Genomic DNA, 67,228 nt, shown 5'->3' with positions numbered 1-67,228 from the left:
AAGCTGGTCTCAAACTCCTGAGCTCAAGTGATCTGCTAATCTCAGCTTCCCAAAGTGTCAGGATTACAGGTGTGAGCCACCGTTCCTGGCCAGGAAGCTAATTTTTATTCTCTACAAATTATACTATTGTTCCAGTGTCCTGCTTGGCCTTTTTTCCTTTTCCTTCTTTCTTTTCCTTCCTCCTCCTCCTCTTCCTTCTTCTTCTTTGCATTGCAAAAACCTCTATGAATCTACACTTCATCTGCCAATGTTCTCTTCGGTAAATTATTTCCAACAGAAACAGAAATGTCCAGGTTATCTCATAAAGAAAGCAGAACTCTGGAGGCCAAATAAGTGAAAACAAACATTCTTTGCATCTGCCCAGCCCAGGACTAGGAGCTATGAGACATGCTTTAATTGTTTAGACTATAGTGCATATGTGTTGCATGCTTTCTAAATATTTAAAACCCAGTGATGGAGATATTTCTGAATAATGTATTTCATATAGGTAATATCTGAGTCAATGATGTAGGGTAATGGTTCTGGGATCCCCAGTTCTAGAAAATGCCCATGAGTGGGATGCAATCAGTAGTTTCATGTAGTATGTCAGATAGCACTTCTCTAATACAAACAGGAGCAGTGATTCCTAGCTTCACAACTTGAGAAGACAGACATGACAAGTCTTCAATCATCTTATTGAAAACAAAAAAAGTCACGGGAGTTTGGCATAGATAGTGGGAGCACTTATAGTGTGATTAGATCTACACCATTTATGTGTCATGACCCATGTAAGTCGGGCACCATTCCATTTGGCTAAAACACGTGTTCAAAACCTGAGAGTCATGAAACTACTTCAGTGCTGCTAGGAAAATGCTGAGGCAACTGGTGACTGCTCTGTGAGGTCCAGAGATCTTCAGGGTAGGAAACTGGCCCTTTGGTAGGGTACTGTGAAGTGAAAACCTACCAGATCATGATTTTGAATGCTGCAAAACCTACCAGATCATGGTTTTGAATGCTGCAAAACAGAACTAAATTTTAACCTCCCTTTCTTCTAATGTAAACCTTAACTGATATTGCCCTTAGAAAAACTGTACACATGCTAATAGCAAATAATAAGAATAAAAATCCTCTTTTACAGGGACTTTTGGGCTTGTTAGGAACCAGGGGTACCATTAAGAGACAATTCCGGTATCTCATGGATGTGAGGAAGCAGAGCTAATAATAACATAACATAAAGTAACATGCAGACATATGAGTTGAAAGTAAAAAGATTAAAAAAGATATACCATGAAATCACCCAAAGAAAACAGAAGAAAATAATAAAGAAAAGTGAAGAAATCAGTGAAATATAAAAATGGGAAACAATTTTTAAAAATCAACAAAAGCAGAAGTTGATTATTTGGAAATTGTAATAAAATTGCTTAATAATTTTTTTTTCTTTTTTTTTTTTTTTGAGACGGAGTCTCGCTCTGTCCCCCAGGCTGGAGTGCAGTGGTGCTATCTCAGCTCACTGCAAGCTCCGCCTCCCGGGTTCACGCCATTCTCCTGCCTCAGCCTCCCGAGTAGCTGGGACTACAGATGCCCGCCACCGCGCCCGGCTAATTTTTTGTATTTTTAGTAGAGACGGGGTTTCACCGTGTTAGCCAGGATGGTCTCAATCTCCTGACCTCGTGATCTGCCCTCCTCGGCCTCCCAAAGTGCTGGGATTACAGGCGTGAGCCACCGTGCCCAGCCTATAAAGTTTTGTTAATAAATCTAACAAAAGCCCCTAATCTAGAAAAAAGAGAAAACACAAACTAGTAATAACTGGAATGAAAAATGGAACATGATTACATCTTATAGACATTAAGTAATAAAAAATATATAACTAATGTCAATAAATTTAACAACTTAGAATAAATGTAGAAATTCTTTGAATACACAACTTTCTGAAACTTATTTAAGAATAGAAAATCTGAATAGTCTTGTATCTATTAAAATTTAAAAAAAAGATTAAAATTTCACAGAGAAACTCTGGGACCAAATGTCTTTACTGATGAATTACAAAAGCAAAACAAAGAAACAAACAAACAAAAAAAAAAAAACAAAACAAACATTTGATGATGGAAAACTACCAATTTTACATAAATTATTCCAAAAAACAAGAAGAGAGAACATTTCCCAATGCATTTTATGAGGACAGCATAACCGTGATACCAAAACCTGATAAAGACATTATAAAAAAGAAAATTATAGTCCAGTATTCCTCATGAATATATATATGAAAAGTTCTCAACTATTATTAGCCAGTCAATTCCAGCAATAATATAAAAAAGATAATACATAGTGGTCAAATAGGGTTTATCTTAGGAATAGAAATTGGCTTAACATTTGTAAATCAATCAATGTACTTTACCATATAAACAGAATAGAGGGGAAAGTATGATTATTTCAATATATGCAGAAATATCATTTGATACAATTCAACAACTGACCTTGGTTAAAATTCTTATGAAACAGGGAATGGAAGGAAGTTTCTTCAATTTGATAAAGAATATCTGTTAAGGTTGAGTGCAGTGGCTTATGCCTGTAATTCCAGCACTCTGGGAGGCCCAGGCAGGTGGATCACCTGAGGTCAGGAGTTGGAGACCAGTCTGGCCAACACGGTGAAACGCTGCTTCTACGAAAACACAAAACTTAGCCGGGCATGGTGGCACGTGCCTGTAGTCCCAGCTACTCAAAAGGCTAAGGCACAAGAATCGCTTGAACCCAGCAGGCAGAGGTTGCAGTGAGCCAAGACTGCACCATTACATTTCAGCATGGAAGATAGAGTGAGAGTCTACCTCAATCAAAAAAACAAAAAAAAAAAGAAAAAGAATCTATGAATATCTGTTAAAATCCTAATATACTTAATGGTGCAATATTAACTGCTTTCCCTCGAAGATCTGTAAAAAGAAGTGATGTCTGCTCTTACTGCTTCTATTCAACATAGTACTGGAAGACTAAGTGGTGGAAGTGGAAAAGTACCCCATGAGAAATAAAAGAGGCAAAAGCTGAAAAAGAAGAAGCAAAGATACCTCAATTGGGAGCTGACATGTTTCTGTTAGGAAATTCCAAGACATCTATAAGCCACTTGAACCAATAAGTAAATTTAGCAAAATTGAGGAATATACATCAATATTTTAAAATCCATTATTTTTCTATATACTAACAATAAACACTGAAAAATGCGACTTAAAAACAATACCATTTTCAATGGCATCAAAGAAATTCCCCTAATATCCGGGAATAAATCTAACAAAAGATGTCTAAGACCTCTATACTGAAAAGTATGAAACATTGCGAAGAGATATTTGTAATAAATGGAGAGATGTATCATAATCACTGACTGGAAATTTTAAATTGTTAAGATGTCAATTCTTATCAAATTGATTTATAGATGCAATGCTATTCCAATTAAAATCCCAACAGACTTTTAACATTTGTAAATCAATCAATGTACTTTACCATATAAACAGAATAGAGGGGAAAACATGATTATTTCAATATATGCAGAAATATCATTTGATACAATTCAACAACTGACCTTGGTTAAAATTCTTATGAAACAGGGAGTGGAAGGAAGTTTCTTCGATTTGATAAAGAATATCTGTTAAAGTTGGGTGCAGTGGCTTATGCCTGTAATCCCAGGACTTTGGGAGGCCCAGGCAGGCTGATACCTGAGGTCAGGAGAAGTTTTGTAGAAGTTAATGAGCTGATTCAAAAATGCAAAGGATATAGAATAGCCAGGACAGCCTTGAAGAAGAAGAACACAGCTGGAGGGCTTATTTGTCAGACTGCAAAGGTTACTACCATCAGTTGACTTTTGTCAAACACATAAACAATTTAATAGGGAAACAAACTTAATTTCAATAAATGACACTGTAGCTGGGTAACCATATGAAATACCTTGACCAGTACCACACCACACACATAAAAGTTAATTTAACATGGAACCTAGGCCTAAAAGTAAAAGTTAAAATTATAAAATTTTCGGAAGAGAACTCAGAGGAATATCTTCATGATCTTTGGAGAGCAAAGATTATTTAAGCACAAAAAGTACTAATGACAAAGGAAAAACAATGATGAATTGGACTTTGCCAAATTAAGAAAATGTCTGTTGATTGAAAGACAATGTCAAGACAGGAAAAAGGCAAGCCACAAACTGGGAGAAAATATTGGAATCCATATATATGTAATGGATTCCAATATATAAAATATAGCTAAGTTTGTATTTTTAGAAGAGACAGGATTTTCCATGTTGGTCAGGCTGGTCTTGAACTCCTGACCTCAAGTGATCTGCCCGCCTTGGCCTCCCAAAGTGCTGGGGTTACAGGCGTGAGCCACTGCGCCCAACTGGAATCCATATATTTGACAAAGAACTTGTATTGAGAATAAATAAAGAATGCCTATAATTCAGCAGACAAATCAACCTAAATATGGGCAAAAGATTTGAAGAACCTCAACAAATAAAGATGTCTGTAGGCTTAATATGAATAGATTCTTCTCATGAAACATCATTAAACATCAGGTAAATATAAATGAAAACCATAATGAGGTACCATTAACATTTTCAGGATGGGTAAAATTAAATAGGGTGTAAATATAAAGGTTGATGAGGATGATGAGCAACTGCAATACTTATATTTCCTGGTAGAAGTACGTATTGGTATAACCGCTGTTGAAAACTGAGTTTCTAATAGAGTTAGATACCTGTCTATACATGTGTACCTATAACCCTGCAATTCCATGCCAAAGTATTTATTCAAGGAAAATGATACGTATGTCCACAAAGTGACTTGCACAAAATATTCAAACAGAAAACTGGCAACACCCAGATGTTCGTCAATAGGAAAACAAACACATTGTGGCATGCTTCTATGTGGAATACTACTCAGTAATAAAAAAAGAATAAAGTATTGATACATACAACAACATGAATGAATCTCAAAAACATAACATCGAGTGCGAGAAGTCAGACACAAAAGAGTACATACATTGTATGATTCTATTCCAATATATTAATCCATTTATATGGAATCAAGAATAGTCAAATCTATGATGATTGGAGTCAGGATAGTGGTTGTGGGGTGGGAGGAGGATAGGCTGAGAAGGGGCAGGTGTTGGAAATGTTGGTCAGAATAATGGTTTATACATTTGTAAAAATGCATCGAGTTATTCATTTAAGATTTGTGAATTTTACTGCTTATAAACTATTTCTCAAGAAGGTGCAAGAAACAAAGAGCATATAATGAGTGCAACAAAAACTGCTACAATCAGTGTTGCAGGAACTCAGCAGAGAAAAGTGACTCAACAGGAAGGCTGGATGAGTAAGATTCAAAGAGTAGGCAGAAAAGGACCTGAACCCCGCAGAATGACTAATATTTATAGGGGAATGGAATGGTTGTGGTGGGCGGTTTCACCTAGACCAACCAATGCAAAAAGCTTGTAGTAATTCTAAATCTCAGGAGCTCACATTGGCACTATGACTCTTTATGACTTTGAGAGTCACTAGAGGTATACTTCAATCAAAGATCTCTTTTTTCTAACTAACTTAAAAATGAAAAATTGATAACGCATAGTAAACATTTTAGGCCAACCAAATAAGTTTGGTGTTTGCAACAGCCATATTCAACGTTTCATGATGGTCTGGGCTTATTTTGAAATTGTCTTTTTGCTCGGTTGTACAATAACCAAAGTCATGGGTGGGACAAACTGGAAACTTCCCAAAAGCCTTTTGAAAATAGATGAAATATAAACTATAGAGTGATAAAAACTTAAAGATTCATCTTGGCAGTGGCTCACACCTGTAATCCCAACACTTTGGGAGGCCAAGGTGGGTGGATCACCTGAACTCAGGAGTTCAAGACCAGCCTGGCCAACATGGCAAAATCCTGTCTCTACTAAAAAATACAAAAAAAAAAAAAAAAATTAGCCGGGTGTGTTGGGGGGTGCCTGTAATCCCAGCTACTTGGGAGGCTGAGACAAAAGAATTGCTTGAACCTGAGAGGTGGAAGTTGCAGTGAGCCGAGGTTGTGCCACTGCACTCCAGACTGGGCAAAAGAGCAAGACTCCATCTCAACAACAACAACAACAACAACAGCAACAAACAAACAAACATCTTGGATTTTAGCATTCTTTTTTTTTTTTTTTTGAGACAAAGTCTCACTCTGTCTCCCAGGCTGGAGTGCAGTGGCAGGATCTCGGCTCACTGTAACCTCTGTCTCCCAGGCTCAAGCAATTCTCCTGCCTCAGCCTCCCAGGTAGCTGGGATTACAGGAACATGCCACCATGCCTGGCTAATTTTTGTATTTTTAGTAGAGACAGGGTTTTGCCATGTTGGCCAGGCTGGTCTCAAATTCCTGACCTCAAGAGATCTGCCTGCCTTGGCCTCCCAAAGTGCAAGGATTCCAGATGTTAAACAGTCTCATTTTAAAAACTGAGAATTGATTACATCGTCTCTAAGGCTTCTTCCACTTTCAACAAAGCTGCAATCAAAGGTTTGATTTGCTAATTAATCTAATCATTCTGACTTGAAATGTCCTCTATAATCTGGTCCCAAGTCCCCTTACCATTTAAATCCTGTTTGCTTCCCAAATAACCACATCCTCATTCAAAGCCTACAGCTTTTCTGAGTCCTCCTTTTACACCATCTCCTCTTATTAGAAAGTTGTTTTCATGGGTATATGATGGCAGAAACAAAACAAAACAAAAGTAAGTTGTTTCCAGCTGGGTGTGGTGGCTTTCACCTGTATCTCAGCACTTTGGGGGGCCAAGGCAGGAAGATCACTTCAGGCCAGGAGTCTAAGACCAGCCTGGGTAGCATAGCAAGACTTTGTCTCTATAAAAAAACTAAAAAAAGTAACCAACATGGAGAAACCCTATCTCTACTAAAAATACAAAATTAGCCGGGCATGGTGGTGCATGCCTGTAATCCCAGCTACTTGGGAGGCTGAGGCAGGAGAATCGCTTGAACCCAGGAGGCGGACGTTGTGATGAGCCAAGATGGCACCACTGCACTCCAGCCTGGGCAACAAGAGGGAGACTCCATCTTAAAAAAAAAAAAATTAAAAAATTAGCTGTGTGTAGTGGCACATGCCTGTAGTCTTAGCTACCCCAGAGGCTGTGGCAGGAGGACTGCTTGAGCCCAAGAGTTCCAGGCTACAGTACAGTGAGTTGTAATTATGCTACTGCACTCCAGCCTGAGAGAGTGAGACCCTACCTCCAAAAAAAAAAAAAAAAAAGTTGTTTCCGTCTAGAATGCTTTAGCTACCTTCTCTGTACATTGACCCCTTCCCAGCCCTTTGGACCGATTTACTCAATGAAGACTCCCTTTACCACAATGATCAGCCCTCCCCTGCATTCCTGCAGTGTTTGGGATTAAAATCATTTATTTGGCAAGTATCATCTAGGGCCTTGTGTTATTGGTTATCCTTCAATATATCTGTTTTCTCTCCCAGCTAGAATGTAAGGAGAAATAATGCAGAACTTACAACATACACTTTCTCTGCAAAATTTCCTGTAGCATCTAGTTATGTTATTTCCAATCGAGACTCAACAAATACCTGGTGATTAATTGATTGGTTTATCCAGGTTACGAAGTATTCTTCAGATACTACTCACATTTCAGAATAGTATCATTTTGAAAATGAGGCATCAAATATGCACACATGCAATTCCCCAAAGGAGGGCCCATTTGCTGGCAGGAATGTTTCCACGTGAAATCAGGAAAGCGGCAGAAGCAACAATCTCAGACCTAGGGATCTCAGATTTACAGTGATGTTGATGGATTGGAACATGTTATTAGCAAAGGCAGACTGGCTAAATCACAGACTAAGAAGCATAATAAGCTTTGGCATCTAGTATGCTTTGCTAAATTAAAGTTTAAAAAGGAAGACATGAATAAATGAAACAGTTACTTGACAGCAGGCCTATTAAATGAAAATGAATCCATGCAAGTTCCAGAACACACATTAAGCCACTTTAGATACCACTTAATCATGAAACTAAAAATATCCTCCAAGCACTCAGCTCATTTATGAGTTTGCTGAAAATGAATTAGACAGTATGAGAGGAATTAGTACCTGGTTACAAAGGAAATTTGAAGCCCTTTAAAAATTCTATTATTAGTAATCTGGTAGCAGCATTAATCATAGTTGTGTAGGTGGAGGCTGTGGACTCTTGGGCACTCTGATGATGTCTATTCTCTGCTTATAACATTATAATGACTTTCCATGGCCCTTGATATAATATTCAAAATCCTTTACATTTCACAAAGCAGTGCATCACATGCTCCTAACTTTGCAGCTTCTTCTAACAGTTTCCCTCTTTTCTCTGTGCTCCAGCCCACTGGCTTGTTGGTTTCCACATACTGTACGTGATTCCCTGCCTCAAGGCCTTAGCATATGTTCTTTTGCTTTCTGCCTGGAGCACTCTCCTATTTTTTGCACAGATACTCCCTATTCAATCGTATTACTTTCTTGGGAAGCTATGGGGAGTTCTTTTATTACAAATTCTTACAGCACTCTGTGCCTCTGTTTAACGATAAAAATCAAAATCAGAATAAGTGCACATAAATTTTATTTTTTGGTTTAATGTCTGTCTTCCACATTAGATTTTGTTCACGGGAATATCTTTTCCTCTGACCTTATGTTTCCCTGTGCAGGTACTTCCACCAGGGTAATCCTCCTACCTCTCTTTACACCCCTTCTCAGGTAGTAATTTTTCAGCTTTGAGTTTGGGAGAAAGAACTGGGCATGCATGGCTTAACCCCTTGAGAATTTCTCTTTTCTGTTGCTGGTTTGTTGGCAAGAACCACATCCTGGATTGCTTTGCCCTGGGCGGGAGGTGTATCCCTAAATGACAGAAGGTCGACATTTGTCCAGCAAGATGTGTGACCTGGTGGTGGAATATCCAATAGGTCTGTCAATAATATTGTGGACATTTTGATGTTTGCTTCTTTGGTTGCTGTTTTATTTCTCATTTAGCACAAAGCTTGAAAGGGGAAAAAAAGATGTTAAAAATTTTATTAGATTATACATTTGTCTTATTTATCCAATGTAACCCCAGCACCCAACCCAGTTCCTACAAATTAATGACTGTTTCATAAATATTTATCACATGTATGAATTATTTAACCTCTCTAAGCCGGTTTCCTCAAATGTAAAATGGTGATAAAACCTACCAATCTGGCAGTGTTTTATAGGTGTCCAAGATACTATATTGAAGCACCCAGTATAGTACCTGGCATGTGGTTAAATGGATAAATATTCTGTAGCTATTATTATCTGTCTGCACCAACTGAGAATGATTTCTGTTTAGAGCTATTCCCTTCCACCAGGAGTCAAGATAATAACCATATGTCATTTGTGTCTCAAGGAAACACAAATCTTTCTTAAACATAACATAAAGTTTTTGTTTTTGTTTTTGTTTTTTGAGACGGAATCTCACTGTGTCGCCCAGGCTGGAGTGTAATGGTGCCATCTCGGCTCACTGCAACCTCTGCCTCCTGGGTTCAAGCGATTCTCCTGCCTCAGCCTCCTGAGTAGCTGGGATTACAAGCACGTGCCACCATGCCCATCTAATTTTTGTATTTTTCATAGAGATGGGGTTTCACCATGTTGGTCAGGCTGGTCTCAAACTCCTGACCTTATGATCTGCCTGCTTTGGCCTCCAAAGTGTTGGGATTACAGGTGTGAGCCACCATGCCTGGCCTAAAAATAACATAAAGTTTTACAACGCAACACTACATAGACCAGAAAGATTATCTACAATATTGAATAAGATATAATCTATTCAATGTATGCATATAGATTTAAAGGAAATTACCAAAAATATATAAGACATTATATTCTTGTTCTCTTGTCCCTTATTGATCTTTCCATACTGAATTATTGAGAAAGCACTTTCAAAACCATAGTTAGAGTACAATATCTTCTGGACTTGGTTTAAATATACTCTGTGTAATTCTGTGTGAACTGCATCATCCTTGGCATCTTGCACTGGTCTCTATCACATTGGCCATTCTTGGTAACAAGATTGTTGCACTGGCTGTGTTTAGCTCTCTCACTCTCAGCCTATAACTTCCCAGCACCCAGTCCCTGCATTCAGACATTCTGCTTCAGCTGTGCATTTCAGTGACAAATGCTGTCAGGAATGGCAGTGCCTCAGGATGTAGATTATAAAAGAGGAAAAGATGCATTATTATGGAGGGCTGGTGGGGTGAGGGAAAGCCTTTTTATAACTGGCTATCTGTTGGCAGTCTCATTTGAACAAATGTGGAGTGTCTCCACTTCTTATGTGACAGACTGACAAATTTATCTCTTTAAAAGTTGAAGGGAAGTCGGCTTGCAGTTGGAATGAAGAAGGATACAAAAAATCTTTGCTCCTAAGGTAACAAAAAAGGAAGGAAGGAAGGAAAAAGAAGGAAGGAAGGAAGGAAAGAAGGAAAGAAGGAAAGAAGGGAAAGAAAGAAAGGAAGAAAGAAGAGAAAGAAAGTAAGAAAGAAAAAGAGAAAGAGAGGCAAAAGAAAAATCATAGTTTTCTGTGGATCTAGCTAAGAGCAGTAGATGCAAAGAAGCCATGATGAGCTGATGTCCAAAGAAAATGGGCTCCTCATCAATGAGTGGAGAGGAGCCTAAGCGTCCATCCTTGGGGGTGGATGCCTAGTCTGGTGGAGATGAGAAGAAACAAGTCGGCTGTAGATGGGGAGTCTGCACGGATGAGAAAGACACCCAGGCCTTGAATGGTAGTGAGGGCTGGCTGACTGGGTTGGACTTTGGAAGAACCCCAAATGCAAAGTCAAACGACTTGATCCAACCATCCTTTTTACTCCCCACCGCCCCCTACAACACACACTCTTCCATCCTGATTTTTTCAGAGAAGGCAACAGTCTGGGAGGGATGAAAAGCGGAAAGACTATATGTCCAGAATTTTGTCTAGATTCTAGGGCACTACTGGAGCTGAATTATAAACCAAAATTATCTGAAGTAGAAACCCAACCTACTCCCAGTTGAAATACTGATAGGATCCAAAAATATCAGCCCCTGGGCAGTGGGTGCAGCACTGGGGATTGGGCTAATCAGAGATTAACTCAATCTAGTTAAAACCAGGGTCCAGCTCCAGCTCCAGCTGGCTCTAGGAGGAATCTGAATAATCAGCACTGTCTCCTCAACCCTCATCAGCAGCTAGAGAAAAGGGCTTTCACTTGCTTGGAAATAAACAAAATATAATACTCCAGTCTCCATTCTTTTTTAAACAGGAGTATAATAAAAGGTGTTAAGTTGGGCACAGTGGTGCAAGCCTGTAATCCCAGCTACTTGGGAGGTTGAGGCAGGAGTAAAACTGCCTTTTGCAAAGATTATGACAGTGAGAGAAGTCTAGCATGGCTTGCCCCATTTTCTTTCTAGCCTCACAGGCTGGCTGTCTTCATTCATTCCTGGGCACAGGGCAAATTAACCATGGGAGAAATTTAGTTTGTGGTTTAACTTTGAAGCAAGGATGAAAATAGTTTCTCCCTGAAACTGACTCCTTCTTTGTTGGGGAACTGAAACCACTATAGTAAGACTAATGAAAGCCACAAGATTAGGATTATGGGAGGGGCTCAAATTCTGCTGAAATGTAGGTGTAGCTTGCCTTTTCATAATCATTTACTGCACTGGAGGTCACAAGATTTGTGACTTCTCCAATTGCTCCTATATAGATAACATCACTATTGTAGGACCTAATATTGCTCTTTTGAGATGTTTTTCAGACTTTTGCATTCATGCAACCAACTGACTCCACCCAGACCCAGGACTCATGACTCAATAGGTCCCATGGCCCCCACCCAGAGGCTGACTCAGTGTACAAGGACTGTTTTCCACACCCCTATGGTTTCAGCACCACCAATCAATAGCACCCATTCCCTAGCCCCCTGCCCACCAAACTATCCTTGAAAAACTCTAACCTTTGAGGCTTTGGGAAGACAAACTTGAGTGAAAACTCCCGTCCTCTAGCTTGGCTATGTTGTGGTAACTAAACTCTTCCCCTATTGCAATACTATTGTCTCAGTGAATTCGGTTTATCTGTGCAGTGGGCAAGAAGAACATATCAGGCAATTACAGGAGGATTGCTTGAGCCCAGGAATTTGAAGTTCAAATCTGGCCAGGGCAACATAATGAGACCCTGTCTCTAAATATGTGTGTGTGTGTGTGTGTGTGTGTGTGTGTGTATACATACATATATATGTGTGTGTGTATACATACATATATATGTGTGTGTGTATACATACATATATATGTGTGTGTATACATACATATTTGTGTGTGTGTGTATATATATATACACACACACACAATGCTAGGCTAATGGTTTCGGCATGGACTCTGTCCATGGTTCTGGATCATGGGATTAATTAACAAATAATTTGTTTTCACTAGAAGCTGAAGTATTTAGCTAAAATCATATAATGCCAGGTTAACATTCCTTTTCTGAATAGAGTAACCAGACTAAGCAGTTTGGAGCAAAACTGTTTCCATAGTACATCTGGGATTCAGCCAAAAATTTGATAAAGGTTTTCACGAGGTCATATATATATATATATATATATATATATATATATATATATATATATATATACATACACATACATGTGAAGAAGCAGGAAAATATGACCTTCCATTATATGACCTTCCATTTGAGCAAAGCAGTCACTAGAAGCAAATCCAGTTATTAGAGTTAGAGGACAATGATTTTAAACAATAAAACAAGTATTAAAAAATGTTCAGGAATTTATAGGAAAAGATAGACATAATACGTAAAGACATGGGGCACTTCAGGAGGGAAATCAACACTTTAACAAAAGAACAAAATGGAAATTCTAGAATTAAAAAATACAATATCTGACATTTAAAAAATCATTGAATGGGCTCAATAACCAATTGTATGCCACCGTGGAACAAAGCACTGAACTTGAGGAAAGGTCAGTGGAAATTACTCAAACTGAAGGAGAAAAGAAAAACAGCTGGAAAAAAAATGAACAGAATGTCAGGACCTGTGAGATATTATCATGTGGTCTAACCTACATGTAGTTGAAATCCCAGGAAAGATAAGAAAGAACGAAACCGGAGAAATCTTTTGAAGAAATAAGAGCCACAATTTTTCCAAATGTGGTGAAGAATATCAACTCAAAGTCCCAAGGAGCTCAGAAAGCCCCAAGCAAGACCAACACAAAGATATCTACGCAAAGGCATGCTAAATCTGTGGTCCAGCCCAACTCAACTGAGCTCTAGCAGAAATCTGAATGACTTGTAACCCCCACTTCAACCTTACCATCAGGCAGAGAAAAGGACTTTCACTCTCTCAGAAATAAACAGCACATAAATACCGTATCCAGGTATTGTCCTACTTTTCAAACTGGTAAAAATCAAAGATCAAATCTTAAAACACCCAGAGGAGGTGAAGGACTAAGTGATGGTTATTCTGGTCCTAAATGTGACAAAAATAAAACTTTTTCCCAAAGTAGAAGTGATGGAAGTTTGAGCAAAAATAATTATACAATTTTGGAGTTCACAAGAAAAAGACAGGCTGATGTGTTTCCATCATTTTTAGAAAGTCGGATTGAAAACTGAATTTTTTGGCATAATTTTGTGGCATAAAACTCTGAAAGGGAATATAACACGTAAAGCTTTCACACATATAATTCTGAATGCGCACTTGTAAGAGATTCCAAAGAGGAAGGGTGTGTTTTGAAGTGATAATGGAAGCCCACAAAGGAAGAAGAATATCCAATTAAGTGAAATGAATCCAAGTCTTTATGCTCAGAAGTACTCTTTTCCAGAGTACTGAGATATCTTGAAGACGAAATTTACAAACTGCTGCCCTGAGGAATATATGTGAATATATATGCATTTGTTTCTTTTTTTTTTTTTTATTAGTCTTGGAATCAGAAGAGGTACCAGAATACTAGAGATGGGCACAATTTGTTCTGTTTTCAAAATAGTAAAGGTGTGTTCTTAAAATGCTAGGCTAATAGTTTTGGCATGGACTCTGTCCATGGTTCTGGATCATGAGATTAATTAACAAATAATTTGTTTTCACTAGAAGCTGAAGTGTTTAGCTAAAATCACACAATGCCAGGTTAACATTCCTTTTCTGAATAGAGTCACCAGGCTAAGCAGTTTGGAGCAAAACTGTTACCATAGTACACCTGGGTTTCAGCCAAGTATTTGATAACGGCTTTCATGAGGTCTTTGTGGAAAAGTTGGAGAAATGTATAAATGAATAGGTTGATTAATAACTGATTATAAGGCCATTTTCCCCATGTGCTGACACATGGACTGATGTTAATCAGCATGTAAAGATGTCTCTATTACTCCCTTCTTCATCTCTCAATGCCTCCTTAACCCACTGAGACCCAGATTCTGCCCACATCCCTCCAATGAAGCAAGACTTTCTAAGGTCCCCAGTGACTTGGTGGTCTCTAGACCTCATGGATATTTTATTTCACCTGCCTTCTCAGGACAGTGGGCACTCCTGTAGGCACTATACTTGGAAACTTCTGAACTTGATTTTGGAGTCAGCACTCTCACCTGATTTTCTTCTTTCTTTTCTTTCTTCTTTCCTCTTTCCAATGCTCCTCCTCCTCCTCCTCCTTCTTCCTCTTCTTTTTTTTGACACAGTCTCACTCTGTCACCCAGGCTGGAGTGCAGTGGCACAATCTCGGCTCACTGCAGCCTTCACTTCCTGTGTTCAAGCGATTCCCCTGTCTCAGCCTCCCAAGTAGCTGGAATTGCAGGCACATGCCACCAAGCCTGGCTAATTTTTGTAATTTTTTTTTTTTTTTTTTTTTTTTTTTAGTAGAGACGGGGTTTCACCATGTTGGCCAGGCTGGTCTCGGACTCCTGACCTCAAATGTTTCAAGTGCTGAGATTACAGGCGTGAACTACTGCACCTGGTTTCTTCTTTCATTTCTGCCACCTCAATAACACAGGGCTCTGATATCCCCAGAAATCCTTAATTACTGATGTTCTCCAAAGTTCTGATTTAGACTCACTGCTCTTTTTCTTCTAACCATTTTCCTTGGGTTTTCTGATTTGTTTGTTGAATTCAACTTTATGAGTTCACTGATAGTGTTCAGGTGTCTGGGCTGCAGCCCAGATTTGTCTGCTGGAAGCCCCATACATTCATTAAGCTGCCTGCGGGCATCCCCACTTACATGTACCACAGATGGCTCACACATATGTTCAAAGCTACATTTGTCACTGCTCCTGTCAAAATCAGTCTTTACTCCTTTTCTTGTGTTTTCTATATCAGCGAATAGCACCCTGTTCATGTAACATACTCAGGCCAGAAACCTAGGAGCCACACTTAACTCCTCCTTGCCGTCTGCCTTGAACTAAATTGTGTCCCCACCCATCACCAAATTCATATGTTGAGTCCCTAGCCTCTAATATGATTATATTTGGAGATAGGACTTTAAAGAGGTCGTTAAGGCTAAATGAGGTCATAAGGGTGGGGTTCTAATCTGATAGGATTTGTGGCTTTATAAGAAGAGAAAGAGGGAGAGACATCTCTATTTCTCTTCATGCCCATGCACTGTGGAAAGGCCGTGTGAGGACAGTGAGAAGGCAGCTGTCTGTAGGCCAGGAAGAGAGGCCTTCTCAGAACCTGACCATGCTGGAACCCTGATCTTGAACTTCCAGCTTCCAGAATTGTGAAAAAATACATTTCTGCTGTTCAAGTTACCCAGTCTATGGTATTTTGTTAGAGTAGCCGGAGTAGACCAAGATAGTAACAAAAAGTTCATAAAGACCTATCTATTCTACCTCTTAAATATATATATATAATACTTTTCTACCTTGTTATTCTCAATGCCACTGATCTACTTTAGAATCTCATCATTTCTTGCCTTCATGTTCTCCATTAGCTCTCCTTGTCTTTTTTGTTGTTGTTGTTGTTTTTCTTGAGACAGGGTCTTCTTCTGTTGCCCAGGCTGGAGAGCAGTGGTGCAATCTCGGCTCATTGCAGTTTTCAACTCCTGGGCTCAAGTAATCCTTCCATCTCAACCTCCTGAGTAGCTGGGACTGCAGGCATGCACCATCATTCCGGGCTAATTTTTGTATTTTTAGTAGAGATGGGTTTTCACCATGTTGGCCAGGCTGATCTTAAACTCCTAAACTCAGTGATCTGCCCACCTCGGCTTCCCAAAGTGCTGGGATTACAGGTGTGAGCCATCGTGCCTGGCCAGATCTTCTTGTCTTTGTACTTTTCATCCCCCAATTCATTCCTCCTTTTAGTGTCAGAACAATTCCTCTGAAAATATGAACGCAGACATTCTCTCGTCTGCTGAAAATGAACCATTTGATCCCATTTATTTTCAGGATAAAGTCCAACTTTCTTAGCAATACATATAAGGTCCTACCAATTCTGACTTGTATATTTTTTTTTCTTGAGACAGAGTCTCACTCTGTCACCCAGACTGGAGCGCACTGGTGCCATCTTGGCTCACTGCAACCTCTGCCTCCTGGGTTCAAGCGATTCTGTTGCCAAGCAGCTGGGACTACAGGCGTGCATCACCAAGCCTGGCTAATTTTTTGTATTTTTAGCGGAGATGGGGTTTTGCCATGTTGGCCAGGCTGGTCTTGAACTCCTGGCCTCAAGTTATCTGCCCACCTTGCCTCCCAAAGTTCTGGGATTACAGGCATGAGCCACCATGCCCAGACCCTATTCTGACTTCTATTTACTTTTCCATCCTTATCTCTCTTATTGCCCCCTCATACCTTACATTCCAACCATGCTGAAAAGTTTACATTTTCCCCATACTTTGATATACTTGATGCTTATTCTTCTTTGCTGAAATGGTAGGCTCAAATTGAGGACTTAATTACAAGAGTTAGACAAGCTTCCTCTAATGAAGAAGACAGACAAGCAAAAAATTACCATAATATAACCGTGTCCACAGTAGAGATTTGTTCAAAAGGCCATGGAGCACAAAGGAAGAAAGTAAGCAATAGAAAATGTTACAGCCAGTCCTTTACCTGAGGGTGTGCTGTGGTTTGAATGCTGTGTATCTTCCAAAACTCATGTTGAAACTTAATCTCCAGTGCACCAGTGTTCAGAGGTGGGCCATTAGGAGGTGATTAAGTCATGAGGGCCCTGCCCTCATGAATGGGATTAGTGCCCTGATAAAAGGGCTCAAGGGAACTAGCTGGGCCTTTTTGCCCTTTTGTCCCTTCCGCCATGTCAGGACAGAGCATCCACCTCCTCCAGTGGATGCAGCAATCAGGAGCCATCTTAAAAGCAGAGAGCAGCCCTCACCAGATGCTGAATCTGTTGATGCCTTGATCTTGGATTTCCCACCCTCCAGAACTATGAGGCATAAGTTTCTGTTCTTCATAAATTACCCAATCTCAGGTATTTCATTATAGCAGTACAAAATGACTAGGACAGAGTATAAAAGAGACATTTACATTTATAGAAGAATTGTCACATTTTTACACTAGAGATTTACTAGAATTTTCAAGGATGAGTAGAATAGTCTTTTTCTCGCTCTACCTTCCTTGCTTCTACTCAGTGCTGGTGTGCAGTAGCTGCCTCCTCTGTACTTAATGCTCGATCATCTTAAAGCATTTTACATAGCAAGGCCACGAGACAGCAGTAATACTGAGCAGCCTTCCTTTTGTTCAGTGAACCATTTTATGCTATGAAAAAATGTAGCTAAATTGTAGGTATGTCAGTATAAAACTAATGTCATTAGGGTCTAGTCAAAGCAGGGATAGTGGCTGGGCACAGTGGCTCACGTCTGTAATCCTAGCACTTTGGCAGGCAGAGGCAGGCAGATCACCTGAGCTTAGGAGTTCTAGACCAGCCTGGCCAACGTGGTGAAACCCCGTCTCTACCAAAATTACAAAAATTAGCTGGGCATGATGGCAAGCACCTGTAATCCCAGCTACTTGGGAGGTTGAGGCAGAAGAATCACTTGAACCCGGGAGGTGGAGATTGCAGTGAGGCGAGATCGCACCACTGTACTCCAGCCTGGGCGACAAGAGTGAAATTCTCAGCTCACTGCAAGCTCCGCCTCCCGGGTTCACGCCATTCTCCTGCCTCAGCCTCCCGAGTAGCTGGGACTATAGGAACCCACCACCACGCCCGGCTAATTTTTGTAGTATTAGTAGAGACGGGGTTCACCGTGTTAGCCAGGATGGTCTCTATCTCCTGACCTCATGATCCACCCGCCTCGGCCTCCCAAAGTGCTGGGATTACAGGCGTGAGCCACTGCGCCCGGCCCCCCTTCTCTTTCAAAACAACAACAACAACAGCATAGAGAAAAAGAAGTTACAAAGAAAGATGGGGAAGGGAACCAACGTTTATTATTCATGTGTGTCGGACATTTTTTACACAAATTATTTTATTTAATCTTTTCAGTACTTTTGTGTTGCAAGAAAATTGCAGACGTGGAAATTGGGACTCATAAGTGAATTGTCTGCTCACAAAGCACATAAAAAACAGAGCTTAGCTTGGCTGTGATTCCAAGTCTGTGTACTTCCAGAATGCTTCTCCAGCACTCTGTCCACTGCATCCTGACAGCAACACACTGCAAAGTGCTCTGCTGTACACGGCATCACCTGCTCACAGTTGCGGCAGCTTCCCTCCCCTCCATCCTTCTGTCCCATTCTGGGGCCGTGCTCCTGGGTGTGCAGAATGCATTCCTTCTGCTGGCATCCCAGTGTAACGAAGGAGCCATCACAGAGATCAGGATCAGGCCACCTGCTTCTGTTCAGGCTCTGCTCCTAGCCAGGCCAGGAGTAGGATCTGGAGCAATTAAGTCTTACCTCTCTTTGGGCCTCTTTTTTTTATCAGCAAAATTAGTAAATCGGGGCTTAGCTTCCAAGATTTCCACCAGCTCTAACATTCTGCTATGGGAAAATGCCTGGTTTATTTTGTTTTTTTTTGTGGAGTAAATTACCCTAACAATGAGGTCCGTTTACGTAATTAGGAGGTGGCCCAATCCTGCAGAGCTAATGATTTGTTTTATGATACGTGTACCTCACAACCGGCTACTAGCTGGGTGCTCACTGCTTCCCAGAATGCCACAGTGGTGCTCTGAGGAGAAAGGAGGCAGCAGAAATGCCTGAGTCACTCTGGCTCCTGGGTCAGGGCTCAGGATGCAACTAAGAGGCCCAGATGAGACCAGACAGCCTCCAGACCCTGACAGCACAGAGATGCCAACCCCCATGTGGTCCTCATTCCAAAATAAATCAGATCCTCTTTCTCCTACTCATAGAAAGTCAGGGAACAGATTTTTGGTGTGTGTGGAGGGGAGCAGTGGGGAAACTCACTAGCAGCATAAATGGGAAAGAAAGTTTGACACTTACAGAATCATTGGATATTGGGGTTGAAAGAGATTTTCTACTAGCTCTCTAATATAAAGGTGGAGGCTGGGGACCAGTGCATGGAGCTGCCCTATCCAGTTTCTGCAGCGCAGACTAGAACTCAGCCTGTCCCCTTTCAAAGCATCCACAAACAGCATCCACTAACTCTGGTGATATGGTTTGGCTGTGTCCCCACCCAAATCTCACCTTGAATTGTAGTAATCCCCACAGGTCAAGGGCAGGACCAGGTGGAGATAATCGAATCATAGGGGTGGTTTCCCTCATACTGTTCTCGTGGTAGTGAATAAGCCTTGCTAGATCTGATGGTTTTATAAATGAGAGTTCCCCTGGATAAGTTCTCTTGCCCTCCACCATGTGAGAAGTCCCTTTGCTCTTCCTTCATTTTCTGCCATGATTGTGAAGCCCCCCAGCCATGTGGAACTGTGAGTCCATTAAACCTCTTTCCTTAATAAATTACCCAGTGTTCAGTATGCCTTTATTAACAGCATGAGAATGGACTAATACATCTGGCTATTCCTTTACCACTCCCCTAGCTTTCCAGCCTCCACTGCTGCCCTCCCTCAATCTACAAAGGAAAAGTTGCTAATAGTGAGGAGGTGGGGGTGGAAAGAGAAAATTCAGAGATTATCAAGTCTTTGGGACCTTTTTTTTCATCTTAGAAACTAAAGTTTTAATGTTTCTTCTCTGTAAAGCAATATCTGATCTTTCTGATTGATGAAAAGAAAAACAGAACACAAACAGCCATGTTGCATTTCCAGAAAGAAAAACCTTTGGTCTCTTCTCTAAATTCTCCTTTAACCTATTCAAACCAAAATGGATGATGGAACTCTGAGGCTTCTCTGCCCAAGCACTGTTACCATCCCCCTTATTCCAGAAACAAAGGACTATTAGTGTATGAAGAGGGTCTGCTTTAATGTGATTGCTTTCTCAGAGTAGGGGCTATCAAACTATTACTGTATAATTATGTCCTTCTCAGAACATGATTAGGCTTTTATCTTGAATTTTTCACCCACATTCTGGTAAATGCATAACAGATTTTAAGAGTCTTTTAAAGAGAGAGCAGGGCCCTCCTCTCCATCATAAAACAGGAATATAAATGCACAGTCATTGCCCCAGGAGCAATGGAAGAATTTTATGTTCTGATTTTCTCACTCACTATGTGGTTTAGAATAAAAAGACAAGGTGGTGGGGAGTAACCCGTTGGTGTCTGTTACACAGTAGTTCAGTCCTCATAAGAAATATTAAATGAAAATTAACTGCAAGGAAGAGTCAGGTGTTACATGGGCTCCTTGCCTCTACTGCGTGAAGAGCTTTTTCATTTTTGTGTTGTCCCTGAAGAATTTTAATAGGAAAAGATTTTCTATGTTTGAAAGGTAACCAAGAAGTTGTTTACCTCTGCACATTTTCTGCTTTGAGTCTTCCTTACTGAGGAAGTATTTATTCACTCTTCCACTTCATGCCTTCAGTTCATGGGATTGGGTGTGCGTATTAGTCCTTTCTCATGCTGCTAATGAAGACATACCCGAGACTGAGTAATTTATGAAGAAAAAGAGGTTTAATGGACTTATAATTCCACATGGCTTGGGAGGCACCACAATCATGGTGGAAGGCGAAAGAGGAGCAAAGGCACGTCTTACATGGTGGCAGTCAAGAGACTGTGTGCAGGGGAACTGCCTTTTACATAACCATCAGCTCTTGTGAGACTTACTATGATGAAAATAGCATAGGAAAAACCTACCCACATGATTCAATTACCTCCTATCAGGTCCCTCCCATGACACGTGGGGATTATGGAAACTACATTTCAAGATGAGATTTGGGTGGAGACACAGCCAAACCATATCAGTGTGGGAACAGCAAAGTTGGTCTCTGTGCCTTAATACTGACCTTGGTTTCAATCTGGGGTCCAGAATTTCCTTTTTGTCATATTCTTGGTGGTATCATCCTAGCAGCTGTTCTTGGGATTTATCATGCTAGGGCATGGCTTAGGGTCCGGACTTTTGGAAAAATGTTAGCATTTCATTAGCTGGATGGTGAAAGAATTTAGGACAAATCACCCCAAAACATGCTGCTTTGGCATATTGAATATTATGAGAAACAGCAGATGCAGGAAGAGCCCTCTGACTTCCCCTTTTCTACCTAAAAGCAGGCCAGAAAATTTCCCTGGAGAAAAGTGCTCTCTCTTTTATTTTATGTTTTATTTCAAGATGGAGTCTTGCTCTGTCTCCCATGCTAGAGTGCAGCGGCATGATCATGGCTCACTGTGACCTCTGCCTCCCAGGTTCAAGCAATTCTCCTGCCCTAGCCTCCCAAGTAGCTGGGACTTCAGGTGCATGACACCATGTCTGACTAATTTTTGTATTTTTAGTAGAGGCGGTGGGGTTTCACTATATTGGTTGGGCTGGTCTCAAACTCCTGACCTCAGGTGATCCACCTGCCTCAGCCTCCCAAAGTGCTGGGATTACAGGCATGAGCTGCCACACCCAGCCAGAAAAGTGCTCTCTCTATAGCAGGAAGAAATGAACATCCTCATCATCAGAGACTAGGAATCAACACTGAAATGGATCTGTACAAATTTACTAAAATAACTCTTATCTTCCACTAGTTTATCCCATCCCTCATATATCTCCTAGTCACTTCCCCACAATTTACTGCCCCAGCCCAAACTCCCTTTGTCTTGTTATTGCTTCACACATTTATTTTTCATTTTCTAAAAGTTCATTAAATTAAATTTGACTGAGCATATCTCTGTACCTGAAATTCCTGTGTATGGAATCACAACCTAACTTAGTACATAAACAAACTGAAAACCTTACTTAGGAAAGTAACAAACAGCTGAGTCTCAGTCAATCCCAAGCAGGCAACTAATCAGACCATATCCAAATAAGGCAAAATGCCTTGCTGTAACCAAACTACTTCTGTACTTTATTTCCCGTTCTGTCTGTAAGTGCTCATTGATCACATTGCAGGGAAGAGGTCTCTGAACCTCTGCTGATCCTGAGTGCTGCCCAATTCATGAATCATTCTTTGCTCAGATAAGCTCTTATTATAAATTTAATTTATCAAAAGTTTTTCTGCTCTAGTCATCATTTCTTTGAGTCTTCATTTTTTTCATGAAGGTTCTCATGTACATGTAAAAACTACTAAAATTTGTATGCTTTTCTCCTACTCATTGGTCATATGTTAGTTTGATTCTTGGGCCTGACTGGAGATACCTAAGAGGGCGAGGAAGAATGTTGTCCTCCCTTACTATAGGGACTCTGGGAGATGATGAAGAGAAGGACATGGTTCTGCCCACTGCAGCTAAAATACACCAAAGACTCACATATAGGCACAGTTGGCCAGTGAACCTCCTCCTTCCCAGGCACAGCAGATGGGAATGTCCACCAAGCCATCAGCCTTGCCCTTTGGTCACTTGTTTTCCCCTGTTTATAATGATCTGATCTCTTCTGGATGAATAAAAGAACAGAATGAAGAAAGGGAGGGGTAGGGAGGAGAAGAGTGGTATAACCCTGTGGGAAACAGGAATAAGACACTCTTCTCTCTTTTTGCTGGCTGCTACCAGGTGAAATGCAAGGGGAAATTCAACTTCCTAACTTCTCTACCTGCCTGCCCAGACTGCTTTTCCGCACCCTTCCTATTTCCACACCTGTTCATCCGTTTCAGGTTCTCCCCCAATCTCTTTCTGGAACTAATTTTGACCTAATCTAAAACAGAAGGTATTTAAGCAGCTCTAGCTCCATGTTCTGGGATTCAGCGTTGGGTATGCCCTGACCTTGAACTATGCTAGAAGTAAATGACATTTCTACTGCCATGTTTATCCCTATGGTCCCATGTGAGCAGCCTGCTGAGCATCACATTCCTTTCATTGGACTAGTCTTTCCTTGCTTTTGCTGTTCCCCTTTCCAAGCCTGATAGCAAATGGCATACACCAAGCGCTTCTTACATTAGCCCAGTGGTTCTCAACAGGAAGTAGTATTTGGAAATGTATATTGGATAGAGAGAAAAAGGGAGGGAGCATTTTTGGTTGTCACAATGAGTGAAGGGCATTGCTAGCGTTTACTAGGTGGAGGTCAAGGATGCTAAACAATTTGTCCCCTCTAAAATGTCAGTAACACTGTGTGGTTGAGGAATGTGTCTCCTGCCCTAAGTGGATGCATGCCCTGCACTATTGAAGGTACATTGAAACCCTTAGTCCACTCAAGCCCTTCTTCTTAGTCTTCCCTCTCACTGTAGACCGTTTCCTCTTTTCCCACCTTGGTTTAGTGAGTTGGAACTGCAGTCAGCTCCTTCATCCATTCTGGAAGGATTAACCTTTCTAAGACTTGTCTTGGAGAAACCCAAGCTTTCCTGTCCTTGCCCATTGAACTATATTTCTCCAATCTGTCATATTAGCTCAGAGCATATATATTTCTTCATTGTTAATTTTGCTCTATCCTCGAATGAAATTCTGCTTATCCTCTTGTGTTCTAAGCTATTTTTATTGAGCCAAGACAGGTGTAGCCTTATAGATGTGTGTTAAATAAATTGTGGAAACTCATCTGCCTTATGTTATTAACTTGTTAGATGCTGGCCTCATGGGGCTTACATTCTAGTAAGAGGAGAAAGACAACACAAAAGTAAATATATAGTATATATATTAATTTGCTAAGGCTGCTGTAAGGAAATACCACCAAGTGGGGTCTTAAACAACAAAAGTTTATTGTCTAACAGTTCTGGAGGCTAGAAGTCTGAGATTAAGGTGTGGGAGGAGCTAGTTCCTTCTCAGGGCTGTGAGGAAAGAATCTGTGTCATGCCTATAATCTAGCTTCTAGTGGTTGCTGGCAACCTTTGGCATCCCTTGACTTAGGTAGAAGCATAACCACAATCTTTGCTTTCATCTTCACATGGCATCCTGTGAACACCTGTGTGCATGTCTCTGTGTCCAAAACCCTACTTTTCATCAGATATGATTCCAATCATATTTGATTAGGAGTCCACCATACGCCAGAATGGCCTCATCTTCACTAATTACATCTGCAATGACTCTATTTCCAAGTAAGGTCATATACTGAGGGATTGGTCATTACTTCTTCAACATATAAAGACACACATGAAGGGAGAACACCATGTGATGATGAAGAAAGTGATCAGGGTGATGTTTCTATGAATCAAGGAATGCAAAGACTGAGCAAACCACCAGAAGCTAGGGGAGAGGCATGGGATAGACACAGCCCTTCCAGGAAGTAGCCCACCCTGCTGTTGACATTTGGACCTCAGACTCCTAGCCTCCAGGACTATGAGACTACAATTTTCTGTTGTTTAAAGCTCTCAGTTTGTGCTACTATATTATGGCAGTTCTAACTAACAAATATAACAACTGTCTATGGTTGTTTATTGACTTATTTATTTTGATGATTTATAACTTAAGGACTTTCCCAACCTCTCTAGGGCATATGTTTTTAGAATATATTTTCACAATTTAATAAGTGAAAATCCCATAAATGGTGATTTATAAGTGCTGTGGTTTGAATGTATCCTCCAAAACTGTTTGAAATTTAGTGCTCAGTGTGGCAACATTGAGAGGTGGGGCCTTTAAGAGGCGATTGGATCATGAGGGCTCATCCATATGAATGAATTAATCCATTCATGAGTTAATAGATGAAGAGGTTATCATGGGAGTGGGACTGGTGGCTTTATAAGAAGAGGAACAGAGATCTGAGATAGCATGCTCATACCCCTTGCCATGCGATGCTCTGCACCACCTCAGGACTCTTCAGAGTCCCCACCAGCAAGAAGGCCCTCACCAGATGTGTTTCCTAGACCCTGGACTTCTCAGCCTCCTGTAAGAAATACATTATTTTTCTTTATAAACTACCCATTTTCAAGTATTCTGTTATAAGCAACAGAAAATGGACTAAGACAATAAGAATACAGTGGAATGAATCTTAGAGATAAAGACATACCTTTATCTCTTGCAGATAAAGAAATTGAGGCTCAGAGAAGGCCAGGCATGGTGGCTCATGCCTGTAATCCTAGCACTTTGGGAGGCTGAGGCGGGCGGATAGCTTGAGCTCAGGAGTTCGAGACCAGCCTGGGCAACATGATGAAACTCTGTCTCTACTAAAAATACAAAAGTTAGCCAGGCATCGTGGTGTGTGCCTGTAATCCCAGCTACTTGGGAGACTGAGGCAGGAGAATCACTTGAACCTAGGAGACAGAGGTTGCAGTGAGCTGAAATCGTGCCACTGCACTCCAGCCTGGGTGATAGTGTGAGACTCTGTCTCAAAAAAAAAAAAAAAAAAAGAAGAAGAAGAAGAAATTGAGGCTCAGAGAAATGAAGTGACTTGCTCCAGACCACATAGGAAATTTCATTTGTTTGTTTTCTCATGTTACTTGCCTGTGGACTCTCTTCCAAGCCATGCCTTGATTTTTCTCTCTTTCGGCCTGTTTAGAGAGAAGTCTATCAATGGTACAGCTATATCTCCAGGAGGAAGTACATCCTGACCTTCATGTTAGGACAACCCCTCCTCCCTTCTTTACCAGTGTTTGCTAGAGCTTCCTGAGACCTACAGAAAGTGCAAATCTCATTGTTCTAGCACCTGCTCCAGAGGAACATGGGAGATTAGCATGCTTCCCCACACTTTACTGCTCTAGTGTTATAGGACAAAATTCTCTTAACTCATATGCCCTAGACCTTGAGATCTGAAGGACTTTTCCCAGGCATATGGCACTATTTTACTTTATATACAATATAGTAGTTAGTCTTTCGCGAAGCATGTAAAGATTCATTTTTCCAAATGTGTGATGATTTGACCCTTTTCTCTTATTGAGAATCTCTCAACAGAACTGCTAGAGGTTTAGTGGTCTCCAGCCTGCAGTGCAGATATCCCTGTGGCACTCTCCCTATAGAATGCATTGAGGGACTAAGATCAGCTGCTGGGTGGTTCTGGACTGAGCAAGTCTGCGAGTAGAGGTCCTGGAAGGATGGTAAATAAAACTCTGAACAAAAGAGCTATGTTCTCCCTCAGTTCTCAGGACACCTTGGTGACTTGTTCCACACTCCCTCATATGGTTACCTGATGCAGTTAGTCACATTGCCACCAGGTCATTTACACCAAAGGAAGAGGAGGTGGTTTCTTCACAGGAGCTTATAGTGCTTTTTTTTTTTTTTTTTTTTTTTCCAGAGTTTTACTCTGTCTGTCTCCCAGGCTAGAGTGCAGTGGCGTGATCTTGGCTCACTGCAACCTCTGCCTCCTGGGTTCAAGTGATTCTCATGTGTCTGCCTCCTGAGTAGCTGGGATTACAGGTACATGCCACCATGACCAGCTAGTTTTTTCTACTTTTAGCAGAGACAGGGTTTCACTGTGTTGGTCAGGCTGGTCTTGAACTCCTGGCCTTAAGTGATCCACCCACTTGGGCCTCCCAAAGTGTTGGGATTACAGGAGTGAGCCACCATACCAGGCCTGGAGCTATAATGCTTCCATTTCCCCCTTTGGAATATCCCCTGTGACATCAAGTACTTTATCCCTGTTGAGTGAACTATGAGTTGGATGTGAAGGTTCAAACTTTTTAAATGGGGCAAATTACACTAAATTTTTGGTCTTGGAACAAAAACTCATGAGTTTCAGTTTATTTCTGAGACTCAGGGAAAACACACATGTAGAAGCCAATATTTGGACTGATGTGGTGTGAGAATGGATGAGAGAGTCTTAATCCAAATTGTTGTCTGATTATTGAAACCTCACCACTGTTGTTTCAGCCTCATATTAAAAATGCACATGCCCTTACTTGGGGGAAATCTTCGTACCAGTTACATATGTCTTAGTGTAAATAAGGTCTCTGAGAAGAAGGTTCTTTTCTTTTCTTTTTTTTTTAATTTTATTATTATTATATTTTAAGTTTTAAGGTACATGTGCACAACGTGCAGGTTTGTTACATATGTATACATGTGCCATGTTGGTGTGCTGCGCTCACTAACTCGTCATTTAGCATTAGGTATATCTCCTAATGCTATCCCTCCCCCCTCCCCCAACCCCACAACAGTCCCCCGAGTGTGATGTTCCCCTTCCTGTGTCCATGTGTTCTCATTGTTCAGTTCCCACCTATGAGCGAGAACATGCGGTGTTTGGGTTTTTTCCTTGCAACAGTTTGCTGAGAATGATGGTTTCCAGTTTCATCCATGTCCCTACAAAGGACATGAACTCATCATTTTTTATGGCTGCATAGTATTTCATGGTGTATATGTACCACATTTTCTTAATCCAGTCTATCATTGATGGACGTTTGGGTTGGTTCCAAGTCTTTGCTATTGTGAATAGTACTGCTGTAAACATACGTGTGCATGTGTCTTTATAGCAGCATGATTTATAATCCTTTGGGTATATAACCAGTAATGGGATGGCTGCTGGGTCAAATGGTATTTCTAGTTCTAGATCCCTGAGGAATCGCCACACTGATTTCCACAATGGTTGAACTAGTTTACAGTCCCACTAACAGTGTAAAAGTGTTCCTATTTCTCCACATCCTCTCCAGCACCTGTTGTTTCCTGACTTTTTAATGATTGCCATTCTAACTGGTGTGAGATGGTATCTCATTGTGGGTTTGATTTGCATTTCTCTGATGGCCAGTGATGATGAGCATTTTTTCATATGTTTTTTGGCTGCATAAATGTCTTCTTTTGAGAAGTGTCTGTTCATATCCTTTGCCCACTTTTTGATGGGGTTGTTTGTTTTTTTCTTGTAAATTTGTTTGTGTTCATTGTAGATTCTGGATATTAGCCCTTTGTCAGATGAGTAGGTTGCAAAAATTTTCTCCCATTCTGTAGGTTGCCTGTTCACTCTGATGGTATTTTCTTTTGCTGTGCAGAAGCTCTTTAGTTTAATCAGATCCCATTTGTCAATTTTGGCTTTTGTTGCCATTGCTTTTGGTGTTTTAGACATGAAGTCCTTGCCCATGCCTATGTCCTGAATGGTATTGCCTAGGTTTTCTTCTAGGGTTTTTATGGTTTTAGGTATAACATTTAAGTCTTTAATCCATCTTGAATTAATTTTTGTATAAGGTGTAAGGAAGGGATCCAGTTTCAGCTTTCTCCATATGGCTAGCCAGTTTTCCCAGCACCATTTATTAAATAGGGAATCCTTTCCCCATTTCTTGTTTTTGTCAGGTTTGTCAAAGATCAGATAGTTGTAGATATGCGGCATTATTTCTGAGGGCTCTGTTCTGTTCCATTGGTCTATATCTCTGTTTTGGTACCAGTACCATGCTGTTTTTGTTACTGTAGCCTTGTAGTATAGTTTGAAGTCAGGTAGCGTGATGCCTCCAGCTTTGTTCTTCTGGTTTAGGATTGACTTGGTGATGTGGGCTCTTTTTTGGTTCCATATGAACTTTAAAGTAGTTTTTTCCAATTCTGTGAAGAAAGTTATTGGTAGTTTGATGGGGATGGCATTGAATCTATAAATTACCTTGGGCAGTATGGCCATTTTCACGATATTGATTCTTCCTACCCATGAGCATGGAATGTTCTTCCATTTGTTTGTACCCTCTTTTATTTCATTGAGCAGTTGTTTGTAGTTCTCCTTGAAGAGGTCCTTCACATCCCTTGTAAGTTGGATTCCTAGGTATTTTATTCTCTTTGAAGCAATTGTGAATGGGAGTTCACTCATGATTTGGCTGTGTTTGTCTGTTATTGGTGTATAAGAATGCTTGTGGTTTTTGTACATTGATTTTGTATCCTGAGACTTTGCTGAAGTTGCTTATCAGCTTAAGGAGATTTTGGGCTGAGACGCTGGGGTTTTCTAGATATACAATCATGTCATCTGTAAACAGGGACAATTTGACTTCCTCTTTTCCTAATTGAATACCCTTTATTTCCTTCTCCTCTCTGATTGCCCTGGCCAGAACTTCCAACACTACGTTGAATAGGAGTGGTGAGAGAGGGCATCCCTGTCTTGTGCCAGTTTTCAAAGGGAATGCTTCCAGTTTTTGCCCATTCAGTATGATATTGGCTGTGGGTTTGTCATAGATAGCTCTTATTATTTTGAGATATGTCCCATCAACACCTAATTTATTGAGAGTTTTTAGCATGAAAGTTGTTGAATTTTGTCAAAGGCCTTTTCTGCATCTATTGAGATAATCATGTGGTTTTTGTCTTTGGTTCTGTTTATATGCTGGATTACATTTATTGATTTGCATATGTTGAACCAGTCTTGCATCCCAGGGATGAAGCCCACTTGATCATGGTGGATAAGCTTTTTGATGTGCTGCTGGATTCAGTTTGCCAGTATTTTATTGAGGATTTTTGCATCAATGTTCATCAAGGATATTGGTCTAAAATTCTCTTTTATGGTTGTGTCTCTGCCCGGCTTTGGTATCAGGATGATTCTGGCCTCATAAAATGAGTTAGGGAGGGTTCCCTCTTTTTCTATTGATGGGAATAGTTTCAGAAGGAATGGTACCAGCTCCTCCTTGTACCTCTGGTAGAATTCGGCTGTGAATCCATCTGGTCCTGGACTTTTTTGGTTGGTAAGCTATTGATTATTGCCTCAATTTCAGAGCCTGTTATTTGTCTATTCAGAGATTGAACTTCTTCCTGGTTTAGTCTTGGGAGGGTGTATGTGTCGAGGAATTTATCCATTTCTTCTAGATTTTCTAGTTTATTTGCGCAGAGATGTTTATAGTATTCTCTGATGGTAGTTTGTATTTCTGTGGGATCGGTGGTGATATCCCCTTTATCACTTTTTATTGAGTCTATTTGATTATTCTCTATTTTCTTCTTTATTAGTCTTGCTAGCAGTCTATCAATTTTGTTGATCTTTTCAAAAAACCAGCTCCTGGATTCATTAGTTTTTTGAAGGGATTTTTGTGTCTCTATTTCCTTCAGTTCTGCTCTGATCTTAGTTATTTCTTGCCTGAGAAGAAGTTCTTTTCAACTGAAACACTGCTAAGTTGGGCTGCAGCTGAGCCCAGGCTCTCTAGTCTGTACCTACTCCTCTATTCATTGGTTATTTGGTGTTAAGAGGGGATACTAGGAAGGGGAGGCTGGAGGGTTGAGGATAAATACTTCTGATGCCACGAGTTTACCATAGCGTGATATAAACTGAGGGACGGGAAGGTAGTTGGACCATCTTTCATCTCCCAATTTCTTCTCAAACTTAGTGGGTTAAGGAGGGCAGGTGCCAGAAAAAGGTTCAAGGAACATGTTCAGTTAGGCCTTAAATATGCATTAAACATCTAAACTGTGCACAGAACTTTACTACACAATGTTGATATAACAATGTCCAAGTAAAGATAATTTAATTGTACATTTTTAACTAACTAAAAGAGTAAAATTAGATTGTAACACAAAGGATAAATGCCTGAGGGCATGGATACCCCATTTTCCTTTATGGGATTATTACATATTGCATGCCTGTATCAAAACATCTCATGTATCTCACAAATATATATACCTATTATGTACCACAAAAGTTAAAAACTAAAAAATTAAAAATCAATCCAATACACAGTTTCTTTCCATGAAGTACTAACATGCTAGTTGGGGAGATAAGATTTCTGCAGAACCTCTCTTTCAGGAAGGCTTCATAAAGCTGATGGGTTCTTAGCTGTCTGAGAATATACAAATGTTGGGAAAGTATAGGAGTGGTCTCCATGGTGTCTCAAGGTCCCTACTAAACTTTGGAGACCCTGAGACCTGTTTGATGTTATCATCAGTACCTGTAGCATTGGCTTCATCCTGAGACTTGATCACCTATCTGGCTCACTGAACTCCAGGGGGCTCTAAAAGTTTTTCCCATCCTAAGGCAAACAAACTCCTTCATTGATCCCAAGTGCAAAACCTAAAATGACTGTATAACTCTTTCTACCCTGACCCCACCCCTTTTTCTTTTGAGGACAAGAAGGCTTCAAAATTAAGCCAATCTGCTATTTGTAGATTTGGAGAATGTTCTCCCCTTTCAGATTTTCAGGTTTCAAGTTGCATCCAAAAGAGAAGAGACTCAGTCCTCCTCTCCACTGACAGAATACGACCTCAACATGGGTAGGAAAGTTCACAGACAGAAATAAGCTTTTGGGAAGAATGGAGCCAATGAGGTTTCATAACAGAAGGAGCACAGGATGGAGGAAGAAAGCTAAAGTTTTGCTGATTCACAAATGGGTCCAAGTTCAGGTGAAGACACATTCCCATGTGGGCAGATTGTCCAGTCTTTGCTCCCTTGGTGTCATTTTACCCCCAGTAACAAACTTTAATTATAACAGACCCATAACTCGGCAATTAAGAATAATTTATGTCCCTTTCCTAAGGGAGAATTAATCGCATATGCCAGACAGGATCCCTTTATCATTTTGTTAACTAGATAAGAAGCAGAGAGCTCCTTTTATTCGAGCCACCCTAAATATTGCAGTCTTTGCCATATAGCTCTAGGCAGTAGTTATCTTTCATTTTGTACCAAATACATTCTGAGTTCTCAATCTCTCATTTCAAAACAAATGAAAAACAGAAAGAAACTTAAAAGTAACAGGAACAAACTGTGCTTTCCTCGGCTGTAATCAAATTATTCCTTTTGTCCTGGCATTAGACAGTAGCTGGCAATAAAGAAAACCCCAGGAGCACAATATTCCCGTGATTGCGTCAGCATGGAAGATTAAACTTCCATAGCATTCAGGATGTCTCAGCTTTGCCCCTCAAACAAGAGGCTCTTACTGTCATCTCCACCATTTCATAGTGAAATATGTTTCTGCAGTGTTAGGGAGAATTTATGAGTAGCTCAAAGCTTCCTGTCTGAAGATACTTTCTCCCAGAAGCAAAGGAAAGGCAAGAAAAAAAAAAAATCCAACGCTGAAAATCAAAATAGATCTTTGTTTAGTTTTATTTAAGAAAATTTTATACCTTTGCAAAGCCCATATTGCCTGTGTAGGTTTCTAAACTAGAACAAACAGAACCCTTCAAAAAATTCCTAGTGAAGCAAAACTTTCATAGAATCACAATTTATTCTCTCAGAAGAGATGAGTCATTGTAATTTGGGTATCATGATTCACTCCTGCGCATAACCAGAACACTGGAACAATATTAATTACTCCAGCCTCATTTTCACTACAAAAGTCACTTCCAACTCCATCAGTTTTCAGTCCAAAAGAACATACCAAGTTTGGTAAAGAAACTTGAAGATCATTTTCTCTCTGCTTTGATCTAATTTTTTTAAAAAAAGACTTTAAGTTTTCAGATGATAGATTATATTCTTGAAAGCTGGAACGCAGATGCAGCATCTCACAATTCTACCAGGAACAGAAGAAATCTGGAATTGGAATGGAAGATGAGGTTGCTGTGAGCAGAGAGGGAGATGGGGTTTGTATTAAATTAGCTTCCTAGGCCCACTGTGGTGGCTACACTTGTAACCTTAGCACTTTGGGAAGCCCAGGAGGAAGGATCACTTGAGGCCAAGAGTTTGAAACCAGCCTCGGCAACATAGTGAGAGCCTGTCTCTACAAAAATTTTGAAAAACAAAAAAAGTGGCCTGGTGCGGTGGCTCACACCTGTAATCCCAGCACTTTGGGAGACCGAGGCTGGCAGATCACGAGGTCAGGCATTCAAGACCAGTCTGGCCAACTTGGTGAAACCCCATCTCTACTAAAAATACAAGAAAAATTAGCCAGGAGTGGTGGCAGGCACCTGTAATCCCAGCTACTCGGGAGGCTCCAGCCTGGGTGACAGAGCGAGACTCCATCTCGAAAAAAAAAAAAAAAAGGAGAAAAAGAAAAAGTTTCATAGGCAGACCAATGACTGTGGAGCATCACAGTCTAGGAGTGCAAGGTGAAAACCTTTTTATTTCCACACAGAGGTCAAATATTATTTATATATGCATACCAGGAAATTACTATAGCTGACGTTTCACAAATCAGGGCACCTGGTTCCCTATGACAGACCCCAAGTGTTCCCTGATTCAAGAATTTATGAGACAGTGGGCTCCCAAAGAGGCAGTCAGTCACCTACTCAGTGTATAGCAGTGCCAAAAGACCTCTCTATCCCCAGTGTGCCCCACCCTGCTGACCTTGAGACCCTCCCCATAACGTTGAAATTATCCACTTTTAAATTACTTATAGGTAATTAGAAAAAAAAAAAGGTAACCCAAGGTGATGGTGTATTTCTGTAAGACCCATGATAAAGCTGTTGATAATTTTCTGGCCTCTACGGTACTGTCTTTTTTTTTTTTTTTTTCTGACTTCTTAGGTTGCTAAAGACTCCTTGAGAACTTTATGCAATCGGTTGCTCTTTCCAGAAAAATATACAAATACATGGATGTTAGTGTGTAAATTCAGATGGATCACAAATCTCCTGAAGTCCACCCATGAAAACTACCCGTCTCTTTGCCCCTCAATTCTGAATATCTTCCCAACAGCTCACTCTCACCTCCTGTACAAGTCTCACCTCCTCCATGATGTCTTCCATGGTTTCCCTCATCTGAACACTTACAGTTCATCTGAGCACCATCTTCACTGCTCTTTTGCGCTATTGCAGAAAGTGAGTTTTCTTTTCATTCACTGGTGTCTTGACTTCCTGAATAATGATACGCTCCTCGAAAGCACGCATGTTGTGTTCTTGAACTTTATATCTCCATAGCACTGGGGAGGAAAGAAGGAATTCTGCTACGCCTAATACCCAACACACACTTTCCCTTTTCCAGTGTACATTTCTTTCCTTTTCTTTTTTCTTTTTCTTTTTTTTTGAGAAGCAGTCTCGTTCTGTCACCCAGGCTGGAGTGCAGTGGTGCGATCTCAGCTCACTGCAACCTCCGCCTCCCGGGTTCAAGGGATCCTCCTGCCTCAGCCTCCCAAGTAGCTGGGACTGCAGGCGCCCGCCACCATGCCCGGCTAATTTTTTGTATTTTTAGTAGAGACGGGGTTTCACCGTGTTAGCCAGGCTGGTCTTGATCTCCTGACCTCGTGATCCGCCCGCCTTGGCCTTCCAAAGTGCTGGGATTACAGGCATGAGTCACCACGCCCGGCCTCCAAAGTACATTTCTAATAAATTCAACAGTTTCATAAACAACATATTTATTGCAACAATATCACAACATTTTGCAACAGCTTCAGAAATAGTGATTATTTATTGTGACAGTGTTGCAACATTTGTGACAGCTTCAGAAATAGTGGCATTTATTGCAACAAAGTGCAACATTTTAGAAAGTTGCAGCTGATACATGTTTCCTCCTCCCACTCTAAACAGAGACTTCCAACACAGAGGGAACTTGGAGAGTGCTGGGGGGTACTCAGCAGAATGGAAGCCTAACCGTTTCCAGGGAAACAATCAGTAAAGACATTTCCCTGGAAAGCCTGCGTTGCTAACTGCAGTGCCACCCCTGAGGGCTCCATTCATGATTTAAACACTGGATATGAAAAATAATCAGAGATTTAACCAAGGACACTACCAGTTTAAGCCCTTGTAGAGACACTCCTAATTGGAGCAGTTTCGGTGTGATCCCTCTTTTCTCCTTCACACAGGCCCCAGTGGCTTTAACCTACATTTCTGTAAAATTTGGAGCTTCTACCACACACGCATCAGGGGTCATCTCCCTCAAGCTTTCCTGAGAATGAATTTAAAGTCTGATGATTCTTTCAGTTACTTGCCTCCTTGTCATCCATTAGCAGTAAACTTTCACTTTTTCTTCTTTTCCCCTCATCCTAGGATCATGTTACAATTTAGTGGTTACGAGCTTTGGTATCAGACTGACATGATTTTTAACATTACCAGCTGTGTGACCAGGAGAATATGACCTAACCTCTGAAAACCTCAGTTTCCTCATGTGTCAAATGGGAATAATTGTACCAGTTTAAATTTGTTGTAGAGATTAAAAAATGAAACCAGGGCCAGGCGCGGTGGCTCATGCCTGTAATCCCAGCACTTTGGGAGGCCAAGTTGGATGGATCACGAGGTCAGGAATTCGAGACCAGTCTGGCCAACATGGTGAAACCCCGTCTCTACTAAAAATACAAAAATTAGCCAGGCATGGTGTTGGGCACCTGTGATCCCAGCTACTCAGGAAGGAGGCTGAGGCAGGAGAATCACTTGAACCCGGGCGGCAGAGGTTGCAGTGAGCCTACACTCCAGCCTGGGCAACAGAGCAAGATTCTGTCTCAAAAACAAAAACAAAATCAAAAACAAAACAAAACAAAAAAACAAGAAACAATGTGCACAAAGTCTACATTAAAATAAAATCGTGTATACTGCAATGTCTAGCACATAGTAAGTGCTTAAGGAATGAATAGTCCATCACAGTTTCTAGATCCTTTGCTAGGTTATACTGAGATGACTCTAGAAGCCATCAGATTGTGCTAAAATTTCTCTGTCTTGAGTAGATATGAAACTGACTTGGACTGGGACCAAAGGACTCAAGCAATATCCTACCAGGACCTGCTTCCAAATTCTTCAACTATGGACCATAGCTGTAGGAAATAGTAATTTCTACCACAGTGTTGATGTGTACATTAAATCAGCTTTTAGATAGATAGTGTCTAGCCTGCTACCTATCACGCAGGAAGTACTCAGTACAGGCTAGCGTCCCATCTGCAGCAGTTGTACCAGCCAGGGCATAAGAACAATTACCTTCAGGGAGGCTTCTCTAAGAATGTCTGGACCTGGGTTCTCTTTTATATTTGTCCATTTATTTACCATTTCCAGCTTCTTTGTTCCTCCTATAGATCTTCCATCTGGTACCATTTTACCTTAGTCCTTGGATCTTCACCATTTCTTATAGTGCAGGTCTGCTAGTAACAAATTGTCTCAGATTTCATCTATCAGAACATGTCTTTATTGATCTCTTTTTTCCCCCAAGGATCTTTTCATTGGACACATAATTATGACTTTACTTTTTTTTTCAGCATTGAAAAGATGTCTTTCTTTCTTCTTTCTTTTCCTCCCTCCTTCCCTCCTGCCCTCCCTCCCTCCCTCCCTTCCTTCCTTCTTTTGTTTTTGACAAAGTGTCTTACTCTGCTGCCCTGGCTGAAGTGCAGTGGCTTGATCATAGCTCACTGCAGCCTCAACCTTCTAGGCTCAAGTGACCCTCTTGCCTCAGCCTCCCAACTAGCTGGGACTCCAGGCACATGCCACTGGGTCCAACTTGAAAAGATGTCTTTCTGTTGTCTTCCGGACACTTTCTCATAAGAAATCAGTGATCATTGTTATCCTTGGTTCGACGTATGCAGTGTGTCTTCTCTGGCTGCTATAAGACTTTTTTTTTCATCTTCGATTTTTCCGCAATTTGGCTGTAATATGCCTACGAGTAGTTTAAAAAATGTTTATCCTGTTTTGTATTTGTCAAACTTCTTGGATCTGTAATATAATCAGTTTTGGGATTTTTTTTCAAAATTGCCTAATCTGACTCTCTTTTCTTTCTGAAGTTTCTAATTATAATTATGTATGTTAGACTATTTGTGTTGTTCCACGGTTCCTTGAGTTTGCATTTATTTTTTTTCAGTCTCTTTTCTCTTGTTTCTTCAGGTTGAATAGTTTCAGCTAATCCATCTTCAAGTTCACTGATTCTTTTTTCTTGCCATCTCTAATAAGCTGTTAGATTTTTCATTTTAGTTAATGTACTTTTCAGTTCCAGAATTTTGAGATAGTTATTTTCATTACAGTTTTCATTTCTCTGCTAAGATTTCCTATTTCTTCATTTTCAGACCTTGCTTTTTCTTACATTAAATTTTTTTTTTTAATTTTAAGTAATGGGGTCTCACTATGTTTCCCAGGCTGGTCTTGAACTCCTGGGCTCAAAAGATCTTTCTGTCTCAGCCTCTTGGCTAGCTAGGATGCACTGGCATGCACAACTGTACCAGCTTCTTTCATTCTTTGAACACATTTTTATTCAATTTTTTGATATATTTATCAAAGCTGATATAAAATATTTTTCTGCTCAGTTCAATCTCTGAGCCATCAGGTTGGTTATTATTGACTGCTATCTTTCTTGACTACAGAGCATATTTTCTTACTTTCTTGTTTGTCTAGTGATTTTTTTAATTGAATACTAGATTTTGAATAGTATGTTGAAGAAATTCTAAATTCTGTTATCTTCCTCTGAAGAGTGCTAATTATTGTTTAGCAAGCAGTTCAATTACTGGCTGATCACCTTAATCAAGTCATTTCCCAAGTTCCTCTACCTTGATGGGACTTGGCCTTCAAATTCTGTACTCCCCACCCCCCAATTATTTGTCAAGGCTCCGTTTTAGGCTGTGTTACTGCAATTCTGGAATAGGTCTTACTCTAGAACGAGCATGTTTTGACCCTCAGACCAATCCTGCCTACTCTCTATTTTTGAAAATATTGGAAATGAGTCTTGGAACACAGACATGCTATTAATTTGAGTATTTTTTTATGACTGATTTTCTGTTACAACAGCAGAGTTGAGTAGCTGCAGTACAGACCATATAGTCTGCACAGTGAAAATTATTGAACATATTGCCCTTTACAAAAAGGTTTGCTCATCCCCGCTGTAGAGGTTAGCCCTTATTGCTAAACAAAAGCAGTTCTGGTGTCTTAGCTGGATTTCAGGAGTGTTAATAAAGTGTTTTTGAAATCTCTATTCTTTCCAGGTCAGAATTCCAAAGTCTTTGGGCACAACTCTTCCCCCAGCATTGCTAGTATCTTTTCCCCCACAAATATTTGCTAACCTGTGAGTCCCAGGTGGTCTCCTGCTCATCTACAGCCCAGTCCGCAGTCATGACCTCACAAGGGGTCCTCATATGGGATTAGGGTAGTATTCTCTATAAAGCTACCTCCTTGTTGATGCTCCACCCTGCAGATTCAACTATTTCAGCTTTGCTAAACTCTGTTCTCTCTCTGTTCGGCCCAACTCTTGAGCCCTGCTTGGACCTCAGCTCTCTGTGCTACAGTTAGAAAAATCTCTTCCAGCAGAGAGCTGGATGATTTGGGGGTTCACCTTGTAAGTTTTTCTCTCTCAGAAATAACCATCTCTGGCTGTCTGTTGTCCACTGCCAGCCTCAAATATTTTCTCCTGGCTTTCTAGTTGTTTAAAGCTAAAAAACTAGTCCAGTACCAGTTACTGCATCATGACTAGATGTACAAATCCTTAAAGTTCTTTTTAAAGCCTCATCTCCCTCTTGGCAGATGATATCTTTCAGAGTCTGTGGCTCAATTTCTCATTTCTCCTCCAACTCCCAGCTCAATGTGTCTTCTCTTCTTTAAAGAGGCCAGGTTCTCTTAGGAATTTGCTAGTAATTTTCTATTTTCTCTCCCAGGGACATCTGCAGTTCACAGCCCATTTGCAAAAGGAACCAACTAACAGCCCCTGAATGTAATGACTGATGCATCCCTTTCCAACTCTGGTAACTAGCTCTGCCCACTCCCTTTTGTTCCCTAGGATGACTCAGGAAAACGTCCACACACCCTTCATGCTTGTGAGGCTTTAGAATTATACTTCACAACCACAAATCTTGTTAACCTTAATATGCGTGCACATTTCTATCTGTGGAAGAAGAATGATTGATCACAGGCTCATGCACAAAATAATCAATAGATAACCCAGTCAATTCTCATCATGACCAAGGAAAGAAGGAAAATAAAGTTTCATTTATTCAGGAACAGTGATGTGCCAAGAATTCTGCTAAGCACTTTTACATACATAATATGGCTTAATTCTTACTGTGACTTTGGAAAGATGATATTATTAATCTTTGTCTTGAATAAATAAAAACCCCGAGGCTTTGAGAGATTAAATAATTTATACTAGCTCGCAGCAGTCCATGGTGAAGTCCTAAAGCTGGGTAGGTCTGTGTGACTTCAGAACTCTTTCCCAAACATCAAATGACCTCACCAAAAAGGATAAGCCCCGACATGCACAGTTTATAAGGCTACAAGTTTTGTGACTTACTCTTTTAAGTCTGTTCTTTGTTTAAACTGATTTTACTTGCATAAAAATGTTAGGATGGGAAATAGTACATGGTATGCTTTTTCCTAAACTGAAATCAGCCTGTCTGGATACAGGAGAAGAAGCCAAGAATGGAAATAGAAGTGTTGTTGGTTTAAGAAGCCAAATTTTCCTCTTCTTTGATCTTAGTATTTATAAGAACATCATCTATCATTGATTAAGCACCTCTGTCCACCCCTGTGCTAAGCATTGCAGATGCATCTAATTTAAGCCCCTCAGTGAAACTGTGAGGTGGGTGTTATTGCTATGCCCCATTTTTAGAATAAAACAATAAAGTTTGGAAGGTTAAGTAATTTCTAGTAGATGGTAAGCTGCAGAGTCAGGGTCTGACCCAGACTGTAAGATTTCTGTCTGTGCTTTCAAATTCTGTGCTATTCTCCTTTCTAACTGCAACTGCATCTACCCTAAAAAATTTTGATTTCCTAACCTTGGAATTCAAAATAATCCAAACAATCTTGGCTTCTTCAGCCTCCATGCCCATACTCTTTTATGAGATAGTAGAAGAGCCTTGAAAATAGGATTGGGTTCAAATCCAGATCTTAACACTGTAAAAATGAAGAAAATTATTCTTGTTTTGCCAGAGTTGTGAGAGTTAAAAGGGAAAGATGGTCAAATGTCCATTACTTACATGATTGCAGTACTAAGCATGCACCCCAGAGATACAAGTATGGCCTTCTATTTAATTTTATCTGATGGTAGCTGGCAGGGGCAAGTATCTCTGCTTTCAAATAAAATCTTCATGTGTGGTGGAAAAGTCCAAGCTATTCTCTCAAGAACAAAGATAAGGCAACCAACCACAGCTGACAGAGTAGCCTTCCCCTACCCAATTCTGTAAATAATACAGCCTGTCGAAGGGATATGCAAAAACCCATGGGAAAACTTTACAGTCCAGTGTCAAAGTCTGATAGGAAAAGCGGAAAAATAAGCTGTTTCCTAGAACCGAAAGAAAAGCTTTAAACAGCTAGAGAGTGAATCTTATTCCAAAGGGCTGTGAGGACAAGTGATTAATCTGGAGCCCTGTTCAATCGACATCAAAAACTGGTGCGCAGCCTCGGGAACCTTGAAGACCAATTAGATCGAAGTGAAAAAGTGGAGAAATTGGGCCAGAGCCGTGGAGATGTGTGGGCTACAGGCTCTCCCCGCTCCCCCAAAACACCAGCCTCCGTTCCAGAGTGGCCCACGCTCTCTTTCCTCCCGGCACCGATCCTTGCATTAAAGGGATCGGGCTAACCTGGAAGGGATGAGAGTTGAGAATACAATGAGAACGGCACAGATCACCTGTGGATCCCCAAAGACAGCCTTCACCCGTATTCCGCCCAGAAAGGGCAGAGTCACCCTGGTCCCCAAGCCTGGCGCGCGGGCGGCGGCGTCCTTAGTAACGAGGGACTCTAACACCCGCGACGAGCCACTTGGGAACTGGCTTCTCCACCTCCCCGACCCCGCGGAACCTCAGCAGTCAGTCCCTGTTCTGCCTTGGGAAGCTGCCTCGGGCAGCTGCCTCCGAAAGAGCAGAAACGCCACAAAGTTCCTTAAAAGCCAAAGCATTCATGGGGAAGAGGTTCAAGGAGGGCGTATGTGTGCGGAGGTGGTGGTGGTGTTGCGGCACTCGGTGTAGACCAGCAGAATTCCGGACTGGGTGACCGCAGCGTCTTGCACAAAACAGCACACATCTCCCCGGGTGTGGCTGGTGCCTGCGGTAGTAACTAGGGCCTGAACCCGCTCAGTGAAAGGATGAGGAAGGACAGGAGGGGGCCTGAAGAAGAGAAAAGAGAGGAACTGGGAAAGAGCAGAGATGGAGAAATCGCAGACATAGTTTTTTAAACGGGCATTGAAGATACTTTCGGCAAAACGCGGAAGGGGGCACTGGCCTTACATGGGGATGGGGACAGAAGCCCACGGAGTTAAAATACAAAAGCCAGAGCAACACGGCTGGCACCAGGAGCTCGGGAGCCCCGGGCCCGGAGAAGCCCTTTCCCCACTGGCATCACCATTTCCCAGATTTAAAACAGGGGTTGCTCCCGAGGAGCAAGGCTGAGCCCTCTTTTGAGTCCAGACCCTTTGAATGCGAAGAAGGTTATGTATTGTTTACTCCCAAAATGCGCCCATGCACGAATGCACAAGTGGGGCGCATTTTTAGGGGGTTCCTACCAAGCCCCAACTGGTCGCTCGCCGGGGCTCCCACCCTCTGCCTGCGGGAAGCCCTGGGGGTGCGGGAGCTGGGAAGAGGGCGCTGCGCCCGGGCTAACCCGCCAATCGCGTGGCTGGCTGGGGGCGGCCGTGGCTCAGGCGGGAGTGACTCAGCAGCCTCCTGCGGCGGGAACCGGGGAGGGGAGCCAGGCACCGCCCGAGCCTGAGCTCCCCGGCGCTGGGAGTTTTGGGATGTCATCCCCAGCCCCGATGTCTCCTTTAGCCTAGGAACATCCCTTTTTCTCTATGGCCTGACATACCGCCAGCTCTGGGTGCGGCTTCCCGGGTCATCCACACCACACCCCTGGGTTTGTGCAGGGTCAGGGGACCCTCGCCGACGCACCCCACCATGTCCCAGTCCTCAGCTCCGGATGACCGGTGGGCAGAAAGTTCAGTGGCCCTTACTGACCGCGGGACTGCCCTTCGCCCCTTTGCAGTGGCCGCTGGCTCGCTGTCCCTCCCTTCCTCCCTCCCTCCCTCCCCCTCTCAGCGCTTTTTTTTTTTTTCTCGATATTTGCAGCAATATTGAACTTCTGCAGGAGAGAATGAATGGTGCAGCGGCAGCTGCCGCGGAGCGCGCATAGCGGGAGAGTGTAGGTCTCCTGCCACGCGGGGAGGGAGGGTGAGTGTAAAACAGATGTCCCGCATTTAGTGTCCATCGAAGAGCGCAGCTATGATGACCCCGACTCTCAGAGCACAAGCTGTAGGCGATGCCCTGGGAGGCCAGTCCCGGCTCTGACACTTGCTTTCTCTGCTTGCGCGCCCTTCCCAAGCCACCAGCAGGGGCGCTGTGGAGCTGTACTGTACCCAGGAGGGGACTTGGCGGCTATTGCTGCGCTGCGTTCTACCAAAGAATGGAGGCTGCCGGGCGTGGCACGGAGCTTTCTTTGCACGCCTGCACCAGTTCAGGGAAGAGGGGACCAGAAAAGTTTTTCCAGAAGAAAGGCCCTGGAGACGTGTAGCTGTTTCTCGTTATTTAGTTGTCGGCTGAAAGTCTTATCAGTCAGCCAGATAATTAAAAATGTTATATATAAATAAGGGCCACTTGCTTCCTTCTAAATTATGCCACTTTCTAGCCCAGCTTGCTTAAATATTTACCCCCAGGGACCACCAAGGATTTATTTGAAGATATCTATCCAGATTCACATTCTCGCTAATTCTTCAACTTGTTTTATTTTTCTTAGGGTGGGGTACCAGGTTCCAAGATTCCCTCTTGTCTTCTAATGCTTTGAATTGCCCCCTTCATTCTATGCCCGGCCAAGAAAGGGTCATTCATTCATCCATTCATTCTCACATGCACCAGGAATTCCCTTTACAACCCATACTTTTAGGGTCTCTTTTAGAATAGAAGTTTGGATCTTTCCTTTTCTGACACCAACGTGGACAGTCTGTGGTTCTATCATTCTTTTTGTTCCTTTCCGCCTTGAATTAATTGTAGCCTCTTCTTTCCTGTGTCCCTAGGAAAAGGTTGCCTAATGACATAGCAGAACTATAAACTAAATAGGTGTCAGTGACAGTGCAGAGTCTCAGTGCTTAGGAGACTCTTAATGAGATATAACTTCAGCCTCTGGCGAACTCTGCCGATGAGATAATGTCTCTGGCAGGGGAGAAGAGGAATTTGGGCTGTAACCTGTTAATGGCCCAACCAACCTCAGGTCTCTCTGTGGACTTTCCCTGGCACAAGTCCGAGGCACGTCGGTGTCTTTCTCCTGCTGCAGTTCTGATTAACAGATGTGCTATTTGAGGAAAACACAGTCAAGCTGCAAATCGGACCCCACCAGAATATATACAGTGTCCGTGTCAGAAGCAGCCATGCATGTCATTTACCAATGCTACATCGTCATGACAAAGGTACTGTACACAGGAAGGACCCCTTGCTTCTATGACTCCTCTCATTAGCCTGAAATATGCCTGAAGACCCCACCTGTGGACTGGTTCAGCTGTCTCATTTCCCAAGTGGGAAACTGAGACCTGGAGATGCTAAGGGGCTTGTTCAAGCTTAGAATGCAAGGCTCCTAGTTCTCCGTGCTGTGCCTTCGCTTCTGTTCAATGCTTCTGTTTCCTATTATGGCCTGGGATACTCTCTTATTACCTACCTACACACACACACACACACACACACACACACACACACACACACACACACACCCCTACACCCCTTTGGGAGGATTGATGCCCTAATGCATTGATATTTCAGTGTGAATTCTTTTAGTATTACAGGTTAGTAAGTTAATCATCTGGAAATGCCTCGAGGAAGGAAAGAGTTGCATGGAGAAGTGGGTAGTGAAAAATATTGCCACAGTGCCATCTTTTGCGATCCACTTGGCACATGGGGGCAGTGTGGGGTAGCAGGTAGGCCGAGAGGCAGGAAGGCAAGAGGATGTGGGAGACAGCGTCCTGCCTAATGTGCAGTCTGGCTGGAAGACAGACACAGAGCAGTTCTTAGGGTAGGTCTGTGTGCCGCTCAGACAGCAGCTGAGATGTATTGCTCATAGAATATGCTGAGATGTATTGTTTATGACCCTTCAGTCATTTTGTCTCCCCTCTTGCCATTGCCCCGTGGAGTGGAGGAGTGGGGGCTCATTAAGCAGTAGGGAGCTTCACACTCAGGAAAACACCCCTAGCTTTCAATTTAAACTGTCCGAGTGTGTGACATTTTAATCCATCTAAAAGCTCTCTTCATAAATGAGCTGGCTGCAGGTCGTCACTTGTCAGTGTTAAGGAGGTGAGCTAAGCTAAGAGGCCTCCTTGTCAGAACAAATGCAATTGCTGCGCCTAGGAGATGTGGAAAGTGGGGGCTGTGCAAGGCAGCTGCAGTGGGCAGGCCAGGAAAATGGCATTTGGGTTTCGAGTCCTGAATTTTAATGCAGACTTTTTCCGCAGCAATTTGCCTAGTCCTCAGTGTGCTTTTATATTTTTGAAACGAGTCAGAGTTTTATAGGCAATAATGCTAAGCTTCTGTCAGCCATCCAGCTTTATGAAATCCAAAAGGGACTAGGAAAGGCATGTGCATAATTTAAGAAATATGGGTTCCCTGACCACTGCTTAGTTTTTCTTTTCTATTAAAATGATCAGCATAAAGCCACCATGCCAATAATTCATAGATGTTTAGCCATGCTCATCACTTCCTCCAGTCCCGTTGGGTCTTGTAATATCTTCCCTCTGGCTAAAACAACGTATTTGCTCCGGAAAGATATCTTAAATTTTACCCTAATTCTAATAATGCCTAATCATAATTCATTTCTATTGCCTAGGTAAGATTATGGGAGGAGGAAAACATATAAACCAAGTTTAATGTATAATACAGCCAGTAAGGTTGTTCAGATTTGCTTTTGGCTAGAGATGTGGTTAAATATAAAAGCCATTTGATGATTTTGTGTTTTTAAACATAGAATGAGGGGCTCAATGTACTCCATCGTGAAAGTTTCCAGAGAAAATGTTACGGGATAAAAATTATGTGACACCAGGGGTAGCACACAAAAGAGGAGGGAATATTCAAATAACAAAATTCTTTTTTCTATATACTTCCATTTTTTAGTAAAAATGCCAATTTCAAGAAACAAAAGATTTTAATGAAGGATTTTGTATACTCTAACCCTTAATTAAGAGGGAAAATAAAAAGCATTCAAATAAGGTAGAAGTAGGTTTTCTCTTTCCTATTAATTCTTATGCAGCAAATTGCCAATTTGGTTCCAATGCATCTAAAAAATTATACATTTTTATCAGGGCACTTCAGAGCAAGCTTGTGAAATTCTCAACATTTTTTATTTTTTGAATTCTCTGGCCTCTCTGATCCTGGTTCTTACTTCCCCACATCCTCTTCCTCTTACACAGCCAAACCTTTCCTTAAGAAAGGATCTGATATCCATCACTTAGACTTTAATGGGAACGTGCCTTGAAATAGGAACTCCACCGGGACAGTGACATTTTAAGACATATCTGAGTTTGAAATGAAAAAAGCTTGGAGTCTAGAATATAAAGCATTCTGAATCCTAAGAGGAAATGGAGAAGGTATTTGGGAAGCAGCAATTCTTTCCCGAACACGTTGGAAACAATCCCACTGAGGAGCACCTCATGGGAGGCCAGGCAAGTTCGGAAGGGGTGCTCATGTCTGATCACAAGTTCTTACATGGCCCATACACTCCTCCAGCTTGCACAGCTGAATTTGTGTGCTAAAAGCAGGAGCACCAGCATCAGACTGGGGTGAAAGAACCCCCACACTTATCAGTTACTAGTTGTGTGATTTGGGCAAGACTTTCTTTTCCTCTGTGATAGAGTGTTTCTAAGAGTACTGGCTTCACACAGACTAGTGGGAGGATGAAAAGAGATCCTGCCTGCTTAGCACAGGGTCAAGTGTAGGGTTGGCCTTTGATAAATCCTAGTCTTTATTATTTTTCTGTGGCAAGTGACCCCAAACCTAGGAGGGAGGAGACCAGGTTTCCTGCTTGTATTCTGATTTTTGACTGGACTTTATTGTTCTAAGAATTTTCTTCTTCAAAAGTTGTCAAATCATTTGGCAAACATTCCATTCCAGTCTCCCCAGTTCTTGTGCCAGTCACTGGCAATAAATTACACTCTAGGGAATGATCTTAAAATATGCTAAAAAATAAAGACCTTTAATTTTGCCAGGCTAGAATTTAAAGTTTTGTAGTTGCCATTACTTTTATTTACTCTCCCTTAGATTAAAACTCAATACACATTATCGAGCAACTATTTATTGAGGTGCTGCATTGGAAATATTATCTCATTTCAACATCATGGCAGTAAAGTAAAGTAGGAATTATTGTTGAGATTTATAAATGAGGAAACCAAAGCTTAAAGGGGTGACATGGTTCCTCGTGAAAGATCACACAGTAGTGTACTAGTTAAGACAGGATTTCAATACATAAACATTCTTGAAACTTAAATCTGGATTTTTTTGGTGGCGGGGGAGGGGTTGGGGGAAATTCTCTTGGAAGACTAGTTGTAAATTTAGAATAATTGAAATTTCCTTAATCTCTTAGTTCTCCAGAATAAAAATGATCTCTTCTATCAGATCTTCAACCAAGCACACAAAAGAAGAGATGGCTGAATCCTGCATTGTATTAAATTGTCCCCAGATGGTTTAATACAATTACTATATCTGCTGGCTGCTGGAAGCTACCAGCAGGGAGGAATCTAGAAGTGTGCATGCGCACACACAGGCAGGGGAGGGGGGTGTGAATGATTCCACTAAGTACAGAAATAAGAGAGAGGAAGATATTTCTAACAGCTTTCTTCAGGGTGGGAAACTGAGTCAGCTCATTTGAAAATAGCAACTTCTAGATGTTAAACAGCAAAGCAAAAGTAATACAAAATAACATTAGATTCACTGTGTGTGTGTGTGTGTGTGTGTGTGTGTGTGTGTGTGTAAGAGGTAAAGAGAGAGAGGTAAGTAACCGCAGAGATGTATCTTATCTCAGCATGACGCAATTCTTCTGTATGTGAAAGCAGTAAAATAAATGAAAAAGGGGAAAATACTCACCCATTTAAAAGTTAGTTTTTCATCATAAATATGATGGAGAAACATTTGATTAGAAATTGATAGAATTTAAACTAAAAATCCAAAAGAGAAGAAGAGAAAGGACACACAAACTCAATTTCCAAAAGGAAACTACAATGGCCAAGAAATTTAAAAAAAAATTATTTAGCTCACTAGTAATCAGATGAACTGTTCAATAAATAGGTTAAAGCAGCAATAATATATGCTATCATATAACGAAGATGTAAATATTCATTATGCTCAACATTAGTGAGGATGGGGGGGAACTAGAAGCCTTTGTACTGTGCTGGAGGGAGTATAAGCTTAAAAATTGTTCATAGACACTAAAAAAAAATAAGGTCTAGGGATATATCTTAAAGTAATAGTACAATGTGGGACAAACATTTGTGTATAGGGATATTTGTGGCCATATAATTTATATTAATAAGAAACCTGGAATCTATCTGCACAGTCGACATGATGAGACACATTAAATACACTATGATTCATATGAAAGAGTATTAAACAGCCTTTCAAATGAGTCATGGGATGTTTAATTACTTGAAAATATGATTTTAAAGTATAACATCAGATTTAAAAGCAAGATATAATATTACACAGAGCATGAAACCAGTGTAGACAAAATTTTATATAAACATATACATATGCATTGACGGGTCTGGAAGGAAATATGCCGATATGTTAATAGTGATCTCCTTGGGCAGCAAGATTTAACTTGAATTTTCTACACTAGATGTGAGGCTTTTAAACCAACCCCAAGCCACCGCTTCACTCATCCCCAATCCCCCACAGCCAGTAAATTTAAAAGCATCCAAAGGAATCCATCATGATCACTCACTTAGTTTTTATTAGATGTTTGTATTTGTGTGACACTGAAACCAACTTCTGACTCCAGGGCCTTATTTCTGTGTCACAGAAAGCTGGCTGCCTGGTCTTTTGTTGGTTTGTGCCTCAGTGCGGTATTTATGTGTTCCAGAGTTTTAATACTGGGGTCTTTAGACAAGAGGGCTGATGAAATCTTCATTTAGTGGGCTTGTTTGGGCATCGTATGTTTTCTTTGTCCTGAGTCTCTTCTGAGAAGAAGTAAACAGCAGTTTCACCTATAGCACACATCACTGGCTGTCTGCAGTCATGGAAGTCCTAACTAATATAGTCCTGTGATTAGAGGCACTGAGGTTTTCTTGCCTTCATCCCATTTACTTTGCCCCATAAAATGTCAGAAAATATGGCAGAGTACATGCAATGGAACACCATCTGTACGAAACACATCCATGTAAACATATAAAAATCCTGGGTTACATCCTTTGCTGAGAACCACCCTCAGTATTTTCAGCCTAGGAAAAATACTACCTTTGATGGAAAAATGTGAATATGATATCTGTCCCCTCCTTCTTCCCTCACCCTCAGTTTTGATATCATTTGGATGAATGGCAACAGCAGGGGCTCAAATATAATTACTTTATAAATAATTAATAAGGTACTATTATTATTACTTAAAAAAATCCCATTTTGGAATGAGTCTCTTGATAGTAGCTGAAGCTTAATTTAGCCAAATAACTGTTCTGCCTTAGCTAATGTGACCCATTATTTTTAGGCTCAGAAGATTATTTCCAGATGCACTGAGACAATGGCTATCCATCATTCATTTCTGGGGGCCACTTTCTTGGCATGCCAGTGACATATCTGGGTTTATTACCACTTTCCATGGTCACAGTGGTGAAATTAGTTTAGTATTATCCAAGTATCTGTAGGAGACCCTATGTAATTCAATTCAACGCTGTAGAATTCAAGTTCTAAGTAGCCCCCTGACGCTTTTAAAAAAATACTTTTGATATGATGTTAAGTGAAAATGTCTCACACAGATAGATGATAGATTAGATAGAGATGATAGATAGATAGTTGATAGATGATAGATCAGATAGATAGATGATAGATTAGATAGATAGAGATGATAGATGGATAGACCCAGCGATGTATATGTCTCTGATTATAATGTTTGTGCATTTTTTTAAAACCTACCAGAATGAACTGTTATTATTTTAGAGTAAAAAATTGTTAAAACTGTAATATTTATTTTCTTCTCTACAGTTCCATGTCTTCTTACAATAGGCATATATAACTTTTATAATCAGAAAAAAAAGAGTTGTTTAAAAAAAAAAAATTCTTTTTGAGGCCTTTGTCCTGGTCTCACAGAATGCATGATGAGACATTTCCACAGTGTCCAGAGGGAAAATGCAATCCTTGGAACTTTATTACCTCCATCCTGTCATCTGTGGCTCACAGTAGGGAAAATGATACTTTGGGTAATTACAGATCACCTATATTTTGATCCCAGGCACTTTGTAAGACTCATTACAATGTGAGCAAGAGCCTCTTCATATATCGTAAATCCAGCCACAGGATGCTTGAGTTTAAACAAATAACAAAGATTTTACATTTCTCTCAGAAGTGTTATTAGTGTTTACTCTGCAGATAGTAGACCTCTGTGCTGAAAACTCCTAAGTCTCTGCTTCCATATTACCATGGATTCAAAGGCAGAAGCCCTACAAGTAGCTCCCCACCATCCACTAATGTGATTTGCAGCCACAGAGCAGTCACTTGGCTTGAGTTAAAATGCTACATGTTCCTTGGTCTGCATTGATTCTGGTTACCTATAGGGTGAGCACTTTGGGCTTCGGTAGCACTTAGGACCAAATCCAAGTCTCCGAGACCTGGTCCTGGGGATGCCTGGAGTTTCCCTACACCTTTCCTGGCTGCTGTCCATCCCTGGGCACTGGCATTGCCCCCAGTTTTTTTTTTTTTAATTTAATTTTTTAAACTTTTTTCCTCCTATATTACTATAGTGCTGACCTCCCCCCAGTTGTGGAGATGAGTCCTTTATTGACATAATAACTCATGGATTCCAGTGAGACCTGCCTTTCCCATGCACTATCACTCTGGCCTTCCAGAACCACATCCCCAGTCTCCTGGGGAATCCTCCCAGTGTTTCCTCCCAGGAAATAATAGAATATCCATACCTGCAAGCCTGTCTGGAACTGGATTCCCTCTGCTATGCCCTCTTGGCCTTGATCTCTGACGCTCAGGGCCTCACTTTGTCCTCATTTTGACTTCCACCCCTGTTGGTATCAACCCCCTGAGAGTGTTCTCTTTCCTTGCAGTCTTAAAAACTTTCTGACACTTCTTCCTAAAAATGGCATCTAGACAGCAGGCCCTGATACCACCTTTTCACTAAAATATCCATTACTTAAAAGGTGAGAATACACCACCTCTAAATCCAGCACAGATGTTCAGCCTAATGTCAGGATCTGGGAGGATGAGGATACCAGAAGCTACAGGAGTCAAGTATTCATGTCGGTCTTCTTCTTTGTGTTGTAACTGCATCACACCAATCTGGTTCAACTTTTACGTAGCAATATTGTGAGTTGTTTTTCAGTTGCCATGGACCCCCAGGTTGAAGGTCATATTACCTGAGCATGCCCAGATGAACCAAGTATGCAGCCACTGGTGGAACCTAAGGGCTTAGACGGAGAAGCAGGGACTGAATTAAGAAGCAGACACCATATGGCAGGATCCAGGATCCAATCAGATTGAGCTCTGGTGTCACCTCATGGCAGGAACCAATCAGATCACTCCTCCTAGCATCACCTCATTACAAAATCCAATCAGATCATCACTCATTACCCTATGCTTATAACACCTGCCCCAACCCCTGCTTGGGGAGACACTGCTTTGGGAACTATTCTTACTTGTTACAAGTAATAAAATCCCCTTGCTAAATCCTCCTTGGTTGTGGTCATTGAGTTGATACTGGCCAGGAGACGGAATTCACCTGTTGTGTGGGTAAAATGCTATACTATGAAACCTGCTTCTTGATGTTAAGTGAAAATGTGAATTCTAAATATCAATATTGATATCAATATTCAAATATGTTTATTCTACAAGAAATAAATGATAAATGTAGTACAATACTATCAAAGACCTACCAAAATATTTTTAACTTGGCAAAAATGTTTCTAAAATTCATCTAGAAGAACAAACACTTGAGACTGATAAAAAACATTTTGAGGCCGGGTGCGGTGGCTCACACCTGTAATCCCAGCACTTTGGGAGGCCAAGGCAGGCAGATCACCAGATGTCAGGAGTTTGAGACCAGCCTGGCCAACATGGTAAAACCCTGTCTCTACTAAAAATACAAAAATTAGCTGGGTGTGGCGGCAAGTGCCTGTAATCCCAGCTACTCAGGAGACTGAGGCAAGGAGAATTACTTGAACCCAGGAGGCGGAGGTTGCAGTGAGCCAAGATCCTGCCATTGCACTCCAGCCTGGGCAACAAAGTGAGACTCTGTCTCAAAAAAAAAAAAAAGAAAGCAAAGAAAAGCATTTTGGAAAAGGAAAATAGTGGTGAGGACTTACCATATAAGATTCTAGAGTTACACAAAAGAGAATGAAAAGAAAAATATAGACTCTATTGTATCTGATATTTTGGTATAGGATAAAAAATATCAGTTTCAGTCTGTTTAGGAAATAATAGACTATTTAATAAATGATGCTGGAGTAATTGGCTAACCATATCTTCCTTCATACATCAAAAACATTTCTAATATATTTTTAAAATTAAATAGATGAGGCCAGTCACTGTGGTTCATACTTATAATCCCAGCACTTTGGGAGGCCGAGATGGGTGGATCACCTGAGGTCAGGAGTTAGAGACCAACCTGGCCAATGTGGTGAAACCCCGTCTCTACTAAAAATATAAAAAAATTATCCAGGCATGGTGTTGCATGCCTGTAATCCCAGCCACTCGGGAGGCTGAGGCAGAAGAATTGCTTGAACCCAGGAGGCGGAGATTGCAGTGAGCTAAGATCATGCCACTGCACTCCAGCCTCAGTGACAGAGCAAGACTACATCTCAAAAAAAAAAAAAAAATTAGATGAAACAAAAAATTCTAGAAGAAAATATAGGTAAACACTATGGGTCATTGAGATGCAGAAGGACTTTCCAAGCTTTAATGCAAAGATTTTTTTTAAAGGAAGAGATGATAGGTTTGAATAAAGGAAAGATTTTAAGCTGTTATAGTCAAAAACCATCTGTCTTAGTCCATTTGTGTTGCTATAAAGGAATACCTGAGGCTGGGTAATTTATAAAGACAAGAGGTTTATTTGGCTCCTGGCTTTCCAGGCTGCTCAAGAACCATTGTGCCAACATCTACTTCTGATAAGGAAGTTGATGTGTGCAGAGATCACATGGTGAGACAGGAAGCAAGAGAGAGAGAGAGGAGAGAGCTTCCAGGCTCTTTTTAACCACCAGCACTTGGGGCATTCTCTTGGGAACTATTAGAGTGAGAATGCACTCATTTTTGAAGGCACCAAGCCATTCATGAGTGATCTACACTCATGGCCAAGCAGAGGTGGGAAGATTGCTTGAAGTCAGGAGGTTGACACCAGCCTGGCAACATAGCAAGACCCCATCTCTATTAAAAATAAAAGTAAAAAATTAGCCAGGCATTTTGCTGCATACCTGTAGTCCCAACTACTTGGGAGGCTGAGGTGGGAGAATTGTTTGAGCCCAGGAGTTTGAGGTTGTGTTGAACTGTGATAGCACTCCTGCACTTCAGCCAGGGCAACACAGCAAGACCATATATCTTAAAAAAAAAAAATCTCAAACTGTATGTCCTCACCACACACACACACACACAAATGGTAGATATGTGTGGTGATTAATGTGTTAGTTCATTTGGTTGAGGCCATGATTTTACAATATATATGTGTATCAAATCATCACATTGTACCCTTTGAATATGTACAATTGTTATTTGTCAACTATACCTCAGTAAAGCTGGGGAGGAGGGAGAAATTACAGACCAATATCTCTTATGAATATAGCTGCAAAAAAACCCTCAATAAAATACTAACAAACTGAATCCAGTAACATATAAAAGGTACTATCCCATAACCAAGTGGGATTTATCCAAGGAATATAAGGTTATTTTAACATATAAAAATCAATCAGTTAAAACATGTTAATAGGATAAAGGGAAAAAACCATATGGTTATCTCAACAGACAGGGAAAAGACATTTGACAAAAATCAACACTCATGATAAATGAAAACAAACAAAAAGACAAAAAAAATCCACTCAAGACTTAAACTGTAGAGATTTAAGTTTTGGGGAAATTCAATTAAAGATGTAAAGTGGGCTGGGCGCAGTGGCTCACGCCTGTAATCCCAGCACTTTGGGAGGCTGAGGCGGGCGGATCACGACGTCAGGAGATCGAGACCATCCTGGCTAACACGGTGAAACCCCGTCTCTACTAAAAAATACAAAAAAAAAAAAAGTTAGGCGGGCGTGGTGGCGGGCGCCTGTAGTCCCAGCTACTCGGGAGGCTGAGGCAGGAGAATGGCGTGAACCCGGGAGGCGGAGCTTGCAGTGAGCCGAGATTGCACCACTGCACTCCAGCCTGGGTGACAGAGTGAGACTCCATCTAAAATTAAAAAAAAAAAAAAAAAAGTAAAGTGATCTTGCACTCAGAAAAGGAATCTGGACAGGACCCATACATTTTGGATTTCTTGCACATGGATATTTTAAACCATGGAGTGGATGAGATTTTCTAGGGAGCCAGTGTGGGGAGAAACAGGAAGCAGGACTGCCTGAGAGGTAGAAAGAAAACCAGGAGTTCAGTTAGACAAGAGGAATGAGTTCAATAGCTCTACTGTACGGCATGGTGACTGTAGTTAATAACAAGGTATTGTATCCTTGAAAATTGCCAAGAAAGTAGATTTTGGGTATTCTCATCAAAAAAATGATAAGTATATGAGGTAATCTATAGGTTAAATAGCTCTATTTAGCCATTCCACAATGTATACATACATCAATGCAACATGTAGATAAATATATATTAAAAAAATAAATTTAAAAATAAAAATAAATGTTTTTAAAAAGAACATAGGCTCTGGAATTAACCTCCCTAGGTTTAAATCCTGGCTGCACATATACCTGGTTTGGGGAAAGTTATTTAAATTTTCTGTGTGCAAGTTCATTTGCTTACAAAATGAAAATTATAGTGGTACTTACTTCATAGGGTTATTAGTATTAAAATAAATAATATGTATAAAACTACTTAGCAAAAAAAAACCTCTCTATAGATAGAAAGGAACCTCATTAACCTGATAAACAGCTATTATGAAAAAACTCCCAGTGAATATCATATTTAATGCTAAGGCACAGAATGCTTTTTTCCTGAAGTCAGGGAAAAGACAAAGATGTCCACCTTGCACACACTAATTCGACACTATATTGCATGTTCTAGCCAATGCAATAAGGCAAGAACAATAAATAAAACACATGCATATCAAGAAGAAAGAAAACTGTATTCACAGATGGTATGATTGTCTAAGTGAAAAACTCAAACAACATAAAAAAGTTTCTTAGAACAAATAAGTAAGTTTAGCAAGGTAATGATAAAAAAAAGAAAAAAGTGAAAGAAAGAAAACCAGGAGAGTGGTATGTTGTGAAAGCCAAGAGAAGAGGAAATTTCAGAAAGTCAGAAGCCCAGAACTGAATGGATCAGGAAAAGAGCAGGTGTTGAAGTTGGATCTTGAAGGACAGGAACGGTATTCCAGAGAAAGAGACTACAGACAGTTCTCGACTATGATGGCTTCATTATGATTTTTCAACTTTATGATGGTACAAAAGTGATTACTTGCAGCAGAAACCGTACTTTGACTTTTGATATTTTTCTGGGTTAGTGATATGCAGTATGATACCTTCTTGTGAGGCTGGGCAGTGGGATTGAGCTGCAGCTCCCAGTTCAGTCACATGATCGTGAGGGTAAACAATTGATCTTGTATTCTACAGTGTACTATTCAAAAAAATTACATGAACTACTCAACATGTTTTATAAAATGGGCTTTGTGCTAGATAATTTTGCCCAACTATAGGGTAAGGTAAGTGTTCTGAGCATGTTTAAGGTAGGCTAAGCCAAGCATGGTGTTCAATAGGTTAGATGTTTCTAAATGCATTTTCAACTTATAATATTTTCAACTTTCTATGGGTTCGTCAGGACATAGCTCCATCATAAGTTGAGGAGCATCTGTAGTATGGGAAAATACAGAACAGAAAAATCAGAGTGCACCGTTGAGCTTGGTTAAAGCATAAGGAAAGTTTTGGAACATTTCATAAGAGATGCGGAACATAGACTGAAGTGGGCCATGAAGAAGTAATGAGCAATTTTGAGCAGGGCATTTAAATAGCTTGCTTCCTCCCTGCATTTAGGTTTCTGCTCAGATATAGTCTTATTGGAGAGGTCTTCCCTGCATACCTTGTGTAGAGTCTCTCTTTTGATTGATGCTCTACTCTGCTTTAGTTTTCTTTTCTGTAGTTGACATCACCTATCATTGTTATAGATGTATATGTTTACTTGCTTATGGTCTGTCTCTTAAAATTCTAGAAAGGAAGTTCAATGAGAGACGGGACTTAATTTTGTTCACCGCAGTATTTCCAGTGACTGCATAGCACCTACCTCCTGGGAGGTGCTTAATAAATAGTTTTTTTTTAAATAAATGAATCCATGCAATACAGAAGAGTACCTAAAAGTTAGGGGAAATGACTAGAATAAATAGTTTTTTTTTAAATAAATGAATCCATGCAATACAGAAGAGTACCTAAAAGTTAGGGGAAATGACTAGAATATAGGTGGAAAGTTTGAAAGTTAAAGTAAAATTATAAAATTTTAATCAATGGATAATGTGAGACTAAGTTTACTGTGTTAGGACTTCTGGGCAGTGTTGAGTGCCCATTTAAGAAAGGTAATCATGAATGGTTGTCTTCAGTAACATTCCAGTGAATAGATGCTTGAGACAGAAAAGTCAGATATCTGGGTTTATCCACGGCTGGAATTTTGTCACATTCATGCAGCAGAGGGAGAATTGGGCAAAGAATTGAGTGTGATAGGTTGTGGAATCTATTCTGCATAAAGTAGACAGTCAAGACAGGAATAAGGGTAGATTGGAGAAAGAAAATGGTGGGGTCAATGGATTCACAGTGTATACCAATGTTTACAGCAGCATTAGTCACAATAGCTAAAAGGTGGAGATAACCAAAATATCCATCAATGAATGGATGAATGGAAACATGGTATATACCTACTATGAAATATTAGCCTTAAAAAGGAAGGAAGTTGTAATATGTGCTACTGCATGAATGAACTTTGAAGATATTGTGCTGAGTGAAATAAGCCAGTCACAGAAGGACAAATATGATTTCACTTATTTGAAATATCCAAGAATAGGCAGATTCATGGAGATAGAAAATAAAACAGTGGTTTCTAGAGGATGTGGGGAGTGGGTAATAGTGAGTTAATGTTTAATGGGTACAGAGTTTCAGTTTGGGAAGATGAAAAGCTATGGAGGTGAATAGCAGTGATGATTGCATTTAACATACTTAATGCCGCTGAGCTGTCCACTGAAAAATGGTGAGAATGGTAAATTGTATGTTATGTTATGGACCACAATTAAAGAGAGAGAGAAAATTAAGAGACATAAAAATATCAGGTTTAAGTAGTTTCCATAAAATCCCCACAGCGCTCTGAACACGGTGGATTCCCACATTACTTTACAGGCTGCCTTCCCCTCTATAGCCAGTGTACGATGTGCTTCAGAGTCCTTAAAGGGTGGGGCTAAGTAATATTAGGGGGGTTGTTTAGTCATGTCATTTCAGTCTTTGAAACACACCAACATATCAAACCCATTTTTTAAGAATGAAACAAATGGCTGTCTTCAACAATGAAACATGCGGCCAGTTAAACAAATGGTCTCCTTCATTTTGTGATATGTCATTTAACTGATTGAGACCTGTTTTCTTTAATCGGCCAATTGCAGAGGACTGTGACCTTGGAGAGTCTTCAGAGAGGCTCTTCCTTCCTCCTCTTACTGTATTTCCTTGGATATTGATGTTCTTATGAACACAAGAGTTCCAGGCAGTGCATCAAAAGAACTAAAACAGAGGTAGGAACCCAATTCCATGAATGAGTACCAATCTTTTATGGAAGCCCTGGCACCCCCCAGTCCTCTGATCCTTGAGGCACATCATTCTCCCAGTGGTTTCTCTGCCTTAGCATCCCCTCCCCCATCCCAATCCAGCCTGTCCACTGGTGGCAAAGGCCTCTCCTGGAGTTTGCCTTGGACGCCTACTCAGAAGTAGCCCTTGTTCTTTATTAAGCTTCCAAACTGAACCGTGCTTCTAGATGTTCCAGTTCTCTGCCCCCACACCCTGTTCCCTTTTCCTAGACTGTCTTCTTCCTTCCACCAAGGCTTAACACAAATGCTGGCTTCTTCATGTCACCTTTTCAGATTTTCCAGCCAGACATCATTTCTTCATCAATTCTGTGAACTTCAACTTGTTGGTTCTACTTTCGCTTTCCATTTTGACTTGAGACAATTTGTGTGCATGCCATTAGTCCTCTACAGATAAAGTTGCTGGAAGGTGATATGGCTATCTCAATAATTTCTGGATTTTCCAGACATCCAGGCACATGGTAGGTACTGAGGATGCTGAGTGAATGTTGACCAGGATATACCAAGCTCTACTGACTCACTTCTGGAGTCACTTGTAGAGTATAAGTTCAACTTAAACTCTTGGCTGCAAGTATTTTTTTTTTTAACAGAATGCTTCATAATTTTACTTTGTTGGCATTCTCTATGTCCTTGATGAGTGATTCCTGCCTTTCCCTCCCACTGTTGGCTTAAAAAGATTGTAAGAGCTGAACCTGAGATATAGTGAAGGAACTATGCCTGAGACAGGCATAAATAGAACTCCTGGAGCCACAGAAAGTAGCTGCAGTGCAGATCGACAGCACATCTTTGAGCTACTGAACTCGGCATATAACATACTGATTATAGCTGGGGGCGGGGGGGCAGAGTGTGACAATAACACTGCTCTTTTCCTTATTCACAGAAAAGAGTGTCTTGCAATGCAAGTTTGCAGATAGGACCATTTTTTAAAGACTCTTGCTGTGTGGAGCTAATATTGCATGGTCAAAATGTGTTCTGTGGGGTTTGGGAATCTGACTTGTACTTGAGGCTGTATAGATTGATGATTATACTGATGTTTGTCATTGATTGGTCCCTTACAATGTGCTGGGCACTGTGCTGGGCATTATGTGTGCTTTTGCTCTCCCAGCCACTCTCTGAGTTAGTCATTACAGTTAGCCCAATTTATGGACTTGAAAACGAGGGCTTATGGCAGTTAGGTGACCTGCCTTGGTCCAGGTCACAACAAAGGTAAATGGGAGAGGTGGATTCTGAGTCACCCTGAGTGCCTCCAGAGCCCAGGCTTCTCTCTCAATAGCGTGCTGCATACTCTGTGAAGAAAAGCCCTGGACCGAGGGCGGGGGCTTTGGCATCTTCTAGCTTGGCAGAAGAGTAGAAAAGTGCATTAACAGAGAAACCTGTCAACGTTCTGTTTCCAGAATGAATGTTTCAGTGATCCAGTATTTTATTTTATTCCTATACCTGCAATTTTGGAAATTGTGTGTTTGGCTCCAATTGATCTTTTATGCCATAATTAGTTCTGATGGCTGCTTTAATGTTTTAAGTTTTAAAACATTAAAGTTTAAGGCACTCGAGGAGAAAAAGGTACCAAGAATCTTGTTTATTCTCTTCTGTTCAGGGATCCCAGCACCTTTAAAAAATTGTTTCTGCTGGGCGCGGTGGCTCACGCCTGTAATCCTAGCACTTTGGAAGGCCAAGACGGGTGGATCACTTGAGGTCAGGAGTTCAAAACTAGCCTGGCCAACAAGGTGAAACCCTATCTCTACTAAAAATACAAAAACATTACCCGGGCATGGTGGCGGGCGCCTGTAATCCCAGCTACTGGGGAGGCTGAAGCAGGAGAATCGCTTGAACCTGGGAGACAGAGGTTGCAGCGAGCTGAGATGGCGCCACTGCACTCCAGCCTGGACTCCATCTCAAAAAAAAAATTGTTCTATATTTAATTTTCTAAAATGTAAGTGTTTATTCTGGATACAGCGGGTGTACATGCAGATTTGTTACATGGGAATATTGCATGATGCTGAACTTTGCTGTACAAATCTCATCGCCTCGGTAGTGAACATAGTACTTGATAGGCAGGTTTTAAATCCACTCTCCTGCTCTCTGGAAGGTCTCAGGGTCTATTGCTCTTATATTTATGTCCATGTGTGCTTAATGTTTAGCTCCCACTTTTAAGTGAGAACATGTGGGATTTGGTTTTCTGCTCCTGCATTAATTTGCTTAGGGTTATGGCCTCAAGCTCCACCCATATTGTTGCAAAGGACAGGATTTCATTCTTTTTTATGGCTGCTTAGTATTCCACAGTGTATATGTACCACATTTTCTTTATCCAATCTGCATTGATAAGCACCTAGGTTGATTCCATGTGTTTGCTATTGCCAGCACCTTTTTTTGAGCAATGTGTGTGGACAAATGTACTAGAGTCTTCTGATTAATCTCATTTCTTTTGGAGAACCAGGAGCACTCTAAAAGGCCAAGGTTCATAGCTTTAGAGAGTACTGTATTACAGCTTTCATGTTCAGGAGTCTGCTTACTCTCCACTCCCTGACCCTGGCCTCTCTCCGTACTCTCCCAGACACATTGTAAGTCTCAAACTCAGCCTAGTTTCACTCCCATGCTTTACACATGCAGTTTCTTCTATCTGAAATGCCTTTCCTTGTTGGCCTGACCACTTCGTGTGCATTTATCAAGACTCAAGTTGCTCCTGGATTTTGGAGAAGGGAAGAGCTGCAGCAGTATAATGGCTAAGTACATTGACTTAGGTATCAGACAGACCTCACTGACAGCCCTGCCTCTGTGACCTGAGGAAGGACCCTAACCTCAGAAAGCCTCCGTTTTCCCCTCTGTGACATGGGAATATGAGGAGACACCTTGACATAGAAAGGCTGTTGGGATTAAATGATTCATGGGAATCTTTACCATAATTAACAGCAGACAGCTAAGCACTTGGTGAATATTGGCTCTGATTGTTGGTAGGGGAAAATGACTTCCCTGCCACTGCCTTTCCCACTCTCAAGCTGAAGTAAGTGCACCCTCTCTATGACCCCATTGCAACTTGTTCTATGTCTAGGGAAGCACTTTCTACACTGACTGGTTAGTGTCAGTTTGTATTTCTCATTTTTTAGACTGAAACTCTTCAAGGACAGGAACTGTGAATCTAAATTCTTCATTTTAAATGTCCAGTATGATACCTGATGTACAGCAAACATTTAATAAATGAAGGAATGGGTATAAAAGAATTGTGAAGGCCAGCTGCAGTGGCTCATGCTTGTAATCACTTTGGGAGGCTGAGGTTGGAGGATCACTTGAGCCCAGGAGTTCAACACTAGCCTGGGCAGCAAAGTGAGATCCCATCTCTACAAAAAATTAAAAAGTTAGCCTTGTGTGGTGACACATGCCTGTAGTCTTGGCTACTCAGGAGGCCAAGGCAGGAGGATCACTTGAGCCCAGGAGTTTGAGGTTGCAGTGAGCTATGGCTATGCCACTGGACTCCAGCCTGGGCAACAGAGTGAGACCTTGTCTCTAAAATTAAAAAAAAAAAAAAAAAAAAAAAGAAAGAAAGAAAGAAAGAAAGAAAAAGGAAAAAAAGAAAAGAACTAGGCCAGGTGTGGTGGCTCATGCCTGTAATCCCAGCACTTTGGGAGGCCGAGGTGGGCAGATCACCTGAGGTCAGGGGTTTGAGACCAGCCTGGCCAACATGATGAAACTTCATCTCTACTAAAAATACAAAAATTGGCTGGGCGTGAGGGCTCACACCTGTAATCCCAGCTACTTGGAAGGCTGAGGCAGAAGAATCGCTTGAACCCGGGAGTCAGAAGTTGCAGTAAGCTGAGATTGCGCCACTGCACTCCAACCTCTTAGGTGACAGAGTGAGATTCTGTTTAAGAAAAAAAAAAAAAAAAGAAAAGAAAAGAACTTTGGTATAAAAATTTATACTTTCCTTCATTGCCTTTTACTTAATTGAGTCTCACATGAGATAGCTACAGCAGAAAACATTTTATAGCTGAGGACAGAATGGAATAACCTTCTATGGTACATTAGTGACAGAGTTTAAGCTTAATTTCAGGTGCCCCGACTCTTTGTCCAAAACATGTATTTCCTAGTCCTTAAATGCAGGTAAGCAGATCGTCTATTTCACACATGCTGCAGTACCAGGCTCATAGTAAAAGCTCAAAACACGGCAGCCATAATTATGATGATGAAACTGTGCTCCCTCATTACAATACAGATGCCAAAATCTCAAGAATGCATCATGATCCTCAAAACAGCCAATCCAATTAAGCAAGACAAAGCCCATGAGAGGCTGTCCTGTCCCCTAAACCTACATGACAGGCCACTTTGCTGCAGAGAAATATAAGGACAGCGCAGATCAGGTTCCACACTCTTCCTTCCCAGCGACCTTCAGTGAGCTGCAGAGTTCACTAGGCAAGAGACACCCTCGATCTGCCTCTTGGCTGTTTTGCACCTCCCGGCCATTTAATTTATGCTAGTCACAGAGAGGTTCTCCAATGCATCTGAAGTTTAGCTCTTATTGCCACAGTGTAACTTGGGGGGAAGTGAAGGGGCGGGGAATCAATGTGTCAAGGATGCAGGAGAATGAGATATCATACATTAACCAATAAAGAGGATGAAACACTTAGTTTTCCTTTCTCACTGCCTCCAAGGTGTCCAAATGGACACATGTGCTGTAAGAGGCTCCAACAATTACAAGAACCTCTGCACTTAGAAAAAAAAAATAGTTTTGCTAATTAGATTAACATATATTCAGGCTGGGGGCTATGGTTCACACCTGTAATCCCAGCACTTTGGGAGGCCGAGGTGAGTGGATCACCTGAGATCAGGAGTTCGAGACCAGCCTGGCCAACATGGCAAAAGCCTATCTCTACTAAAAATACAAAAATTAGCTGGGCATGGTGACGGGCACCTGTAATCCCAGCTACTTGGGAAGCCGGGGCAGGAAAATCACTTGAACCTGGGAGACAGAGGTTGCAGTGAGCCGAGATAGCGCCATTGCACTCCAGCCTGGGTGACAGAGCGAGACTCTGTCAAAAAAAAAAAAAAAAAAAAATTCAGTTGCCAGTAAGAATCAGGCTTGGTTAGGGAGTTCAGAAGGAAAAAAGAACTGTGGGCCGGATGCAGTGGTTCACGCCTGTAATCCCAGCACTTTGGGAGGCCAGGGTCGGTGGATCACCTGAGGTCAGGAGTTTGAGACCAGCTTGACCAACATAGAGAAACCCCGTCTCTACTAAAAATACAAAATTAGCTGGGCATGGTGGTGCATGCCTGTAATTCAAGCTACTTGGTAGGCTGAGGCAGGAGAATCTCTTGAACCCGGGAGGCGGAGGTTGTGGTGAGCTGAGATCGCGCCACTGCACTCCAGCCTGGGCAAAAAAGCGAAGCTCTATCTCAAAAAAAAAAAAAAAAAAAAAAAAAAAAAGACAAAGATAAAAATAACTGTATAAGCTCCAAGCAACTAAAAGGAAAATCAGACCTATAAGGAAATTATCATAAGACACCATGGAATGCTATGGGAGATGAGTTACAGCAATTCAGAGGAGAGAAAGAGGCAGACATTTGAATCAGCCTTGAAAGGTGAGGAAATACAGTAAAGGAAAAGTGCACAGTGTCTGGGATAGCACTGAGCAGAAAAAGCCAGGAGCACCTTCCAGTTCAGTTCCGGCGAGACACAGTAGAGCTTGGGATGGCTCACAGGAGTTGAGAGCAGGCAATGAGAAGCTAAAGACTATTCTGAGCACGGTCCGATGGCATTGGCAGATCTGGGCTCCACGCAGACCTTTGACAGCAGTGGATGGTGTGAACTGAGGCTGGGGGGAGACTGAGGCAGAGAGACCTTTAGACGAACAATCTCCTTAAAGAGTTCATAAGCGGTTCGTCCTCAGTCATGAAACCAGGTTCCTCACCTCTCCCACTGGTTCTTCTGTTGGACCATCCTGAATTCTGTTGCTAATGTTAACATCAAAATCTAATTTAAGAAAATGATTAGAGAAGTGATGAAAAGCCATGTGATGGCTAAGTCACAGCTCCTCAGCCCCTGAGTAACTGAAGCAAGAGATACCAAGCCAGTGAAAAACAGCCTGGGGAAAAGAGCCATTTGTTTAAAATGCACCCTATTTCTCTCTCTCTATGTATGGGCTGAACAAAGCATATTTAGTGAAGATGGAAGAGGCCTTGTTAAATAACCACCATTCAACACTGTCCTGCACTATTTACTAAGGAGCTTCTAATTCTCATGCCTGTGAAGATGAGAAAGTCAGCTGAGGCAAGCCAACCTCCACAACCTGCTCAGATCAGAGCCAACGTTGGGATGGAAGCCTAGAATGAAAATTATTTAGTGGATGCTCTTAGTCTTGGTTCCAGGGATGGGCAGACAGAGCCTTCTAACCTGATGAAGTGATGCTTTCTTCACAGGAAACCAGCTAAGGCTGGCAAGCTGGAGTCTGAGGTCTACATGTGTGTTTTTTAAGCTAAGAATTGTCATGCCATCATCTTGCGTCTGCTCAGACTGGCGTAGGGTCACATGCTAGTCTAACTCTGACAGTTTATGTGTATTTATGGAGGAGGGAGAATGAGGCCTGGAGATTGGGTTACTGGTGGCTGAGCAGAGAAAGATTCTAGAAATCCAGGGTGTAAGAATAGTGAGAAGGCAGGTAGGGATCGCTGGGAACATGTTGGCACAGCTGAGGTCCTTCAGATGGCTTCAGAGTTATCATCCTACGCTTAACCCTCCACTGGCCCCCATGGAAAAGTTTCATGCACCAGATGAATAATGGTCCTAGGATGTGGATTACGAAGAGCACACTGCATAGGTGCCGCTAATGAATTTTATGGATTCAGGAGACATGAATTTATTTACTAACGCAGCCTGTTTCTTAAAATAATGTATAAATTAACTCCCAGATTAGAAGCAAATCTATACATTAAAAATTATTTAAAGAAATCATAATTCGGATACATTTAGTACCATCAGTAAAAGATAAAAATTAAATGTAAACTGCTGTATCTTCTACACAAATATAAAATTCCTCTAAAATTTGGTATAGTAACATTCACCCTGGAGAGCTTTCAGAAATAAACTGAATAATCATTTGCCTTTTATCATATAAACAAAGTGACACTAAAAAACCACACTTATCTTTTTGCCAAATACCTTTCCTATTTGCCAGTCAAAATACCTGGAATCCTACTACTAACAATTTAATCTTTTGAGATGACCCTCCAGGAATCTTTGTTTTGTTTTGTCTTTTTTTAGAGACAGTCTTGCTCTGTTGCCCAGGCTGGAGTGCAGTGGCGCGATCGTAGCTCACTGTAACCGCGAACTCCGGGGCTCAAGTGAAATCCCGGTTTTTTTGAAAGCAAAAACCAGGAAGAGGTCGATAAATTGCTAACATTTAGTCTTGAATTTATCTTGCAGTGTACTAATTTCACCAATAGATGGCGGACTTGTCGTTTTGATAACTTCGGAGTAAGTTGTCCTTCAGAAATCAATGTACCTTTTAAGGTATAGAACACTTCATTATAGAAAGATCCAACTACCTAGTTTTTATGTAGAACTAACTAGTTCTTAATAATAGCATATTATATAAACAAATAGAAAACTGTGTAAAAGTTAGTCCAACAGATTCAAGCCAAGGTGTTTCTGTCTAGTGCTTCCTAAAGCTTTCTTAGCTCTTAATTCCGAATCCTATACGTGAATTACTTGTATGATCTATTATGAATTTCACATAATCTGGGCCTCTGATTCCAAAATCTCACGTGTCTCACAGGTTTGCCCAGAAGCTAAGATCTTCTGACTTATCAGCATGGGGCTTGCAATTAGCTAATTGGTACTTAAGTTATTTGAATTAAATTGTTCTCAGTTCATTTAATGAGCCTGTCTTTTCAATTTTTCTCTGTTTCCTTTCAGCAACCAAGTTGAACTGAAAAAAAAGTCAACTTAAAATGGACCTGTCTTGGCCGGGACAGGAAAGAAAATAGAAAAGATCACAAAATGAAAATTCAGTCCACTGAAAAGAATCTAATTGCAGATAAACCTTTGGTAAAAATAACCCAAAAAAAGGGGGAGACACATGGCCAACAAGCATATGAAAGGAGGCTCAACATCACTAAGCATTAAAGAAATGCAAATTGAAACCACAGTGAGCTAGCACTCCACACCCCTTAAGAAGGTTATTATAAGAAAACAAAGAAAAGGAAAATAACAAATGTTGGTGAGGATGTGGGGAAATTGGAACCCTTGTGCACTGTTGGTGGAGATGCAAAATGGTGCAGCCTCTCTAGAAAACCGTTTGGAGGTTCCTCAAAAAATTACTAATAGAATTGCCATATAATCCAACAATTCCACTTCTAGGTATGTATCCAAAAGTATTGAAAGGAAGAGCTCCTTTTTTTTTTTTTTTTTTTTTTAAAAAAAGGTATTTCAATCAATTTTATTTTATTGTTTATACTTTTTTCACTTTTTTATTTTTTTAAATTATTATTCTCATTTTATTTATTTATTTCAATAGGTTTTTTTGGGAACAGGTGGTGTTTGGTTACAGAAATAAGCTCCTTAGTGGCAATTTCTGAGATTTTGGTGTACCCATCACCTGAGCAGTGTAACTGTATCTAAATGTGTATTATCCCTCATCCCCCTCCCACCCTTTCCCCCGAGGCCCCAAAGTCCATTGCATTTTTCGTCCTCATAGCTTAGCTTCCACTTATGAGTGAGAGCATACAATGTTTGGTTTTCCATTCCTGAATTAATTCACTTAGAATAATGACCTCCAGTTCCATCCAGGTTGAAAGCAGGGTTTCTTAAGAGATATTTGCACACTGATGTTCATTACAGCATTATTCACAATAGCCAAGAATTGGAAGCAACCTAAATGTCTGTCAATGGATGAGTGGATAAACAAAATGTGATATATAGTGGGATATTATTCAGCCCTTAAAAAGAAGAATTTTGTCACATGCTACAACAATCTTGAATTTACATGCTACAATGTCACATGCTACAATGGATGAACCTTGAGAATATTATGCTGAGTGAAATAAGCCAGTCACAAAATGAGAAATACTATATGCTTCCACTTCTATGAGGCATTTAAAGTTGTTGTATTAGTCCGTGCTAATGCTGTTATGAAGAAATACCCAAGACTGGGTAATTTATAAAGAAGAGAGGATTAACTGACTCACAGTTCCACATGGCTGGGGAGGCCGCAGGAAACTTATAATCATGGCAGAAGGTACCTCTTCACAGGGTAGCAGGAGAGAGAATGGTTACAAGCAGGGAAAAGCCCTTACAAAACCATCAGATCTTGTGAGAACTCACTCACTATCATGATAATGGCATGGGGGAACCTCCCCCATGATCTAATCACCTCCATGAGGAACCATGAGGTTCCTCCCCCAACATGTTTGGATTAGAATTCAGATTATAATTCAAAATGATATTTGGGTGGGGACACAGAGCCAGACCATATCCATTGTCAAACTCACAGAAATACGAAGTAGAATGGTGGCTGTGAGAAGATTGGGGAAGAGGAAATGGGAAGTTGTTTAATGAATATAGAGTTTCAGTTTTGGAAGATGAAAAAGTTTTAGAGATAGGTTGTACTACAGTGTGAATATACGAAACATTACTGAACTATACACTTTAAAATGGTTAATACAGTACATTTTATGTGTATTTTACCACAATTAAATTGTTTTAAATAAAAGACACAGATGAATAATGAAAAAGGAGGCATAACTACCAATAAAACAAAAACATGAAAATAATAAAGGAATATCACCAACACCAATGATTTTATGTAATAAAATTGAAAACTTACAATGTACGATTATCTGTCTGTAAAACTGTATATCCCAATATTTACTCAAGAAGAAATAGAGAACTTGAATAGTCCTGTAACTATAATGATATTTTTTCAGTAGTTTAGATTTATACAAAATAAAACACCATACCTGGATTATTTTATAGGCAAGTTTAACTAAACATTCGATAAATAGCCTATTATACAAATTTTTCCAAAAAATAAAACATGAGGAAAATCTAAACTCAGTTAATGAGGTTAGTAGAACTTTGATTCAAAGATCAGACAAAGACTGTAGGGGAAAGTAGAGATTAACCTCACTTTGTGAATATATATGTAACACATTTAAATAAATACAGACAAACTGAATCCAAGAA

The 67,228-nt window shown here is 40.9% G+C and overlaps 1 long non-coding RNA gene across 1 annotated transcript, besides 1 other annotated feature; it reads right to left on the bottom strand.

Annotated features, from left to right (window-relative positions):
• Nucleotides 1-32,317: 32,317 nt before the first annotated feature.
• On the bottom strand, nt 32,318-50,482 carry LOC105379330 (uncharacterized). The gene is made up of 3 exons (XR_949591.2): nt 50,009-50,482; nt 33,772-33,965; nt 32,318-32,641 (listed from the first exon to the last, which is right to left on the bottom strand). It is a non-coding gene; the product is annotated as an uncharacterized LOC105379330 (long non-coding RNA).
• Nucleotides 41,008-41,827: an enhancer, noted in NCBI's record as "H3K27ac-H3K4me1 hESC enhancer chr8:24858047-24858866 (GRCh37/hg19 assembly coordinates)". NCBI's record gives its function as "activates a minimal SCP1, AML or CMV promoter by ChIP-STARR-seq in naive H9 embryonic stem cells {active_cell/tissue: H9 hESC(naive)}" and the evidence as "EXISTENCE:reporter gene assay evidence [ECO:0000049][PMID:30033119]".
• Nucleotides 50,483-67,228: the final 16,746 nt, after the last annotated feature.

Source organism: Homo sapiens, chromosome 8 (genome assembly GCF_000001405.40).
Source record: "Homo sapiens chromosome 8, GRCh38.p14 Primary Assembly".
In the NCBI taxonomy this organism is placed as follows: Eukaryota; Metazoa; Chordata; class Mammalia; order Primates; family Hominidae; genus Homo; species Homo sapiens.
This window is presented reverse-complemented; position numbering and strand designations above follow the sequence as displayed.